The sequence below is a fragment of the Passer montanus genome, unplaced genomic scaffold (assembly GCF_014805655.1).
Source record: "Passer montanus isolate IOZ18808 unplaced genomic scaffold, ASM1480565v1 scaffold35, whole genome shotgun sequence".
Taxonomy (NCBI): Eukaryota; Metazoa; Chordata; class Aves; order Passeriformes; family Passeridae; genus Passer; species Passer montanus.
In genome coordinates this window covers 4742319-4810170 of record NW_024368263.1, presented here as the reverse complement: position 1 = coordinate 4810170, position 67852 = coordinate 4742319, and the positions used below count along the sequence as shown (strand labels likewise).

Sequence of the window (67852 nt, the reverse complement as noted above, 5' to 3'; positions counted from 1 at the left end):
AGGGGGGGAAATGCCCTGCAAAATGGATATTTTATCTCAGCTTGTAAGTGCTGTGTGGGATGGGGCTGGGAGCTGCAGCCTGCAGGGTTCCCCTTGAAAGAGCGGGAATTACAGCTGTGATGAGAGGTGAAGGCTTCTTTTATCCTGCATTGCAAATGCCAGCATGTTGGCACCACAGTTTCCTGTTTGAATCCTGGCAGATCTGGGAAAAGCTGTTCTAATGAGCCCAGTGAAGGCACAGTAGGAGTTTTGGGCCACAACAAGCTTCATGCACAAGGTGCAGCTCTGTTCTCCCAGGGAATTTGCCCTGCTGCTGCCAGCACTGAGGGCTGCCTCTGGATAAGAGCAGGACAGTGGGCAAGGGGAGGCTCTGCACTCATCCTGCTCCATTCTGTGGCTGTAAAAATAAACAAATACATGGGGTTGGGGGAGAACCCTCCAAAAACATCTCTCCCTTGTTTTGCTTTGCCTATCACAAATCTAAACACAATATTTTCTCATTCTTGGGCCTGTATGAATTTCTGACAGCACAATTGGGGGCTGGAGCACATTGTCTGGAGGAGCTTACCAAGGAAATCGAGAGTTTGGTCAGCAATTGTAAATATCCTCCCCTAATTGAGTTTGTTTGTTCTGCAGTGCGCACCGGCGTCACGGGCTGTGGGACACCCTGGCACCAGGTTACTGGTGGGAAAGATTCGCTGCTCAGATAAGGATGGGAATAAACTCCACCCACAGAAATGCCACAGAAAAATCCGTGATTTATCCATTAATTGCTTTAAGGGGTGGTGAGAGTGAGTACAACAATGGGTATTGACAATAAAGCGCCTCGTTGGCAGGAAAAGGGCTTTCCCCTTGCTCTGAGGCTTTAATGTGCTTGTTCTTGGAATTACAAAATGTTTGCAAGTCCTGCACTAGCTCAGGGATGCAGAATGAAAGACAAGTACCCAGCAAAGAAAGCTAATGTTGGAATGGGTGTTTCCTGCTTGGAATGAAGCAAAATGCTCTTCTTGCTCTGAAGTGCATCCAGCACCACAGGCTGGGAGTCTGTTTGTCATGGAGTGACACCAGGGATTATAACAGGGGGTTTTAAGGTTCTTTTTGTGACCTTCTTCTTATTTGTGATACCCTGGGTACTCAGCACATGGGAAGAAATCAGTTTGTGGGAGAAGAATTGTTTTCAAAACCCAGACATTTTCTAAAAGATTGCACATAAAGAGTAGCAGAAGCTGAGTTTCAGACACAGGGGCTGTGGGGAGAGTGGGTCTGGCTGCTCCCCCTTGGGGTGCCAAGGGAATGGAGAAACAGTTGGGAACACCTGAGACACAGTGACCATTGGGGGTCAAACAAGAACAAGTGCTAAAACAATTTCTTGAGCCTCTTTTAAGTCTTTTGAGAGATGTTCCTCAGTCGCAGGGCTTTCATTCCATTCTGTTCTCACACACTTACATGATCCTGTACACTGTCTGCTGCAGAGGCTGGGAAACTGAGGTATGGTTCAAGATGACAAAGATCCCAAAAAATCAAAATCCTCAGCAATGGCCAGGTCTTGGGATTTAAGTGATTGTGGGCCAGTTAGTGCTGCACTGCTGAAATCCAACCCTCCTGCCTGGGCATTCCCAACAGCACCTCCTGCTTGTGCTGGCAGCATGGGATTGCTTTGCCTGTGGGAGAAAAGGAGCTTTTTTCTGTGCTCTTTGTCTTCAGTTGCTTGCAATAGATGTGGGTGCTACAGGCAGGGCATGCCTGGGGACACTGGCAGCCACCAAGGAGCAACCCATGGTAGCAAACCATTTCTGTGAAGGGTTTTCTTCACACAATTCTGTATAAACAGTTTCCTTGCTGATGAATACATTAACAAATCAAACTCAGCTTCAGCAGAGTCACTAGGGAGAATTAGGTGGCATGCACAACAAGAAACATCCCTGGGCTCTTGGAGCTAGTGCTGTGCCATCCCTTTGGGCCCATCAGGGTGCTCGTGCTTCCAGGGGCAGATGTCAGAGCTTTGCATTAAGTCTGAAATGGCTTTTAAAGAGATTTCTCCATTTCACTGTCTAGCAGAAGATAAGCTTTTCAGTGCTACAGAAGTTGCCCTTTGCATGCGGTGGGTGTCAGGCTGCAGTTCAGTGCTAAGTCACACTGTTTCCACAACCAGGGCAAGAAAAAATTGTGCTCAAGAGGTGTTTACCTATTGGGAGCTTAATTTCAATATATGTTCCCTTGCTGATGAGTCAGAGGTCCAAGTCTGTTCCCTATTACACAGCATGAACCTAGAAAGGACACCAGATGCTGCTCTCCATTAAACCAGGTTATGCTGTGAAAGTGAAGTTGTTCCAAATTTGCCAAATTTGTATAATTGAGAGCAGAAGAGGGCCAGGCAGCTGAGCTGGCAGCAGTTGACTCAGGGCATCTTAACCAAGGAGACTGTGAGCAACTGGCTGGGTGTTTTACAACCACTGGAAATGTTCTCCACCTGGTGCCCAAGGTGACTGGAAGATGCCTCAGTCCTGTGGTTTCTTCAAAGCCCTCATGAGAGACTTTGATATGATGTTATGTACATGTGCTTGATCCCAAAACAGGGATGGGAGCCTATGGAAGTGGAGCTGCAGAAAGCCCTGTAGCCATTGCCACGGTGGGTTTGCTGTGCTCAGAGAGCACACATGGAAATACCTGAGCTTTCAAAACCTGTAGCATCCACAGGGTGGGCAGAGGTGCAGGACAGAGCCTGCTCTGCTCCCTGCAGCACTGGTGGGACTCTCACAACAGGAAATAGATGCTGATGTAGATCTGATACCATGGTGCTGTGCTGAGAGCAGATAGCTGAGGGCTGGGGGAGAAGAGGCTGGGCACGTTGTGTATCCACAGTTCCAGAGGCAGGGCTCTATTGTTCTGTGCTCTGCAGAGGCTGCTCCCTGGAGGATATCCTGTCTGGACAACTCTGTGCCAGTCTGCTCCATGGTGGTGGAGGGGCTGGATGGTCAGCCTGGAAAGAATTCAATAATGCCTTGTAAAAGCAGTGATTTATCTGCAGCAGTGGTGAGCGAGCAAAGTCTGAGATGTTGCCCCTCTTGCTGGGTTTCTATCAGTGTGTGCATTATCCCTCTCCTGGGACATCCCTACAGGCTGCCAGGCACTCACAGTGTGCAGGGATGTTTCATTGCCAGTGTCCATCTCATCTGTCTCCTGTGGGGAACACAGCCACACAGGGAAGCACCCAACTGCAGCAGAGTGAGGAGCACCAGCCCAGGGTCTCCCTGCGTTCTGGTGCAATTTGGAAAATGCTGTTTATTCCAATGGAACTGACTTGTGAATACCCTAGCTCTGATTTACCTGCTCTGCCTTGCTGGATATGAAAAAAAACAGAATATTTAATATCATTTTAGCCAATACCCAGTTGTTTTGGACATGGAATTCACAGAAGACAGGATGGTTTTGCTCCTGCTGGCTGCTTCCAACAGTGGTTTCAAGGATGTGCTCTGCTGTGAGTCAGTGTGGTCCTCAGAAAGAGCAGCTGGTGGGACTCTGAGCAGTTTGAGCTCCTTGCTGATCCTCTAATTCATCCCTTTGATTCTGGTGCTGCCATTTGTACCAGCAGAGCAGTGTATGAGAGGCTCTGGGGGTTGCCAGTTAGGAGGTGATGGTTGGGATGGGATGGGATGGGATGGGATGGGACAGGAACAGGCCCTTGTGGGATAGCAGCAAACAGACTCTTCCCATCTGCTCTCTGTGAACACAGGCTGTAGTTTCTCATGCATCTTTTTCCAATGAAAAGTACAGATTTGTAGATATTAGGATGTTTTCTGAGCCTATGTTGTGTTTTGCTGAAGTTTTTGTTTCGATTTTCAGGTTTTCCTCTAAGCATAACTTCAGTGACCTCTTCTAACATTCTCAAAACTAAGGTTCTTGCCTCCTCTTTCCAAGTGGAGCTGCTGAAACTGCCAGGGTGGAGCTGCTGTGGCTGTTGGTGCCAGCAATGCCTCCAGGATGGGAAGGAGAGGGATGAGCCCTTCTATTTGCAGCTTAAGCTTCATTTTGTGAGTCAGGTCACCAGGACAGGGCAGTGCCCACCATGCCAACCCATCTGTCAGCTGTAGACCTGCAGTCTGCAGGGATTTTGGACCAAGGGCAGCAATTTATCTGCCTTTCCACACCTTCCCAAGTCAGTGGTCATTAAACTCGAGTGACCTGAGCCTGCTCTGTGAGCTGGATCCTGGCTCCTGAGCAACAACAGGGCAGTTGGAGAGGATTTGTTGTATTTGCAGTTATAAATCACAGCCCAGAGCTGAGCTGCCCCACCAGAACTTTCCTTGTGGCTCCTTCCCTCTCCCATCCAGAAAAACAGATGGCCACAGTCCTCCCCTGAACCTGCAGAGCAGCACCACAAATTACACAGGGCTGTGAGGAGGGAAGTCAGGCTTGTTCAGCTTCCAGATTTTACAAGAATCATCAAGAATTTAGCTTAAACTTCCCACAGAAGGGGAAAAAAATCCATTATTTGCTGAAGTTTGGCAAAAGCGAGAGGGGAAGGGGCACACGGGCCAGGGCTGTGATCTTCCCCTGGGGCTGCAGCAACAAGGATGTTGCTTCCACAGAAGTTTTAAAAGAAACTGCTTGTTTCAGCACTTCATTTGGCTTCAAGTTCCTTTGGAATTGGCTTCTCTGGTTTTTAATGAGCTGAGAAGACTCGAGGTCTTCTGCACCCAGGCTTGATACTCAGCAGAAATGCAGCTCTTATTTGTTACAAGCATCCATGAACAAACTAAAAATGTGAACAAGATTGTAAGTTCCGTGTTGGGGAGTTTGATGGAGCAGAGCTGCAGGTCCCACAGGGAACAGGGCTGGGATGGGCCACTGCTGTGCTCTGAGGAGCAAGGGGACATCTCCTGCCACCAGGGTAGCACAGGTGTCAGGGCTGTGAGGAGCCTGCTGCAGTGCTGGCTCATTTGGCAGCTGGACACAGCCGTGAGTCACCGGGATCACATCCTGGGGTGCATCACTGCCCGCGCAGCCTTTGATGTGAGCTGTACGTGTGATTCCTTGGAAACAGCTTCCCCTAATCAAATCAAAGGAAAAGCATCACTGCATTCAGAACCTCAATTAGCAGGAGAAGCAGACTCTGAGCATAAGAATGTCAGCTCATTTCTGGAGGGGGACAGGGAGCTCTGCTCCATGCAACCAGAAGTTTCCAGAAGGCACTGAGTGTGGCAAGTGACAGGAGGAAACTGATCCCTAAAATTACATCAGTATAGCTTAGAGATTACCAGAGAGGAGCATCTTCTCACACAGCAGCTCCTCAGGACAGGGCTGCCACAGCCACAGAGGTGTGGTCAGGGAGAGTAACCTGAGACCTGTGCTCTGTCCCAGGGGCCATCCAAGACATTCATCAAAATCCCAGGGCTTCCAATTGGCTTTTGAAGAGGCTGCAGATGAGTAAATATGCTAATTCACTAATTCAGCACTTAAGCACATACTTGAAGCTAGACAGCTTTTTAAGTGCCTTTATGAGTGGGAGCCAAGACAACGACAGAATGCAGCAGATCAGATCATTCTTCCCTGGCCTAAAATCAACAGCAACTTCAGCACTCCAAGGCAACAGCCATCTTCAGATTCCTGCTCTTCCTTCCCCTCCCATGCCAGCCAGGGAGCCAGAGCCACCAAATTCACTGCACTTGGCACTTCCATGCTGGTGCTGGTGGCACCTTGTGCCAGCCTGGCCCTGTCTCTCTGCTTTTATCCATGCTATTGAATGAATGCATTCCTGGGTACAAAAAGGAGGGAGTGACACATCTCAGTGAGAAGATGAGAAGAACATTTTCCTTTGGATATTTAATTATCAATTATTGGTTTCATTGAGAAGAAGAAGAACCTGTACTTCTTCGCTCTCAGGCTCTTGACTCAGTGATTTTTTGTTTTAGGTGATGATTTATTTTGCACAGCAGCTGCTGGGAGGCAGAAAAGCTGTAGACCCTGCCATAAATCCACACTGTCCATCTATGGTGCCCAGTTATAAAAAGAGAAAAAAAAATAAATTCATATGCTGGCTGCTTCATTGGCTCCACTTTCCTTCATTTGAGGCAGATTCCTTTTGCAGCTGAGTGAAGCCTTCCAGGGAGATGGTTGCAGCAAGAGGAGCTGTGCATGAACTGAGATCAGTTCAGACCCTGACACTTGGTGTATTACAGGGTATTCCTTTTAGTACCTTTTTAATCAGAGAGGAAAAGTACATGTGAGTGGGAAAGGTTAATTGCCCTGTCAGTTTTGGTGTGTGATCCCCAGAGTCCAGACAATCTTTTGCCACTCCTGTTGCAACAAATGAGCAAACAAAAAACCCCACAACATAAAGTGTTTGGTGAGCAAGAGAAGTGGAACAATTCCTTGCCAGGAAGTAGAAAAACAACCCTCCGCATGCTTCTTCCAGAGAGACTGACACATTGTAGGACACTGTGGCATGTGAGTCCTGCCAGAGCTGCTGTGGGTTGTGTGGCTGTCTCCTGGCTGGCTGGAAAAGTCACTTGCAATATGTCTGTCTGTGAGGATGTGTAAATTATGGCAGGGAAGACAGCCTGGTCTCATTCTCAGCCCTGATTCAAATGAAAATGATGTTATTTCCTACTCTGCTAGAATCCCTCTCGTTGCCACTGGTAAAATACTCTTAACTGTTGGTGCTCAGGCTGTATTTTCTGTGTGAATCTGGGAACTCAGAGGAGCCCCTCCACCCACCTTGGGCTTGAGAGAGGCCTTACCTGCTTTTTTATCAGATTGTAATTACAAGAACACCTTGATGGCTGGACTTAGGATTTCCTACAATAAAAGTGTGGTGATGTTAATGGATTCGTGATCAGGAGATGGGATCTGATTTACTGTATATTTCCCACTTCTTTTTGCAAATTCTGGGAACACAACCCCAGGCTGGTGGTGCTGTGGGACAGTCACTGCTGACATGGGCAGTGCTGCAGGGACATCACGTTTTGTCCTGTGCTCTTTGACAGGGCAGGGCTTGTCCTTCACGAGCATCTCTTCATCCTCTGGCTACACCAGGCAGGAGGAAGATTTCCTTTGCAATGAGATGGGCTGAGAAGCAGATGTGACTTTCAAAAACATAGTCAACACTTTAGACTCAATCTACACGTGGGTATTGTTTGGGGTTACAATGAGGTGTGTGCTTGAGGCAGGGCAGCTGGACTGGATTTTATCCTGGGTTCAGGAGAACTCCAGACCCACTTTGATTCAATCCACTGAACCTCGTGGCAGGATCAATGCCAAAGCAAAACACGAGCAGGTCTGAGGCTGCCATGCTAACAGCCACTGTCATCTGCTCAGGAACAAATGTTTGGCCACAGAATACATTGTTTTTATGTGTGTGCATGGAATTACCAAAAATAAAACCATCAGTTTTTTTGACATTTCCAAATGTTTTTGCTGCCTAATTTGCTGCAAAGTGCTGGTGCTGCAAGTTCAGTCTCTCCGGGGTTAAAAGGAATGAGTGCCTTGCACAGGCTTTTATACTCTCAGTTTGTGGTTGTTGAGTTCAGCATTTTTGGTGTATGTGTTTTAAAGAGTGATTCACTCGTTTTTGCTCAGGGCAAGCTCAGTTTCAGCCAGGATCAGGCGAATGAGGATATGGGTTTGGTTTTGCAAAACCTCATCTGTGACTTTCAATTTGCTAATCCAAACCCAGAACTAAAGGGTGGCTGGGGTCCAGCTTGCAATTTATCTAAAATGATTGAAAACCAAAGCTGAGGTTTGGGAATGTGGATCTTCTTTTAACCCTCTCTCACTCCATCATTTTGTCTTCTATTTGAAAAAAGAATAAGCAGGAGACATTCTAAATGACCATCAAACACTAGAAAATTTTTGATGGCATCTTTTTTGATGACACGCCCTTTTCCTGATGATTTATTTCCAGCTGGCTTCACCCTTGCAGAGCTCAGGGAAATATAACTTCTGAGGGTCTCAGCCTGGAGCAGATTTGCATCCAGAGCAACACAGGGGTGCTGGGTCTGTGGTGCTGGTTCTGTTTTCTTCTTGCCCAAGGAAGAGCCTGGGCTGTCCCAGGGGACAGGAGGGAGCACTCCTAATCCAAGCCCTGCAGCCTCTCCCCAGCCCTGCCCCTGATAAACACAGGATGTAATTGGGCAAAGGGACATTGTCCTGTTTTATGCCTGGGAAAGCAAGGCTGAGAGGCAGGAACAGAGTGCCCAAGGGGACATGGCAGAGCCAAATCCCCAGTTCAGGCTTTCTGGCTGTTTCTTTTGGTCTCAGGGCCACAGTTTGGAGGGGCTGGAAGGGAAGACTGTGATTTCATCCCTGTCCAGTGGCAGGGGAGCAGCACTGTATGCTTTACCCTCCCACACAGGCAGGCAAAGCACAGTGTGATCCTTCTGGCTGTGTTCCCCTTCTCTCCTGGGCACACTCTTGCTGAGCAGAGCCCTCCGTGCAGCCCATCCCCGTGGCAGGGAGCAGCTCAAACAAAAGGGTTTGTGTCCGAGGATTTTATTTCAGCTTTCCAAGAGCCTCCCAAACACAGAGCTGCAGTGTCTGCGAGGGAGCAGGAATTGAACATCTGGTAAAGGTTAGGGTCAAACATATAAATGGGGGAAGCACAGCACATTTCATTAAAATAACCAATCTGTGACGTCAATTAAACTGATCAAGCCCTTCTGCCTTGCAGTTAGGGAACCATTAACTTTATCCAGTGAAGAGTGTTTATATGGAAAATATGAGGCCAGGAAGTCTCTCCTGATTGTGATATTCAGGCTATCAAAGGAGCTCGCTCTCCCTTTTTTTATTCTTAATCTCTACATGTTGCTTTTCTACCGTGTTACAGGAGCAGCAGCCCATTGCCTGGCCCCTGTGGGGTGACATTCACCATCCCCTCGCCAGCCAAGCTGCTGCTGCTGCCTCTGCCTCCCCCGGGCTCAGATGCCACAGGAGCCTGCCTCCCTTGTCCCGTTTTGCACAGAGCTCTGCGAGGCAGCTTCCTACCACACGTGCACAGCTTGGCCACTGCCCAAAGTACACTTGGAAGTATTAAGACTAGGTTTAGGAGTGTAATAAAAAAATAGCTTCCATGGGAACAAAATTTCTGTTATTGCAGTTGTTTAAAATGCAGGATATTCTGTCTGCATGGGTATAAAATGTCAGCCATTGATGTATGACACCCCAATGTACTCACGGGACACTTGGAGTGTGGGGTTCATATATAAAATGAAAGAGTTAATGTTTTTCTCTAGTAATTCTGGTTCATTCAAAGCCTGTTCCTGCCAGGCAAGTAGAAATCTTGATCTCTGTGCTCCAGGAACAAAAAGAAGCTGCCATTGAATTACTCGATGACAGAGTCTGGTTCTTGGAAATCTGACCAAGGGTAAAACTGGCAGCATTTGTTATGTGCCCAGGGAAACCTGCCCCTCTCAGCTGCTCAGCATTGCCCTGCTGTGCTGTGCTGGGGCTGTCCTGGCTCCCTGCAGTCAGGCTGGGATTTCACAGGGACTGTGCTCAATCCCCATCCAGCCCATGGCTGTGCTAGGAGCTGAGCTTCTCTGTTCTGCATCCTTCCCTCTGAGATTTTGATCTTCTAGCCAGTCCCTCATATCCTCCTAGGTTTTTCTGATGAGGTTTTAACCCTTGTCTTAAATACTGGACATGTATTTCTGTTGCTGAAGTGTTTTCACAGAATCACAGAATTAATTAGGTTGGTAGAGACATTTAAGATCATCTAGTTCAACCTATGACCTAAAATATTTCGATTTCCTGAAATTCTCTTTCTTTACAGAGATAGTCAAACCTCACCCACCTTACACACCTTGGCAATGCTTGTCATGGGTCAAGTTAGCCTTGGATTTCTTGCAGAAAAGCCTCCAAATCAAACTGTCTCATTGGAGAAGGGGTCTCCCTGCAAGTGGGGTTTTTTTTCCTTCTTTCTTCATTTTAAATTTGAAAGAGCTTTTGTTTAAATTCTGACCAAGCCCTTTGCTTTCTGTGACCTGATCTCAGGCAAACCAGCTGGGAAAACAAAATAGCTGCAAAACACATAAAGTGTGGACAAAACCATGAGAAAAAATGGGTTTCTTGCCATGAAGCTGGGTGGTCCACATGGAACCTGGGTCTTGTGAAACTTAACACACCTCTGAGCACAAATATCTTCCCTACAGGATCAGGCACCTCATTCACCTCATGTTACACCCCCAGATTTTTCTAAAGGCATGTGGTGCTGCTTTAAAACTCTGCCCTTTCTGAAGGACAAATACTGGAGGACAGACACCAATGTCCACCTGAGCTGTGAGAACTGGTGTCTTCTTAGGAAATTTCAGCATTGGATCTGGAAAACACACTTTGGTGTGACTCCAGCCCAAAAGGATGGCTTTGTTCTGTCAATCCCTGATGGCAGCACCTGTGAATATTGTCATGGAAGACCTAGGGATGTAACACCCTTTAAATCTTGCAGTGCCAGACACATTCATAGAGGTGAGCCATTCCCTTCCTTGCTGAGGAGATGTCTGTGTCTGCTGGGGGGTTTCTTGCACCTTTGTGGTGCAGGGCCAGGGAGTCAGGACTGGTGGTAGGCCTGGGATAACACATGTGGGTCACTCTAGACCTCTGTGTGTCTCCCTTGAAACATCATCAAGGGCAGATGGGCAGCTCCTCTCCCCTCACTGTAGCTTGAACATCCATTTAACAGGACAAGACACAAACCTAATTTTCAAAAACAAGTATGTGAAGTTCTTGAGGTCGTGATCCAGGATGGGTCAGCCAATGTGCTGTGTTTAAAAAGCATTATGGTATTCAAAATGAAATAATTTTTCTCCTTTGAATCATGGCAGTTAACTGAAGTGCTTCCAGACCAGAGCCAACTGTTTGTAATTGGATATTTAATTTGTTTTGTGTAGTTTAGCACTGAGTCTCCATGTTGTCTGAGCAAGAAAAACCAAAATAAATTTTAAAATCTTTCAAAGTCAAAAGGATTTGCCAAGCCTGAGAATATTATTTTGTACTCTAATTAGCTGATTTGTCAGAATAAGAATGAAAACAACTCTTGGCTGCACTCAGTTTATTGAGGTGTTGCCCAAACCAGGACAGTGCTGATGGGAGGGAGGGGGGTGTTCACACTGGTGACTGTCAGGAGGCTCAGCCTTCCCTGCCCCGGTGTAGCCCTGCTGTGAGCTGAAGTGTGGGCAGTGAAGAGTGGGCAGTGAAGAGGAGGTTGGCATGGCCCAGTCTCATATGACACAAAGCTTTCTTTTTTGTGTTGGCTGCAGCTGCTGGGCTGCTGGAAAATGTCACTGACTCACAGCCAGAGATGGCACACTGCTGACAGTCTGACTAGAACACCTCTGTCCCGAGGGATTATCCATCATTTGAGCACAGCTGTGACAAGAACTGCTGAACATTAGACAAAAGACAGGTTTGTTATATTGAACTGAAAATAGATGTCCCTGTACAGTCAGGCACTCAGCCCAAGAGCATCAATTGTTGTATCACCCTCCTTTTCACAGGGTGACACAAATGGTGGTTTAAAGCTTAAACTTTTTAAATTTCCTCTTTGGCCACTTTTTCTGCATGAAGGCTGCTGAGCAACTTCTAAAAGTGTTGGAACTGTTCTCAGAATATCATTTATTTGTGTCAAATTTGCTTCTGATTTGTATCCAATGAATGACCCAAGGTATACTTAAATGCTTACCAGATAGGTAGTTACTTACCTGGAAGCATGAAGTAATTCTATTCCCATGTGCATCAAGTTGGCTGTCTGTGTGGAGATTGGCAAACCAGGTCCTCAGCAGTCACATGGAGACAGGAAACTCGTGATTCTCCAGCAAACCACGTAAAACTCTGCTTTCAGAACAGAACTGTATTGTGGCAGAGCTCACACAGGTCTGTAGAGCATCTCAGGAGTTTTGGCCAGCTGGGCTCAGCTCCGTTCACTTTGTACTTGTGAACATTTCCACGGGCACCTTCACAGCAGGAAGCTCAGGCCTTTTTTGATACCCTAGACTTGAGTTCAATTTGGATACACTGGACCAAGATTTCACTCCGAGAGGCTGAAGTACATGGAATGCATTGACAAGAGCAGAGAGAAACCAGAATACTGAGACAAGTAATAACAAGATGTCCAATGCATGACATCAAAACTTGACTGAAGCTAAGCCTGCAGATACACACAGAGCCAGCAGACAGATGGGAACCACAGAGGAAGCCAGGAGGGAACAGTGGAGAGATGATAAGACAGTGGCCAGGAAAGAACAATGCAAAAATTATTTGGATTAAGTTTGCAGCAGAAAACCAAGTCTGATATCAGGAAAGAAACCTGAGGAACATGGCAGGACTGACTGCAGTGCAACTGTTGGGTCTGGACAAGAAGGAGAGCCCAAGTGTCAGAAGGAGGAGATCAGAGGCCTAAATGTCTCCACAGCAGGGGGACATAGTTCCTTCCTGCTCAGAGGGGAAATCTCCCAGGAAAGCCCCTTGCTGCAGGCTGCAGTCCTGCTGCTGTCTAAAGGAACTCAAAGTAACCGGCGGATGTGGAAGGAGCAGAGACAAAACAAAAAATCCTGGTGGTAAACAGAGTGGAAGTGGGTGAGGCAGGGGACAGGATTCAGTTTGGAGTGACATCAGTTATTTATGACTGTTTGTAAATATATTTTATCTCCCAAGGAAGGCTTTGTCCTCAGGGGCTGGCTGTCCCCACCCGAGAGCAGCAGGGCTCCCATGACAGGGAGCACGTCCCTGGGATGGAGCTGGACCACGATGACCCTGTGCAGGGATGGGGATGGCAGCTTGAGGGGTTGGAATGGGGACAGTCTGTTGTCACATCCAACCTGGGAGAAAATGAACCAGCTCCCAGAAATGTGTGTTCCAGTGAAGGAGGAGAAACAGAGGTGACAGTGAGAATGAGGTTTGAGCACAGTGGGGATGGAGCAGTTCAAGGAGTCCATTTCTACTCAACAAAACACTTTGGGATGTGCCCACTTTGGCATCAAACAAGTACTGTTGCCTTGACTGAGGTTTAAGTATAAGCTTTTTCTGTTTTTCTGAATCAAGCCAATGCTGTTAAAACTTCGTGAACTTGAAATCAGGGAGAGCAAAGCCAGTCTGGCTCTATTTTTCATATTTGTTCCCAGAGGCTTGTTGACAAAATTGTGATCTGTACTGTTACAAAAGAACTCTGGGACAAAATTATTTGAATAGAGAGCTATAAGTGATAAAAATCTGTTTATACCACAACATCTCCAGCCAAATGATTGACGTATACATTTCTGTCCTTCCATTGATGTAACTTTTCAATTTCCTGTTGGTGTCTAAGCTTGATTTATTTTTCCATTTATTTGGGTTTTACAAAGAGCACTAAAGAGCTTGGCACTTGGGGCTCTTTTTTTTCTTTTCAGTTCAACCCTCTTAGTCCTCGATCACTTCATTGTTTCTGCAAACAATGAAAAAGAGAGATGGAAAGAACAGCTGAGAACAGCTGGGTTGCTCACCAGGTGTCTGACTGGTATTCAAGTATCCTCTTTTGAGGCCTGTATTCCCTGAAAACAAAACAAAACACAACAAACCCAAAATTAATTCAGAGTTCACTTTATTTGCTGCCGTCACACATGATGTGACACAGATTTGCAGATCTGAAAGAAGCCTGAAAAAGCAAAACAAACAAAAAAAGCTGTTCCAGGAAAGCTCAGGGTTTTTTCTCTCTGGTTGCACCCCAGCTGAATTGAGCAAAGAGCTCTGCAGGGCCTCTTGAGGCAGATCCTGCCAAGTTAATTTGAGAGACTCCTTTCTCATCATCTAACTCCCCTCTGCCTCCCTCACCCAACATCTTACTCAAAGCAGCAGTGAGGAGCCAGGCCTGGAGACCTCTGGTTTTGAGGAAATGTGTCCTGTGATTTATTCTGCCAACAAATCTTCTCACTAGGGCAAAGGCCCTCTACCCATCCCCAGCCCACAGAAGTCCCCTGCTTCCTAAAAAAGCAGCTACATGTTGCCAGTCATCTCAAGGGTGCAGGGTCTTGAATGCAAATCAAGAAAAAGCAGACTGAATTCAGGAGCAAAACTGATTTACTGCCCACAGATTGGTAACACAGTCACAGCAGCGCTCCAGTGTGCCCAGGAATAGTGATGTGCTCCTGACATCCTGCTCCATGGAGGTTTATTCAAGGCAAACACACTTCTGTCACCCTGAGCGAGGACACACAGATTTAGTGGCAAACACAACCAGGAACTGTTCAGCAGCTCTGTCTGCAATGGCGAAAATTGGTGAGCAGCACTGCCCAAAGCTGGAGCCTTCAGTTCCTCTCTTGCCCCAGGGTACAGCAGCTTCTCCTGGATGTCTGTAGCCCCTGACTTTTCTGGGAGGGTGCCAGCACCTATTTTCCTCTTCCAGGCCACAGCTGTGCTGGTGGGCAGGTCACCAAACCCAGCACACCCCCAGACCTGGGTACACCCGTGCCTCTTGCTACCACTTCACCTGAAAAATCCTCATTTGCTAGGAAGGAGAGAAAGAATATAACCATTAATCTTCATAAGCAATAAAACAAGAAGCTGTAGCTCTCACTTTGTGATTTCTCAGATTAAATGCTTTACTACCTACAATAATAATTTGATTTCTGGCAGTCACAATTAGTCCATAGCCCCCATTCAGCTAAACACACACACCTGAGCAGAGAACTGTGTGCACCTAAACCCATCCCAGCTCAGCAAGGCATGCCAGCATGGACTTCAGGGCCAGGGAAAGAAGGGAAGTGTATCCTTAAAGTTATTTGTGCAGCTCCAAGTCAGAGCAATGGAAAGGATAGGACAGTTTATATAGAGTAATTTTGAGTTTGATAGAAAACTCGGGCTAAGCAAAAGGAGTTTCACTGAACTTGGTGCAAGCATGTCTACATCACTGATTATAGATCTGCATGGGCTTGATGAGCTCTTGAGTTATGGGACAGAAGACAAATCAAGCAAACAGCTACAGAAAAACTGAAACCCTGTTTGAGTCAGCTTTACCCATTCCAGGACACCTGCATTCAATATTAAGCATTTCATGTTTTTTCCTCCCATTTGTAAGTGATTTCACCATTAATAATGAGAATGAATTCACATTTGCATGGACATGGACAAGCAGCCTGACTAAATATCTCAGAGCACATCAAAATAGATTTGCCACAGGGGTGGAAAATTGGAGTAATTGAGCTTGGGGCTGGTGTAATTGAAATTGGGATAACTGAGCTTTCACTGGAAAGTTACTTAGAGATGAAAAATAAGGATATCTCCTTCCTCCAGGTATTAATCTTCTATTACTTTTCACTTTACAGAGTAGCACTGACTAAAGTGCACCCATGATCTGTTGATATAGTTGTAAGGATTTATCTGACATAAAGATTCAGATCACTGTTCTACAATCAAGTAATGAATTTTCTCTTTCACATCAAATCTGTCTTTCTGTTAAACAAACAAACAAACAAAAAAAAGTCAATTAAATGTTAAGCTATTTTATATGACCACTCAGCATTATTTCAGTTACATCCTACTGGAGATTATGGAAAGGATTCCTGCCTGACTGTCACACCTTGTGACCCACCTGGTCTGGGTCAAACCTTTAACCCATCTATCCCTCCCTCATGTAGCATCCTGGGCTTGTGCACACCCTCTAAATTAATTTTTTTTTTTTAACCTGCAAAATCCCTATCCAAAGCAAAAATGTCATGGCACAAAATCAGCTCCTTTTAGGGTTTTGCTCCTTGTAGCATCAAATGGAGCCAGTCCTGGTGCCAACAAAGCCCTCCAGAAGGAAGCTGGGATAGGAGCAAACACCAGCACCCCATTTCTGCTTGAACAATCTCAGCTGGGCAGGGGTTTGAGGGCCACGTCTCACCTGGAGCCTGAGACAAAGAAAAAGCAATAGGGAAAGAGCTGATCAGCATCTGCCACCCCATAGCAACTGCTTTAATTTTCTTGAGGACCAGATCCTCTCCAGCTGAGACTTTTCTAGTAATCTGATTTGCAATAAAGGAAATTGGGTATAGGTTGGTGTGTTTGCCCGCTGGGTATCAGGGGCTGTCAGTGGGAAGTGTTTTCATGGATGGTGTCTGAGCTTTGGGGGAGAGGAGTAGAGATCTCTAGGCAAGGTTAGTGAGCTTAATGTGATAAGACCTTAGTCTTTATTCTGAGCTTCTTTTATTCAGCATGATTCAGGATATGCTTAACCTCAGGTGCCAGCTGTGTCTCACAGCCTCAGACTGACTGATGGATGTGTGTGGGGTTGGGGTCCCAGGAGGGCACTGAGCACAAGTTATTAATCAGACCCATCCTGCATCCTCAGAACTACTTTCTATTTTACCTTTTCATTTTTCTCCTTGAATTCTAGAACTTTCTCAAAAGCAGCATTGCCACTGCTGTTTTCTGCCGCTGTGGAGACGGAATGGAGAACGAATGCCCTGTGGAGCAGGAATGGGTTTAACCACGGTGCCAACCCTTTCCGGAGCGGGCACGGCGGGGCCTCCGCTCGGCCCTCAGGGGCTGGCAGAGCCTCGGGTCGGCACCATGGAGCAGAAGAGGTTAAAAGCAGAGCTTTCCCTCTGACAGGCGCTGCGGGGCCCACTCGCGGTGCCCCGGTGCCACCTGCCGGGTGCTGCTTTCCCTTCAGCAGAAAAGCAACAGCTCCTACGTGTGGCCGGCCGGCATCGGAGCCGGGGAGCTCCGGGAGGGCTTAAACACCGAGCTGGAAGAGACCTGCGGGGAAAGCCAGCAAACCCAGCCGTAAAGTCGCGCTGTCCCCTTGTACAATTGGGGTTCTTGTTCAGGTCTCTGGTGCTACCGGCTGCTGTCTGTGCCTCCCCATCTGTTTTTGTGGTGCTGGTGAACTCCAGCTTCCTTTCCCCAAAGTTCTCTGATCTATTGCATTATCCTTGCACTAGGGAAAGGTGTACACATTAGGAGACATGGGAGAGTAGAGGAAGGGGTCAGGCATTTCTCCACCCTGGCAGAGTTTGTGTGTGACCCCAGAAGCCCTGGGCACACACACTGGGCCCCTCTCAAACCCCCTGCACTGCTCAAAGGGGCATTTGGGCACCCCAGAGGGGCTCGGTGGCTGTGGCTCTGCCCGCGGTGGCTGCACGTGAGTGGGTGACAGAGCTGCTTTCCCTGGATTTGCTCTGGACACTCGGCTTGGACTCTAGGTACTGGAGTAATTGTGGCTCCTGATCGCATCAGGTTTCTGTGGTCCTGGAATCAGCATGGAAATGATATACTATTTATCACTCTGGTACTGATCTTTTGTAGCACAACATGATTGAAATTTAAGGCCATGAAACCCATTGCCTTTCAAATGTGATGGTGCTTCTGAGAATTTTGGAGGGATTTCCAAAGACTTTCAGTTTCCCAGTGATCACTAACACCAAATCCCAGCTCCTATCACCATTTCTTTGGATGGGAAGTGCATAATTAAGACCCTGTCTTGAAAAAAAATCTCAGCCTCATCTAAACCACATCTGACAGCCAAATGCTGAGCTTCAGACACAGCATGTGGTGTGTGACAGGCACGGAAGAGCAGGGACACACAAATGTGCATCCTGGGTGCTGTGGGGCTCCCTCCTGCTGCCAAAGATGCCGCTGGCAGTGCCAGCCTTGGGATTACTCTGGTACAAACTTCTCCTCAGCTGGAGAGCCGTGAGGGCAGATGGTGGGTGGGGGATGCAGCTGATGTTGGCCTTAAAGCGGGTGGCATGTGTGAGGCCGAGGCGGCAGGATGGCCCCGTGACATATTTCTTACAGCTTAGACGCGCCAGATCGGATTCCTGCTGACACGTAAAGCCCTTTTCCACAGCTCTGGCAGTGCTAAGAGCTGGGACAGCCTAATCTCTTCCTAAAGGCCTCCTGTGCTGTAACCAAAACCTTGGGGTTTTGCATGGAGAGGCAAATGTGCTGGTGTAGGGTCTGTGGTGCTCCTGGGCACCATCCCTTTGTGTCTGCCTCCCTGGTGTCCTGGACATCTCTGGCTTCCAGCAGTCGGGGTGGTTTCTCTCCAAGCACTGTGTGGGTGACAAGTGGCAGCTCTCTGTGTTCCTACTCCCTTACTAGCTTCAGACTCATAAATCTGGAAGGTGCCAAAGGCATTTGAAGGGTTTGTGCTCAGGAGCCTGGCCCTGCTGCCAGGCGCTCACAAACTTCACCCTCTTCTCAGCCGAGGGTCAACACAGGAAAAAGAAATTGGCAGCACCCTGGCTGCAGAAATGCTGCAGTTCTGTTGTACCTTCGCACATGTGGGAGACTCAAATGAGACAGAGCAACCTGTGGGAAGCAGGATCCTGCAGAGGGATTTGTGCAAGGACTGGCTGGGCAGTGTGTGACAGCAGTGTGACATGTCCTTGTAATACTGACAGCGACCTGGGCAATAAACATCTTTAATTCACTTTAAAATACTTCTGTGCACTAGCCCAGGGCAGAAAGAACTAGTCAAAGTCAGGATCAGACTTGTGAGATTTTGAGAAAAGTTACCTTGCAAGTGACTTTCTAATTATTTCTGTATTCATTTACTAATTACACAGCTCAGGTTTTTTCAGCCCGTGAATCCAAACCCACCTGAGGAAGGGAGGTTCTGCAAAATGCCCTTAGAGAAAACCCAGTTTGATACCTGCCCACCAAGGAAAAAGGTGGTCCCTGGGCAAGGGGGATGTTTTCCTATCAATATAGCAATCAAATTTAGCTACTGCCACTGTAGGCAACGTGGCATTAAAAGAAGGAGCTTACGTTATTAAACTGAGCTGCTTTAATCGTCCTGTTCAGGGAAATCCATTGCTACAGGAGACCTGAGGATTAGTGTATTTTTACCACAAAGCCAATACATCTATTCTGATCAGTTAGCACTTGCTCATTCGTGCATATGAAACTTCATTCTTCAGGCTTGCCTTCACTAGTATGGGACCAAATGGATTTTTATTTGGAGATTGACCCTGTTACCTTGAATCTCATCATTCTGGTATCTAGCTATGTCATTTTGCTTCTGGTTTTCCTGATTTCCTGCGTGCTCTATGACTGCAGAGGGAAGGATCCCAGCAAGGAATATGCTCCTGAGGTCCCTGCAGACACCCAGCCCCCGATCCGGCTGGTGGTGATGCAGCAGGGCTCCCCTGGCACTCGCTGGGCAAAGGGGCTCATCTCTGCCTACGAGAACCCTGCTGACCTGCCTGGCAAAAGGACTACAGTTGTGTGAGGGACCCTGCCTGAGCTCCAGTTCCTGCCTCTCTGCTATGTTTACTCCCCGTGTGCAGGAGGATCACGCGATCCCCAGGTACGTTCAGACACTCATTTATTTGATGTGGTGCCATTGCTCAGGGGATCATTTGGTGTTGAGCTGTGCTCTGCATCAATATGAGCTCGCCGTTCTGCCTGCCAGCCATAAAGAGACTAATTTCCATTTCTGCTGCTGCCCTGCAGCCCACTGGCAGCCAGCAGCAGTGACACTGTTATCCTCTCAGGCCCTGAAGCAGGCCTTGGTTTAATCTTGAGTTGTGCCCAGAGCAGTTGTTTTGGCAGGGACACAGTGTTGTTCAGAGCATCCCACCCCAATGGGCTGAGCTGCGCTGCCCCACAGCCTCAGCACATCTTCCTCCGTCGTGCAGATGACCTTGGTAGGCTGTTCCCACCTCCCCAGGGAGAGCAGAAGCACCAAGGATTTTCAAAGGATAGAGATAGAGCCTTTTCTGTAGAAGCCAGCTGCTGCTCCCATCAGAATTCAATACTTTCCATGTTGGCTGTGAGCTTCCCTGAGGGCAGTGCCAAGCCTGTCTTGGCACTTATTTTCTGTAGGTAGAACACAAGCTCTGCTCTTACAGCGCAGAGCACCCCTTGCCCTGCACAGATCCCTTGACAGGATACAATATGCTTCCTGGAAAAGCTGGGTACAATGCCTCCTGCCCAAGGGGAAGTGGGAACTGAGGTGAATTTACCAGTAACGTGAAATGTGTGTCACCACTGTCCACTGGAACAGGAATTTCTGACCCCACGTCCTGGATTTCAGTGTCCATCTCCACATGCCTGACCCTGCCTCTTGCCCTGAGCCTTCCTTCAGCTGCATCATGTTCCTGCTGGGCCACACCAAGGCTGTTATTGTATCTCCAGTAAATCCAGTGCTATCTGCATCAGGTCCTGCTGGTCCCACAATTTCAGAGCTATAAGCTAAAGACCTGCATCTTGCTGGTTTTCTCCCTCTGAGTGCTCCATGGGATGTTTAACATGAGGTTATTGTGTCCCTCTAAATAGTGCTCAAGTTCCTATATGTGATATTATTTAAGTGGTGGATTTTAGCTGGTTATTAAGGGAAAATTAGCAGTGGACCCAGGCTGTTGCAGGTGCCTGTCCCATAAGCTATTTTACATCGTGTTAATTTGAAGTTCCCACAGAGTCCTACAGAAAGCTTTAGTAAACACAGTGAGATTTATTACCTGTGTCAGGTGTCATGGATGACTCACTGGATGCAGTGGTCCCAATGTCTTGAGGACAGGCATTTTAAATACTTCCAGAAATAAACTGCAGTGAATTTGAACCACAATTGAACAAAGCTGTTGGCTGGATTGCATGGTTTGTACTCCAGCTGGGTAGGAACAGTCTGCCTGTGCTACATCCCCAGACACGCTGGTTTCTGAATCAGCCACAGAGCCTGCTGGCATTGGCAAAGAAATCTCAAGAGTGCCTTTTATTTAACTATATTTTAAGAAAAGGAGCCAGAATGGTTAGTGGTTTTTCTTTTGGTTTCTAAATTCTTGTGGATGAACCCAGGTTGTGTTTTCAAGCTGCCCTTTGCACCCTGGGAGTCATGGATATGCCTGGTTTGGGAAGGAAGCCTGATGGGAAGGAAGGTTCCTGATGGGTGGGTTTAAACTGGAGTAAAACCCTTCATGATGAAACTGCTAAATCAGAAGTTGGTGCCATGATCTTCCATCTATCATGCTGAAATAGCTACGTTGAATGTCTTCTTTTGGTTGTTTAGCACTGAAAAAGTGCAGTTTATTGCAGCTGCTTTGGCAAAATATGGCAGTGACTGAGCTGCTCACATGTTATGGCTGCTGTCACCCACACAAGGTGGGTTATTTCTCCTTGGGCTCTCCCACCTGCCTTCCCTTCAGCCTGTAATCTCTTTAAAGCTTTTTGTGTGTATCATTTAACATTCCAGGAGCCTTCTTGGTGATAAGGGATCCCTGGCATTCAAGAACAGAAGTAATAATGTTTGTTAATAAGACCTCGGGGGAGGACTAAAAAGAGCTCAAAAATATCACAAAGAGCATGGCACAACTCGTGTGACACCAAATGCCACAGTGCCAGCAAAGGAGCTGTGGTTCTTTGCTGAAGGTCATGCAAAGAATGTAATGACACCGTGTCACCATTTCATTGCCACTGTGTTTGTTTCTGTAGGTAAAACAGACTAGCAAAGGCTGTGTTAATAAATACTTTTAGATAGCTGAAATTTTCAAGATATGGAGTTTGGTGTGCATTAACCACAGATCCCTGGCTCCTTGAAGCTTGATGACAAAGCTGCTGATTTTGGCAGGGTAATTTTTCTGGCTTGAGCTTTAGGAAGTTGTGCCTGGGGAGGCTGCAGGCGCAGGAACAGTTTCTATTGCTCTTTCATGAGGACATTTATCAGTTGTGATACTTGGTGGACTCTGCTCCAACATGTGGAGGTAAAAGCAGCAAATGATACTTTCCTTCTGATAGCAGAAAGGTAAACACAGGGTAAATCCTTTTCTGGAAAATGAAAAACTAAAGTGCATCAGGACTTTGTCTTCCCAACAGGAATAAAATGGCTTTCTTAGTTTTGTCTATACTAAATCAATATTGGAGTAATTTTCTTTCTAGGCCAGTATTGGAATATTGTTTATACTAAACCAGGATTAGAGTATTGTAAGTGGGAGAGAGTCCTTGAGTATGTAACAAGAATTCCAAGTAATCAAGTCCCTGTGAGTGAAATTACTGCTTTGGGGAGGTCTCTGCTGCCACGCTTTGTTTAATGACTGTGTCAAGATTAATGCATGCAAATGGGCTTTTATCAGGCCAGGCTTGCCAGAAATCAGCCTTGAAGCTGTGTTCCTTCGAGTGCTTGCAGTGCTCTGCCATGCCATTTGCATCACTGTGAGAAAACAGGGATGAACACTCCCACAGCAGGGCTGCTGTTTGCATCAGTTGTGTGTAAAATGTGAGTCCCTTGCTGGAATTCATACAGGACAAACCATCCCAAGCCAGGCTTTGTTGCTTTCTATCCCAAACTGAGCCTTGCAAAGGAGCTCTGCAGAGACTGAGCTGTTGCTTTGGGACACCTGCAGCAGCTTCCAAGCCCTGTCCCACATGGGGAAGCAGCAGGATGTGGCTGTGGGGATCCATGGATTCAGGGAAAGAGCCCCTGAATATGACTCTTCCATCCCTGCTCAGCTGAGGATGGGTTTGTGCCTTGCTTAATCCTGCCCGTGCCTATGGAGACGTGCTTTGCCCAGAGGATTAGGCAGGATTTTAAGGCCAGGATATCTAGCACAAAATTCCTGTCCTGCAGCAGGTGCCCTTTGCAAATGAGTGAGATGTAGCTAAAATTGTATTAACATTTATTCATAAGCAAGATGAGTTGGAGAACGTTAGACTGACAAGGATTTAGGAAATATGCTCCATTCCCAGTTCTGCCCTTGGCTTATGGGGCATCCTTGGGCAGCTCTTGCACCCTCTATGCTTTGCTCCATGTGTCTCTAGTTAATTTTCTCTGCTCTCCTGCCCTCTACACTGAGATTTCTCTCTTCTTAGTCTTTTATGCAGTTTATAAGAGGGTTATCATTACAAAACTGGCACACAGGGGCTGCACTTGAATTTCAGTCCATGCACTAAGAGAATAAAATAAAATATTTTCCCACAACAATGCAGGTGGATCAGGGAAATCACTGAACAAGGCACATAAAATCTGGGCAAACCCTGGGCACAGCCTTACAACACCTGCTTTGGTGAGCTGTGGTCACCATGGCACTGATATCTTTAGCTCTGTGATTTGAAGTGAACTCAGGGGTGCTGGGAGGATTTATTGCTGTTCTGCAGGAAGCAGGAATTCAGTCGGCACTGGCTCACTTACAGTTGGCTTAGTGTGCTTTTAAAGTCACAAATTACTGCTTCTGTAAAGCCCTTATTAAAGGGGTTTACAGAAACAACAGGAAAAAAGATTTCCAGAGTTCTCCAATATTAATTCAAGTCAAACATGTCATTAAATTCACTGAAAATTCATCTTTCATGTGAGACTGTTCCACTGTAAACATACTGTCTAAGCCTTCAGATTTCTTTTTAAAATCCCTAATAAGCCACTACATATGAGTAGAGGATTACTCCAGACAGACTAACCCATATTTGCCAGGGAGAATTCTTTGCCTTGCAGTGATTGTTTTGAATTTGAAAAGGGGTTAATCTTGTCTCATTTTTTTATCAGCACTTTTTTTCATCCTCTGATAGTGCTGAGTGTAGAAGCACAGTGACAAGTCCAAACCAAACCCCTTGGCTGTAATAACTTAAGAATAATTTTTACTGCCTAGAACTGCATCACCTTGAGTTACCAGTCATTCAGCTTGTGTGATGTTGGTGCTTTGGTGGGAATGCCAGGAGGTAAGGATTGGTATTGGGAGTTTAATTGGAAATACCATTCTTCCAACCATGAGCCAGCTTTGGGGAGCCCATTTGTCATCTCTTAGAGGGACCAAACCCTACAACCCCAAGTCTCTTGAGCTACTTGTGTACCTCTGAAATGGCAAAGCACTGCCCTGGTGTCCTGGCCCTGCTCCAGCCCAAATGATTTCGTGGCTCTCCCAGGTGAGACTCCTGTGCAGGATCTGTTCTGCCAGGTGGGCTCTGGGGGTTGAACTGAACCCACGTGTCCTGCTGGGGTCCCTGAGGATCCTGGATGAAATGACAGCTGGAGCCTCAGCAAGGATGTGCCTGTGAGGAGGATGGCAGGCACAGTGTCCATGTGCTGGAGCCTGCTGGTGGCTGCTGCTCCCGAGGAAAGCAGGTCCTGTAGCTTTCCTTTCCCAGGGCTCTGAGCTGAAGGTCTGGCTCTTCATGCCACAGTGGTGGAAAGCTACATTAATTGTTTATAAATAAATTGCTCTGACATCTACAGCAGAAAGCTATCTGACTTAACTAGACAAAATCATAGCAGAATGATAAAACCCAGAAAAATCTGAACAGATGCCTTCTCAAGCTTCTGTTCTGCTCCTGCTTTAGTTTCCTTACTTCTTCCTCCTCACTTATGCTGGTTTCCTTGGAGACACTGCTCCTTGGTTTGCCTGTCTAACGCTGACACTGTTTGACATTCATGTTTCAAGGAGGTATTTCCACCCCAAAGTGACAAATCAGGGGCAGATTTTGGAGGCAGATCCTTGTCACAAGGCATCCAAATGCAGAATGTGATGGTTCAGCCCTGGCTGGGGATGGGTCAGTCTCATCCCAGATCTGCAGCAGATGCTCTGTGTGGGCAATGAAGCTGTGCCCTAGTTTCTCCATCTGTTAATGTCAGTAATAATTGTTACACAAGTGGGGTGTAGGGTTGATTTAATTAATATTTATGAAGGAACATAAGATCCTTTCACGGGTGGTGCTATGGAGAAATTGTTAATTATGAATGATTATATATTTGTGTCTCTTCCTGAATGCCTAGAAGACTTGGACATATTGTTTAAGCACTCTCATTTTGCACTCCTTCAGTATTGAAGCCGATTGGGCCTATGGTATAGCTCTTTATTACTCTAAAAATACACTGAATTTAACTGCTATTGACTTCAGCATGAGCAAGGAATATAGGCTTAGCATCCACCTTTATTTGTAATAATTATATTGCCTAAGTAATCAATATCCTTTTATCACTTCATTATGTAATATTCTTCACATTCTATTTTTATCTCTGCCACGTCTTTCATGTAAAATAATTTACAAATGCAGGTCAATTTTAGGACTAAACCTTTCAAAAAAGAGGAGGGCAGGCAGGGAGTGGGCATATCCACCTTTGCCTTCTTCAAATGACAAACCCCCTGAATTTCTGAGAGATTAATGGGAGTTATCTTAAGTTTATTGGTGAAAAACTGGGCACACATAAAGGGAATATAATGAGCATAAAAGGTGGATTGAAAAAATCTGTGAGTAGCAGCAGATGATTTAATGTCTGTAGGTGCCCTGTCCATTGGGTACAGCCACTGCAGCTCATAACCTCCCCAACCAAAACCAAAAAAAGACAATACTTGATGGAGGCATATTAATAGTGCTTTTTACAGGTGATTTCTTTGCCATTCTCTGCATTCCTCCTGTTTCAGGAGCATTTTAAGCACAGATTTGACATAAGTCACATACTTGTTCCCTCAAAAAGAGGAAATCTACCTTTTTACCTTCCAAAAGAAGAGCAGACAGCAGCAGCCTGGGCTTGCTGAAGGACAAACACTCCACCTGTCCTGAGCCTGAAGGACATGGCCCTTAGTGAGACAGAACCTACCCAAATTTCAGCTGTGCCCCGCGGGGAGCAGTGCAGGGCTGTGGTTTGCTCTCTGCAGGGTTCACAGCAATTCTTCCTTTAAATCATTTCTCATCAGCCACCAGCAGCTCTGCAATTTCCAGCCCTCCAGGCAAAGCAGGCAGGTCACCAGGGCAAGGGAGGTCTTATGAGTCCAGGGACACTGGAGGGAAAAAAAAGCTTTTTTGCTGAGATGGGAATGGTATTTTATCACTTTTCAGGGCTTTAGTTTTAGACCAGGTTTACACTGGAACCAGAGTGGTTTAATAATGGGTGGGTGTTTTCATTACTAGCAAATAATTCTGATGCTGACATGATTACACCAGCAAAAAGTAATTTGACAATAAGCCTTATTTTCCTTGCTGAATGTGTACTAACTTGGCAGATAATCTCATTAATTAATTGAAGCTCTATTTACAGTTGATGGAGACAGACAGCTTGTAAGGGACACACCATCTAGTCCTTTCTAGTGCAGACAAGGCTCTGTAAAGCTGCATTTTTATTTATATACACATGCTGAATTGAAAATCGGGGCATCGCTTGTAAAGCCAAGTGTTCTATCCCTGGAGAAATGAATAGAAGGCAAAGCTTTGGCATCAGGAGGCTCCCTGTTTGTTTTGGGAAGGAAAACTGGCAGGGATCCCAATGCTAACTGAACATCTGAGGAAAAGACTGCTGGAAAGAATTATGTTGTGACGCAGACAGGGGAAAGCCAGGAAATTTGAAGCCAGAACAGAGACTCCTACCTTAACTCATTCTGGCATGGAAAAAATCATTGTGAAGTATTAACACCACAGCTTTGGGATGTGTATTTCCAAAAGGTGCTAGTATTTGAGTTCCCTGGGAGGAGGGAGTTTTCACCAACTCTTGGTGGTAGAGATTAGAGAGCTGCTGGGACAGGTGGGAGTGTTAAGCTTAAACCTGACTGAAGGAGGAGATAGGGCTCATCATTGTCACATCCATGTCTTTTTGTAACTGCCTTGGCAAGGTTATTTGGCCTGGGAGGGAACATGATGCTCCCCCATTATTGCCTCTGGAGAGCTGGAGGGACAAAGGAGCTTTTTTGTTTCCCCTCCAGCCAACTCTGTAGGCCATGAGATGCCGAGGCTTCCCTCCTGTTGTGAATTTGTGCTCTCAGTATTACAAAAGTCCATCTGTTTGTTGGGGTAACAGTTAAACTGCCATTAGGAGAGTGTAAGATATCACGGGCTGGTTAATGGGAAACCGTTTTGCAGATGGACTCACTGCTCTTCCCCTTTTGCAAACAGAAAATGCTTTGCCTTCTTCAGCTGCTGAAGGTGAGCGTGTGCTTTTATTTTGTTGCCTGTTTGCTCTTCAGGTACAGTGAAAGAGACAATGCCCCAAGCTGGGGTAGAACTCCCAGAGGAGAGGGCAGTCATGTTTGAGGCAAGAAGGCAAAGAGAAATCCCACCACCAGCAGGGAGGTGGGTGAATGGTGCTGTTAAAACTTCCCCAAAGGTGGCCAAAGCCTGGCCCACAGGGCAGAGCTTCAAAGCACGGTCATGCTGTAGGGCTGCCTTTTCCTGTTTTGTTTAACAGCTGCTAGGGAGGAGATGACCATGTTTTTTCTGTGCCCTCTCTGCTGGGAAGCATTCAGGGTAATCTGGAGTCACAGATGTTACAGAGGCCGGATCATTTCCTTTTTTTTTTTTTTTTTGAGCAGAAGAAGTCAAGGCATACTTTTTGGAAGAAATGGATGAAGGCAAAAGGCTAAAGTCAAGGCTGTGCTCTCATCACATGAGGGTAAAGCACCTCTCTTTGTTCATACACATAGCAAAATCTTGCCCTTACCTGGACTGGAGCAGGGCCAGCCTTTTGCTCTGAGTTCTTTCCAGGCAGGTGTGCAGCAGCACTCACCTGCCTGCAATGAGCAGAGTGCCCTTGGATCTCCAGGTACTTCCCATCCTGTGCAGATGGCTGGAAGTGGAAGCTGGGTCTCAGCAGCTCCCTGCCCATCTTCAGAGGCCAGTTCCCCCAGGATGAGCACCAGGACCTGGCTGGATGGCAGGAATGCTTGTCCTGAGCAGGGCCAGGTGGGATTTGTGCCACCAGTGTGTAACAGTGCTGTGAGCATGGGCAGCTCCTGTCACTGCACCTTTGTCAGAGCAGAGCTCAAGAGCATCCTCTTGGGTCAGAAGCATTTTGCCTCTCTCGTTTGATTGAAGTGCCAGCCAGTCAGATTAGCTCTGCTCCTACAGGGCACCAGCTTTTCTGTCTTAGCAGATAAACCTCTGCTGGCCAGATCACAGCGTCTCAAACCCCAGCACAACCTGCCAGAAGGCACCAAGGGCTCAGAGCAGCCCTGAGTTCAAAGGGGCACTTTGGGCTAAGAGCTCCCAGTGAGCCTGATCATGACTTCAGCCTGGGAGATGGGGACAGCAAGTGCCCCAGATGACCAGAGCAGGGCAAGGCTGCAGAGAGATAATTGGGTTTGTAGGTGCAGTCCTGGCTGCTGGCACAGCACAGGCAGCTCGTGTGCGTGGGGCAGTCAGAAAACGCTTTAATGTTTGGATTTTAAAAAATGAAACCACCATAATGCATGTCCCTAATAAAAGATAATATAGAGTGCAATAATAAAAGATAGTATAGAGTTGCAATAGCAACCCTATTGGCTTCTCTGGTTGCTAGCCCCATATTAGTGTATAATGCACACAGCTCCACATGCTGAGACCTGTCTGTGCACATAATTACAAGTTCTTGCATAAAGAACCTGTAATTGCTGCAGGTGCTTCTATTTTAACCCTGTCCTACAGTGTCTTAAATTCAATACAGAAGTCACCCCAGCTCAATTCTCATTCTTCACCTCATCTTGGGTCATCCCTTTTCTCCAGAAGCTCAAGAAACAGGGCAGGTTATTTGACATTGACATGCAACTGCTGTCCTAAGCATCAACTTTCCAAAAATCACATTCTTGGATACAGGTAGAGCACATGACATGCACTTTGTCTCCTTACAAACCGGTGGTGTTTTCATGCTCCAGTTTTTGGATTTGCAGGGGCCAGATCCTGTTGCTCAGGAGTGGGATGTGACCCTGGACAGGTCTGAAGCCCATGTGCTGTGCCCTGTTCTCCCTGTCCCTGCTGCAGGCAGGAGCTTGCTCAAGGTAATTCAGCAGGATTCCAGTGGGGGTGACACGAGTGCAGCTGCAATGCAGGAGAGGGGCCCAAATCTGCCCGGGTGCAGCCATGATTTCTGCTTGGCTGTCACACTTCAGAGCCTGTCAGGCCACAGTTTGGGTGCTGGATGTGCTGCCCCAGCTTTCTGCCATTCCACCCTGCTTTCAGATCCAGCTGCTCTCTTACTGTTGGTTTTCACACTCATTTTGTCACACTTTGTGCAATGTGACCACTAATTGGTGCAGCTAATTAACTGTTAAAAAACAGTGTCTTAATCTTCAGATCCAACTCATGGATCTGAGCAAAGCTTTCCTGAGGGAAAAAGGCAGCTACAGCTCTGACCACCCCAAACTCATTCATTAGAGCTGCACCTGGGAGATTCAGCTCCTCCCTTTATTCTCCCTTTGAGGGCCTCAAGCAATGTTTTTTGCTTAGTTGGACCTCAGGATGCCATTTAGTGGAAAGATGGCATTTTTCAAGTGTAGATGGGATGAATAAAATCAAATATTTGTTTCAGTTTGAACAAAAGCAATTTGTCTAATCAGACTGTCTTCCTCTGGCATCTATCCATGCAAATACAAACCACAAAGCAGCAAGGAACAGCTCTGGATTTTACACTGGAGTGCTTCCCTAAGAGGCTGAGTGTCCTGTTCAGTACAGGTTTCATTGAGTTCCCAGGGCTTGCTTTCTTTATTTAAGCATTGGTGCAACAGCAAAAAACTGCTGTTATGTTTCTTTTGAAGCCTGTAGAACATTCTTTGAGGAACTCTGAATCTTCAGAACTAGGGTTCTACGAATGTGTCCCCACAAAACCTGCTGTGCAGAGGGGATATGTAACACCACTGACCCAGCAGCTCTGGCTGCTCTGTGCCCACCCAGGACCAGCTGCTGGTAACCAGACCCTTGTTTTTCTCAGCCCAAGACCCCATTTCAGACAGACTTGTGTACAAGCTATAAATGATCAGGTCTTTTCTTTCACTTCCTTTTGTATAATGGCAGTCCTACTTTCCTTTGACAGTGCAGTAATTTAGAATCTGATTGTGGTTTAATGAAAATCCTGCTGTTCTTCTCCCTGGAATTTGAGAGTTGACATTACAAAGAAGTCCTTCCTTGACCTTTCCCTGTTAGCCACTCCTGGAAATTAAAGTGTCTATTTTAATGAGCTCAGAGGATTGGGGAGTTGCAAGAAAAGAAAAATCAACTTCAAAAATACCTAACCTCCTCTGGTGAATATGTCAGGACATGTTTTTAGATGCAGAGCTCTTACCTGAACAGGCTTGTTCTCTCCTCATTCTGTGGCTTCTCAGCTGAGCCGTTTCCTGGCTCCAGCCTGTGCTTTATGATGCAAGGCCATGTTGACTTTGCATGAGGCTTGTTGCAATGTATAGAGCAGATTTGTAAATCTCCCCAGCCTTTGCTCCCCCCATCACTTCTGCAGTCCAGTCCAGCTGGCAAACCAGGGTGACTTGCCTCTGTGTGTGTGTATAAATACATATAAGACTGAATATAATACATAAGAATATATAATGATATAAAAACATCTCTGCAAGGCTTCCAGGAGCTGTGTCTATCCTGGCAGGGCCATCCTAGAAGTGAAGTGGAAGAAAAGGAGCTACATAGAAATGACTGAGAATGGAAAGAGTTCAGAAAATGCTGGGTTTGGGGCTCTCCTCTGCTTGACCCTGTGGGTCCCCTTCTTTGTCATGTGGGTCTGAACTGAGCCCAGTGCAGGTTTGAAATTTGGGTGATGTGGAGACAGAGCCCAGCAGCTGCAGCACTCACCCTGCATGGGACAGGATTTCTGCCTTAGAGCCAGAGTGATGCTGCTCGGGGAGTGGTTTGGGACTATGTACCCACAGGCTTCAGGAGTTTGTAAATGCAAACAAAATATTTGTCAGCGGTTGATGAAACTCAGATGTTTTTGGGTTTTTTTTGGTTTTTTGTTTTTTTTTGTTTTTTTACCAAAAAGCTTCAAAACTGGCCAGGTATCTTGTTGCCTTCAAGGTTATTGAAAAATTTCTTTATGTTATCCTTTTTGTTGGGCGAGATGATTTCTTCCAGAACCAATGTTATGGGGTCAATCAGATTTCAAGCCCAACCTCATGGGTATGGAATTGCTCCTCTTTTACCTACCTGAGTGTCTGATTAGAAATTCAGTTTGCTTTCACAGCTAAAGGAGAGGGTTGGGTACCTCCAGAGGAAATTCAGCTCTCAGGTGTATTTTTTTTCCCCTGAGGTAAGAAGACATTTCATTTGGGTTCAGTGAAAAAACCACAGGTTTGGTCTCTACTGTGTATTTTGGGTTTCTGGTCCTGGAGGTGGTGTAAGCACAGCTATGGAAGATCCTCTGCAGCTCCATGCCTTAGAACAAGGTTTGCTGTGTGAAAAATTAGAATTTGTATAGGTTTGAAAGCTGTATAAATAATAGTGGTTTTTTAGTACTACACCAGGGCTATCTTGCATACATATTTATTTAGTAGTAAGACCAAAAGCTTGGAAGAGAACTGTGTTTGCAAAGGGCTGTGATGGCAAAGGTTTCCTTCCCATGTCCGTGTGCAGCACAAAATGGAAGTAGATATATAATGGAAACTATGTAGGAAAGGTAATTTATTCTATCAATGTCAAATACCCACACAAACCAGTCTGGCTTGATATTTATATTTGCAGAGTTTATTAGCACAAAATAAAAAAATAAACCATAGTGAACATAAAATAAACCGCACTGGCATATGGGAAGAGTGTCACCAAAGCCGTCCTTGCTGCTGCTTTAGTTCACTTATCCAACACTGGTGCTGAGCACTCCCAGACCAGCCCTGAACAGTTTGGCTTTGAGGTGAGTCAAGGAGGAAATGACAGGGATTGTTGGTTGGGAAATCAGGGTAAAATCTGGATCAGCCATATGTAAACATGGATGTGGTTATGGATGAATGTGCAAATACGAAATACCCTCAGGCTTTAAATCATGAGAGTCTTGCAGTGATGCTGCCCCAGGCCAGGATTGCTCTGCAGGGCAGCACCTACCATCAGCCAAGGGCTTCTTTGATTGAGGATGGCTTTTTCCTACACTGGTTTTATCCCATTTTGAATTTAAAAAAAGAGATGAGCTTCACTGCCTCACCTACAGGACAGCAGAAGATAGGGCTCACTCCTTCAGTGCTGCCTCAAGTCCCAGTGTAAGGAAAGTGATTGCAATTTCCTTGATCCTGTAAGAAAAAGTTTACTATAGCTGATGGTGTCTCACTGTGGTCTCTCCTGGGAACTGGGTGGTATTTTCTCAAGTGGAATGGTTAGTGGATACCAGCTTTGCCACTATAAAATGAGGAAAGCAGCTGTAGTTTTTGCAGTCAGGTAAATCCTAAGCCTGAGCACGGTCATGCCTGAGTAGAGACCAGTGCTGTGCTCACCTGGCTGTGACACAGTACAAACTGGACATGCCCCATCTCCCCAGGGATTTTACAGCTATGGAGCTGAGGCACATTCATCATCCTGCCATCAAAACAAACCTTTCTCCTGCACTGAGGACAAAGCTGCTATGGAGCTGGACTCAGAGCTGGAATAACAGGGGCTGTGTGAGGTCAGGGTGGAGGTGAGCTGGCTCAGCGCCCTGGGCAGGCACGCAGAGTGGCTGCCCACATTCCCACAGGCTTAGCTCAGGCTGTGGCCCCTGCTAGCATGCCCATTTTTGCCAACAAATATGAGCAGCTTTGCCACCTCCTCTGTGCGACTGTTGGCAGCAGGACGGGCATTGTCCCATTCCCCTCCAAGCTGGGAACTGTGCAGAAATTCCCAGCTGGAGTAGACACATCTTCTCCAACCCTCCTCCAGCAAACCCTTGCTGCAGTGGGTAAATTGTGATCAAAGCAGAGACTCCAAGCTGCTTGGCCTGGGTTTTCATATTTGAGGATAAAAAGCAGTATCTGGGATTTAAAGCTGTGCAGCTAATCAGCTGGAATTAATGTCCAGAGAGCAGCCCTGGCTGCACTGGAGTCACAGCTCCCAAGAGAGGCTGAAGATCTGCCCTCCAAGCCAGTCAGAAGAGCTGGGTCACTCCTGCCAGGCTGTGTTCAGTCTTGAGGGCAGGACTGCTTTTGGAGGCAGCCACATTCATCACCCACAGCAAAATTTAATGAACAGCCAATCTTTTTTGGCAGCTTTTTATTGCAGGGAGGGCAGAGGGTTTATGTTAACTGGATTTGTGAAGGCAGTTGTACAAATATTTGTTCTCTGCTCCTTAGCAGCAAAGGGATGAGTACAAACAACATACCCATTTAAGGTCCCACTCATTTGTCACAAAAGAATTGATCCAATTTTGGCTGTGTTATGGGCCTCCAGTTTGCTCTGCAGCTTGTGTAAGGTGTAGCTCAGCCCCACTCCATAGCCTGAACAGAGGCAAAGGCATGACAGAGCAATGCTGCAAGGATGGAAATCCTCCTGCACAGGGAAAAGCTTTGGCCTGGGAAGTGGCTGTAAAAAGAGCACCTTTTGGATCTGCAGTCAGTGGTACGACACCATCTATACCTCAGGTTATCTCAAGCATCCATCTGCTCCCTGGGAAGGCAGGATCAAGCCATGGTTGTTTGCTCAGTGAGGCAGTTCCCTTCTGCAGGCACTGCAGCAGGTGATTTGCTCTTACTGTAGAGAAAGAAAATTCTAAAGACAAAAAAAAAAATCACGGGAAAATTTTAGCATGTGGATTCAGTGCCCAGGTTAGATTAGGGCTGCTCTGTAAATGACTAAGGATCAGATCAGATTATTAAGACTTCAGTGTGTAAGACCTCTCCCCCCAGCTTGGATTAAACCCTATGCCACACACAGAAAAATGAAATATTGAGTAGCTACTCCCAAAGTGAACATAGTCCATTCAGTTGTGTGATTTTTCCCACAGGAAAAATGTTTGATTATGGCATTAAATGGTGTGCAATATTAGACAGAGACAGGCTAAGACAGACTTGAATTTTGGTGCTCCCTATTATTAAGGTCTTTGATTTTGCAACTTCAGTACTACTCTTATAAGTGGAGAGATTTTGTGCTTGAAAGTGTTTAATTTTAAACCCCTCCTCATGCTGTGGAGAATAGGTCTCTGCTGTATAGAAAAGCTGGGAGAAAAGGAGCAGCTTGAACAAACTACCTTGGATTATTCCAAAACCATTTATCCTTGATTCCCTTTAGTGATCTCATATTGGACTTTTATCATCACTGTAATTTGATATTAATATTTTTAAATTAAAGTGCAGGAAGATTTCTGGCAGTTGTTTTTGGTAGGTTCCCATTAATGTCTACTTAACTGAAGACAGAAAGAGTCAAGCACACATTTAATTATGGAGATGTCTGCATGACAGCATAAAATCTCAGATGAAAAAGAAACACTTTTAATATGAATAATCATCAGACTTAAAAGTCTCAGTCATCTTTAAATAGCAATATATTGATGACTAAAAGCAGCTCTAATGTGTCATGCATTATACAGCCTGGAGTTTAACAAGCATTTATTTTAACCTTCCATGTTGCAGGAGTTGCAAGCGGGGGCACAGCCTACGGCTCAGTTTGTGTGGGATTAATGTCACCATCCAAAAATTGAGCCTTTGCCCCCCGTCAAAACTCAAGAACAAAAGGGAAGAGATTAATTCCTCCAGAGTATCTCCTCCCCTCTGCTAAGGGGCATCTTTCCTCAAAGGAAGCATTTTCCTTCTTGTCTCTAAGGGCACAGAGGAGCTTTTAAATGGTTAATGTTAGTGCAAATGTACCCAGTACAGGTCTACTGCCAAAATATGGGAATCTGGACTTCCACTGAAAAACTGAAAATGCCTTTATAGATTTTTGGATAGAGATTTTGTCATTTTGACTGAACCTCCACAGAGGTTTTTCTGAGGGCCAGGTTGCTAATAGCTTTGGGGTTGTTTTCTAGAATTTAAGTAAAATGCTATTACAAGACTCCTGTAAAGTTCCAAAGAATTGGAGGCAGTAGAGAAGCCACCATTCCTATTTCTATGAGATGTGAGGCTGTTTGAATGAGCCTTGGGCAGTTGGTAGGAGCAGGACAGGGCACAGCTGCCAGCAGGGTCAGCCGAGGGCAGATGCCACCACGGTGGTTTGTTGGGGACACAAGCAGCCCTGTGCCCTCCCCAGCCCCACTCTCACACCAGGGCTGTATCTTACCCTGTAATTTATAAAACTGATCCTGCAGAAACCATACAGAAAGGAGGAGAGTGCTGTGACCTCAGCCCGGAGGAACAGCCTGAGCACAGCACAGGAATTCCTGGGCTTTGATCCGCTGCCAGCACCGCGGCCCCAGTGCCGGGGAAGCTGCTGAGGACACAGAGTTTGAAAGCATGGCCTTCCTCCAAGGCTCTGCATTCTGTTCCCAAAAATGTGGCCTTGCAATTTAGCACCCACAAGCAACAGATAAGAGGTTGTAATGCTCAGTGCAGCAGAACAAGGTTAGGTCCTGGTGAGGATCCCCACTCCCCTCTGTGGACAGCCAGGAACAGCTCAGAAGTGACAGCCCCGGGGAAGGAAAAGTTTCTGGAAAGACATGAGCTGTGCCCACAAAAATCTCCATTTCAGCTCTTCATCAGGGGCATTGTCTGTTTATTTATTGATTTTCTTCAACCAGCCTCTCCTTATAAATATTGCTACTGAGCCTCAAGACCCAGGAATCTGGAGGACAGGAATTTGCTGTCTGACAGATTTTAAAAACAAGTTGAGGGACTCCTGTGCCCCCTCTGGATTGTTTTTGCCCAATCGCTTTCCAAATGGCTCCTAAAAATTTCCCAAGTATAAGGGGATTTTTTGCCTTTAGTCCTTCCAGCAATTATGTGAGGGGTCAGAGTTTCATTTGTGTGAGACCAATCCTCAGAGCATTCCCAATATCACTGGAATGCTGTAGACTTTCATCCACCACAGGAGGAAGAGAAGTCAGGTCAGAGTCTGTCTGAAAACTCATCCCTGCCATCGAAGATAACACAATGTATAACTCTGACTCAAGGACAGACAGAACTAAGTGGATGATGGATGTGAGGCCTCACAAAGCTTGCCAGCAGCAGTAACACTTGTTTTGCAATCACTGTTTGGAGCAGAGTAGACAAATTTGCACTGAAATCAAACTTCTTGATGTCTCTGTTTCTTGCAAGTCCTCTGACCTCTCAGCAACTTGGCCTGACCACCAGCAACTAAATGATATATCCCAAGAATTTCCTGCTGTTCAGAAGGGACGTGGTGAAACAGAACTCCCTTTACTCTTTGTAACACACCATAACCAAGAAACAGAACATTTTGACTTTTGTCCTTAAATAACAGATATTATTTCTGCAGAAACACTGCAGAAATAGTCTCTAAACTTATCAGGGGAATTGCAAGTTAGACAATCACTCAGATCCTCTTGTCCCTGCCAGGCACTCTGCTCCCTCTTCCCAAGGTTAACAAGCATTATTCAAACTGGGAGATACAGTAGGGACAGTGTGTCTGATGTTTGTTGGGCTATATTAAAGAACATGTTCATTTTGCTTCTGAAAAATATTTGTAAATATTTGCAAGCAATAGAGAAAAATTGATTCATATTTTATTAAGTCTGTTTACAAAACCTAGAAGACCTGAGACAACTCTGTGTGTTGGAGTACAGATGTTTTCTCCCTCTCCAAGTGTACTTAGGATAAATACATTTAAAATAAGTAACACTGAGAGGCTGTCAGCTGGCTGGCAGGAAGGGCAGGCTGAGTTCACAGCCCTGTGCAGCCCCTGCCAGCGAGGCTGAGCTCCTGTGCAGATGATGCTTCATGACCTGCACAGGGCAATCAGGCCCTTCAGTTTCACTGACTTACACTCACCTTGATCTTTCTCTCCTAAATTTGTTTTGGTTTTTTTTTTTTAATATTAAACTAAGTAGCATTTGAAACTGAGAGACTATCCAACCAGAGTTAAATTTCAACCATTCAACAACTGACAAGAAATCAATCTGTTTTCTTTTGCTAAATATGTTTAAAATCTCTAAGCAGTCCAAATGGGATGTAGGAATCATTTCCTCTCAGATGACAAATGACAGGCTAAATTCCACCCACTGTTCACTCTGGCCTGACCTAGGGCTGATAGGAAACAAGGAGCGTCCTTCCGTTAGCTTAAATGGATTTTGTGTCAGCCCCATTAAGTAACAGCTTATTTCCCTTCATTGATTGTGATGTCAAAGATAAGGAATTAAGACTGATTGGCACATTAACAGTGGATAGCAGACATTCACAGAATAAAATCCCAGTGACAGGGAGAAGAAAGGAGGGGAAAGGATTTTGCAGGTCAATGTTACAAACATCAGTTAAAGATGGTCCACTGTGGACCAGGATTTAAATACAGAGCTGCTTTATTTTGGCTTTGGTAGAAGGGTGAACATTTTTCATTTACTTCTGAAAATGGAAGAATTTGGAGATATATTAAAATATTGGGTCCAAAGAGAAATAATTTAGTTCTGCATGGGTAACACATGCTAAAAAGGTCTTCGAAAGCCTCCATTTCTGGGTGCTAAAATCCTACATCTGAGAGTGGGCAAAAAAGGTCTTTTTTTCCCCAAGGATGGGTACAGCTGGGGCTTTTCTTTGCAGGCCACAATTATGAGACAACTGGAGGATGGGGTGAGAGACTTCATCTGTTAGGATCTAATGACACTGAGAGGATATACTGTTACCATACAGTACAGTAATTATTTATTCTCTCTTGCAGACTTTCTAAAGGCAGACTAGAACACAGATCCTCATGACTCTTGTCCCTTTGGTTTAAGAAACTCAGCTGTGATTTTTCAGGTGTTCTCCAGTCTGAAGCTGAAGGCAATGGCAGCTGCTTAGCTCCTGAGTCAGGTTGTCCTGATTTGGCCTTTCATATAGAATTCTCTTTATGAGTGAATTTTACCTTTAATAACTTGCTCTTTGGCTGTCAGCCAAAATTCCATACTGATTTCTGCTAGAGAAACTGATAGATGTTCCAAGGGCTGTGGGCCACCATCTTTTTTATGGTACAATTACTAAAAGCCAAACCCTTCTCACATTTTTTATTTCTAAAAAAGCCTTGAAATCTGGCACCTTTATGACTAAAGCCTCCCAAAGGAAGCACTACAGAATCAATATCTGAAAGCAGGATGCTTCTGCATTTTTTGAAGTAAAAGTTCTCTGCAGTCATTAACAGACTTGATTCATCTGATGACTCAGAATTTGTGCAGCTGGTCCAAGGCCAATTCAGAGACTGAAAAGTGCTGCTTTTCTCTCCTTCTCTAAAGAAGTGATCTTTTCTCAGCTACGTGAAGAAGCACCTCCTGCCCTCATGTCAGCTTCTTCATTTAAGGAGAAGGTTATATTCAGAACATGCAACAGCATAGAATTTGATTGAGAAGATGAATTTATATAAAATTTGGCCTTCATCAGTTTTCCCAATAAGAATTTTGAAATCTTTGAAATCTCCTTTTGTTTACTGGAGATGCAATACATGGTAGGACTATTGCAATACACAGGCTGAATAGAAGAACAGACTGTGAAGATAGAACAAATAGAACAGACTGTGAAATAATGTTTCTCCATTATTTTACTGTAATTAAACTTCATTAGTCACATAGATAATCGTATTATAATTTCATGTTTGTCTCATGTTTTCAGGAGCTTCATGCTTATTGATTTGAAGTTCTTGAATCAGATACATTCTCTTTACATTTTGGTTCAAGTTTTTTAAACAATCAGAGCTTACATTTTCTATGATGCATTTAGGTTTTATTTTCATTATAAAATTCCAGTCTCACGTGAGATTTTAAATGTTAGTAATTCAGCCATTGGTTTTGAAGGGGTTCAATGGCTCCATTCACTGATGATTTAAATAGTCAATTTTCAATCATCACTCTTTTGAGAGTTTATAGCTGTGCTAGTCCTTTCCCATTAAAAGCTGTCACAGTAAAGATTCTTATCAACTAGAAGTACTTCGATTTTATTCCCCATGGTAACTGTTTATTATCCTCACAAAATCTTGTGGGTTTGTGGGACATGAAAAATACACTTTCCTCAGAAATAGTGACAGAAGAGAAACCTTCATCAGAATTTGACATTTCATTATCCAGACTAATGTAATCTAATACAAGGCCCATCCCTCTAAAATGCCTTGTTTCACTTGCAAGTCTTTCCACGATGTGAGTAGCAATGCTGTAATCCCATTTCAGGTTTAGTGCTGGCAGCAAGAGCTGGGCCATCAGGTAGATGTTTACATTTCAACATTTCCTGCTCTAAGTGGCTGTCTATGCCAAGGAGCAAGCCCTTCTTCGATACCTGTGTCACCCTGGAAAAGTTGTCCAGGCCAGAACTAATTCCATTAGTGCTTGGAAAGCTATTTATAAGCCTGCCTTCAGTGGGATGACCTTATTAATTAGATTGGGGGAAGGCTGAGGGAGGGAGAGATGCTCATTTCACAAGACCATTGACATGCATTTCCAAAAGCAATGCCTCTCCTTCACACTATGCTCAAAAAGACTGTAAATAAAGCAGAAATCTGGGTCAGTTTGCAGCAAGAAAAAAAAAAGCTGTATCCATGCTGTCTGCAGGACACAAAGCATAAACTTTTCTCAGGGTAGTTCTGCTGCCACATGTCCTTGAACACGCTAACAAAGCCCAAACCCTGTGTTCTCTAAATCCAAGAAAAGGAAAGAGCTTTAATGGTAAAGCTTCTAAACCAAACCTTAATGAAACCACCACCTTCCTCCATTACCATGCACACCCCTAAGATCAGGAAGGCTAAATCCTCATATTCTGTTTGCTATAAAATCAAAAGAAAGCAGAAGGGTACTTTTCTCCCCCTTATTTACCCCAAATGCTTGATTTACTCTCCAGTGTATACTGGGAGTGGAGTTTCACCTGCCAAACCCATTTCCTGTGCCTCACCAAGCTGTGCTGCTCTGCTCCCTCCCCACTGCATTTAATTGGCTCCCTGAGCCATGGTGTCCTGCTCTCCTGCCTCTGCAGCCAGCCCATCACCACTGCCAGCTCCAAAAAGTGGGTAGCTGGGAGCATTAGCTGTGTCTTGTCACAAAATAAATAATTTTGGCAACTGAGGAACTGCTTCTCTGTTATCTGTTTAACAGATCAAGGGACTGGTTATTGTGCAGGCTTGTAATAAGAACTCATCTGTGCCAAGTGGCCAAGAGAAACTCAGCTTTTGTGCAGGATGTTTACTTTTATCAATATAACCTCCTGACAGAATCTATTCACCTCTGGCATCCCAGTGGCAATTACATTTTTCATCTTGGGTGGGGAAAAGGAAGCTTTCAGAGCCTGCCTATTCATTTGATGGATTTGTACAACCCAGGACAATTTTGCAATGCAGAGAAAACTACAGACCCTAATTGTGTGTCCCTCTTTGCATAATCCTGTACAGATATTCAATGTCTCAGAATTCAGTATGTCTTTATATGACAGTTCATCAGTAGTCCAGGAGTTTAAACTCCTCCACCTCTAGACAAGTAGAGAGTGCTTGTGAAGGGCAGGCAGGAGATTGTACATGGGTACAAATTGACCTAAAAATAATAAGGGCAAACCACACAGCTCATGTACTCCTGAGTGTCAAGAATTGTAATTAGTAACAGATTTGCTATGCAAACACCTATGAGGTACCAAATGGGTGTCTACTGGGTATCAGACTGGGATTGCCTGGTTCATTTTGGAAACTCATTTTACAAATACCTTACAGAACTGAAGTCTCTTTGTCCCATGAAAAAATAATAGGTTAAATGTCTTATTAATCAGCTGTCCATGCTTAGTATGTTGCTCCTTCCAAGCACACTACATGACTGGGCCCCACCACAGGGATGCATTCAGTAAGAAAAGTTCTCTCATTCTTCTTCTAACCCTGACTCATTTATTAAAATGCATTTCTGGCTGAGTGCACAATGACATATTTCTAGTCCTAAGAATGTTTTTAATCAAAACTACTTAAGGTATTTGAAGGTTCTGTTTTTTCTTACTTTATAAATAAGAGTAACCAAATTAACAAGGTTTTTGCTTCCTTAATCTTGTATGCTGAATGCCAATTTTTAGGATTTAGACTTAATGGTTCCTTGGTCCATAATAAGGGGTTTCTTTTATTACCATGTTTTTAGGGCACTCTGAGTCATTCTATCATCAAAAACAATTACAGAGATGAGTTCAACAAGAGTCACTGGTACTAAAAATATGTTATTGGTGAGGACTGCTCTACCAATACCTGTGCTGAGTAATTTAGCGCTCTCCTTAACAGACACTGACTTCCAGTAAAAAAATCTTCCAGTTTCATCAGCACTGTCATGATGGTTGGGGCATTCTTAACCTGGTTCCACTCAGTCAAGCTTCATGATATGAATGTTCTTATTCTCATTCAAAGTAAACAAGTCTGAACAGTTGTTTGTTTTATTTTTTTACTGTATCTTGAATTTGTATATCTTTGATGCTCCAGCAACAGGAAGTTACTGGTTTGAGATCTGTATCCACAGAACAAAGGTGGAAAAACAGGCTTTGAAAACTGTGAGGAGAAAAACTCTGATATATTTGTGAGTAGAATCTAGATCAAATGTACAAGGCAGCAGGAAAGGAAATGAAAATGACAGTGGCTTGGGAGAAGGCAGAAGAAAGAGTCAAAGAGGAGCAGAGGGAATGAGAGGAGATGGAGACAAGATGCAACACCTCTGTGTGCACCTTTGAAGGGGTCAGTGCACTCATTTTACAGGGGTCAGCCCAGTTTTTTGCCATAACCACAAAGCAGCCAGCCTTCCAGTCATGGTGTACACATCACAGGTTCCAGAACGTTTCTACACCCTGAAAGTGCAAATTACTGGGGAGTTGCAGAGGAATGCAAGGATGGGTGTGTGGTACTGAGCAGGAAGGCAGCTGCATCACCACAAGCCCTACCTCAATATAAAGTCAGGATATTGGGATACTGCTGGCACTTCTGCTGTTGAAATGCAGCTGTGTGCAGGTCTGAGCTCTTCAGCAGCGCCCTCAAACTTTGCTCCTTTTGGGTTAACAGATAACATAGGCAATATGAAACTTAATTACCAGGGACACTGCTAAACCGGATGACAGATTATACCAACATATTAACAGTGATACCTCACTGAGATTAATGGGAGTATTTCTCAGGGAACTAGCTCGGCTCTGCATTTCAGGAGTTCTCCTTCCCAGCATCAAGCTCTGCCCTCCTTTTTCAGAAAAACTGAGCAGCTGTCTCCAGAAGTCTTCTGGCCCAACCTCACCTGTCCTAGCAGCAACCAAGCCCCTGTTGGAGAACAAAATCTGAAATTTGTATCAGTAGAGTTTATTCTTTACTAGAACTACAGAAACTGAGGGGCAAGTCTTGCCATAGCAGTTTACGAAACTGTTACCACCTAATTCTTTGCTCACTGCTGGCACCAGGGAACAGTTGGGAAAGGGGACCAAGAGCCATGCACAGTCAGATTGAGCCTGACATGCAGCCAAGCTGTGACACTCACACTTCCCTGTGCTGGAGGTGGTTACCTGGCAGAGGTGACACATTTAGCTTAGGAGATGACTTAGAAACCATGGCACAGCTGCCAGCAGATCCTGTCTGCATCAGTCCTGCCATGAAAGATGTTGACACTGAGTATGGTTTAAACCCGTGGTTTGCCTTGGTGTGCCTCTACTAATCGCTTTTGTTGAGGGCTGGAACTGTTCAAAATCCCACTGTAAACAAGATATTAGATTAGAAGAATAGTGTAAATAGAATTCTAATAATGATAATATTAATATTCTCCTAATTAATCATCTGATTTGTACTGTACAAGGCAACACCACATCCATCTTACAGAAACATGCTTGGCATGATCCCTTCACTTACTGAAATAACCCTTGCTTGGCAAAGTTAGGTTTGAGTAGGTAAGATTAGAGCATGGAGTTGGGGGAGCCCCGCCAGCCAATTCATCTCTGCCAAGCAGTCTGGCCACTGGAATCTCGATTTGGAGAGCAGTAAATGATCCCATGTGCAGGTTTATGAGACAGCACAGCCACATAAAGGCGTTTTGCTGTGCTCTCCTGTGCCACGCCGGGATGGATCCCACGGGCGGGTGGCTGAAGTCACCCGGGTCAGCCTGTGCGGAATCGCTCGCAGAAAGGCTCCTACAGCTCCCACACTGGAAGAGGAAGCGTGTTGCCGCCGCCAAGCCCTCCTCTCTGACGAACGAGCTGAGACAATGGCGATTAAATCGCTGTCCCCCGGTGCTGCTCCATCCCCTGCGGGACGAGCTGCACCGGGCCCTGCGCACCGCCAGCCCGGCACCGCCACCCACGGCCTGCCGGAACCCTCGGGAGCCGGGCCGCCCTCGGGAGCCGGGCCGCGGCTGCCGCCCTCACCCGGGCACTCCCCCAGCGCCATTCCCCGCTCCCACCCCGGCGCTCCCCGTTCCCACCTGGCAGCGGCGATGCCGCGCCGCGCGCTCGCCAATGCGGGCCCGGAGCCCGGCCCGAGCCCCCCCCGGAGCCGCCCGCAGCCCCCTGGCCCGACCGCCCGCCCCGGACCCATGCGGCGGCTCCGGGAGCGGTTCCGGAGGTGAGCTCGCCGCGACCACCGGCGGAGATGGGATCCGCCTGCCTGCCCGAGCCGCTCCCCGCGGGATGGGACCCCCGGGCGGGTGAGGGGTGGGTGGGGGAGCTGGGATTTTCTCGCCGGTGCCAGGAGGGGAGGGCAGCGAGGTCCCGAGTGGGCGGTGAGGAGGGTCTTTGTTTGTGTGCTTGTTTGTTCATCGCCGCCGTGAAATGGGTGAAGGTTCGCGCATCCGGCCCTGTGTCACAGCGGGGCCCGACCTGTGGCTCCTGGGCCGGGCCGGGTCAGCGCCCGCCGGCCCCGTGCGGCTCCGCGGGGCCGCGGAGCTCCTTGTTCTGCCTCCCAGGGCGCGCTGAGTACCGTGGAATCACAGAATGCTCCGGGTTGGAAGCGCCTTAAAGCTCATCGCGTTCTACCCGGCTGCCATGGACAGCGATACCTCGCACTAGACCAGGTTCCTCCAAGCCCTGTCCAACTTGGCCTTGGATGCTTCCAGGGATGGGACAGCCGTAGCTTCTCTGTGACAGGGCTTCAAGCAACCTCACAGGGAAGATTTACTTCCTAGTATCCAATCTCAATCTGTGCTTTTTCAGGTTAAAAATCAGCCCTCATTCAGCTTTAGATGCTGCTCATGTTCACGGGGAGGTTGACTGGGTAACTGCGGTCGTGCTTCTTGGATAAACATCTGTGGGCTTTGGTTCTTCACTGTCCAGATGCCAGGCCAGTAACAGCTGATGGACAGCCCATCTCCTGGGTGAGGCCAGTTTCACAGTGGCTTCCCTGACCAGGTACCTTCCATAGGGCTGCTTTTGCTCTCCTTTCACCATCTTGCTCAAGAAACTGAAACCTAAGTATTAAAAGGGAAATAAAACTCAAAGAGAAAAACATAAATGCAGTCAGACGTGGTTTCTGTGCTAGCCCACACCTCGGCTGGCTGGTCCCTTGCCCCTTAGCTCAGATGTGCTGCAGCACCTGGGGTGACTTGTGGTTGCTGCCCACTCTTCACTTGAATTGCTGCCTTTCATTCTTGCCAGAAGGCTGGGGAGGCTTTGGGGAGGTTGGTGGGATGCACAGACACTTTTTTCCATGACACAATCTATGTATGATAGCAGAGTTGTTTGTGGATTCTCAGAGTATTGCAGGTTTCCTTTTATCTTTAGTATCGTGCTGTAAGTACATGAACCTTCACACAGCGTGGGATTTCACTGATATTTCCAAATAAGGGAACTGCTTCTGCACTGATCTGAATTATTTCTGTGCCTCAGATGTTGAGCGATAGTAAAGATTAGTAAAGTGAACAGTTACAAACGACGGCTAGATACTGTCACATCCAGGGAGGAAGATGGATCTACTTTAACTGAATGAATTTGATCAAAGCCAAATTTGGTCCAAGCAAGCTTTTAATAAATCCTTTCCTTTCTCTTCAACATCTAATCTGGGTGGTCATCAGATCTGTTTTGACCTGCTTATATATTTTTTGTTTTCCTCTTGAAAACAAAGAGCTTAGGTAACATCCTAGATACTGAAGCATATTTTTAGGTGATGAAGAAATTTTTAACCCCATTTGATACTACTGCCGGTTTTGTGGAGTTACGCCCACGTTGTTGCAGTTTCTCATATGCTGTTATTTGCGGTTTATTAGGTCTAAATGGCTTATCCTGCTGCTGGAAAGCACAAAGAAAGAAAGGCACAAAAACAGGGAATGTGCTTTTAAGCTGGTAAAAGGAAGTATGAGGTATTTTGAGCTGAATAAAGGAAATATACTTCCTGAAAAGACTAAAAAAATCCAGATCTTTGAGGCCATTATAAGTGCTTGCTGTTTTTACTGACATTCTGCTTCATGCTTAAAACATTAATTCATTCAGCAGATGGGAATCATCAATAAGGCAAGATTTGATTTCCCTTCTGCAGTCTGGGGTCTGAGCTTGTTGTGGTGCCAGACAAATGCCATACAGATATGTGCAATGGATTTAGGGTTTTGTAATTTATTTTTCTAAGCTGGCTTTGCTTGCAAAGACAAAGCATTAAGAACCCTCGGACTTTCCTTCTGCTTTGTCTCCCAAATACTGTCTTCTCTTAATTCTGGAATCTCTGGGAAACATACAGCATCTGTTCCTTGGAAATGAATAGGAGCTTGAGATTAGGGTCTGTCACAAAGGATGGATCAGTCTGTGTGTTTTAGAATTTAAAATATTTCAAGTATTTCAAGATCAAAGATCAAGTAGTGTGAATGAAGGGGTATGAGTTTCTCCCCTCTTGCTTTAAATTGCTGTATTTCTCTCTCAGTACCTTTTTTCTGCTTATATTGGGAGTAAGTTCATCAAAAGTTGTTTGTTTGCTGTGAAATTCTGAGTCTTCAGCTTCCTTGGCCTTGAGCAGATTCTGAGCATTGAGAATTTAAATTGTGAAAAGGAACTCACAGCTTAGTTCAGTGCAAAAGCATTCTGCTCTCCTGTCTGGCTGCAAACCGTTCTCAGTCTCTTCATTTCAGAAATTTCTTATTCTGCTATTGAAGGCGTTAATATTTTATCTTAGATGTCTTTTGTTGTCAGTATCTTAAATGGAGAAATATTTGTGCATCCTTGGGAGATGTGCTGCATATCCTCTGATTAAATGATTCTGGTTTCACCAGATCTGCTGTTAAAGAATACATCAGGGATTTGCTAGAGGATCTAAAAGGCTTCAATTAAAGACATTTCCTGTAAACTGCAGTCCAGTTCAGTGGGACTTCATCAGACTGTCCTGCATTTGATAATAACCTTAATGGCTGTGTTATAGAGAGCCTTTGTTTAGGAGTAAACAGCCTATGAATGCTCTACTGAGCTTCCACTTTTAGGAAGGTGAGATTATAATTCCCACAATTATCTTTTCCAGAAGAGGCAAATGTGACCTGTAGATAGCAGGAAGAACAATGTCCCTGTGTTGCTGTACTCACGAGGCAGGAAACAAGCATCCATTGTTGGTGGTGGCATGGGGTTTGTTTGCTTATTTATCTTTAAGAAAGAGCAGAGCTGTTTTGCCTTTAGAATGTGAATAAGCAACCACATTTTTCTACATTTGTGTTGCAATGTCATATGTGTCTATAACTGCAGGAGTATATGACTGACTTTAACAGTGTGTGTCAAAATAATTTTCCTGGTTTTGATGAGCACATCAGTAATATCACAGAGCAGCTATTTTCAAAATTCACGTCTCTTTCTTAAGACATTAAGCCTAAACTGTCACGCTGAAAATGAAACAAACTCGTGAGGAGCACTGGCTGCCATTATTGCCCTTCCAACCACCTCGTTAATGATCCTCCCTCTGAAGTTGATCCTGATAGTGTTTATAAATAGTTAATTATCAAAGGGCAGAGAGGAGTAACTGAAAGTTTGCTTTATTAAGACTGTTGCCTGTGAGCAGTGACCTGAGCAAACGCTTTCCAGCCTTTGGCATCAGGGTCTGCAGCCTGTTGGAGGCAATCCCTCTCAGAAGGGAGAGATGCAGGTCCATCAGATGTGCAGCAGAGTTGGTGCTGGGGCATTGTAAGACCCATTTCTGCAAGGCAGAGGTGAAACTGAGCACTTCCCCTCCTTCCAAAACACGCTGGTGGTGTTGGTGTTATTGTGTAAACACTGAGGTGAAGGGGATGGGTGAGGTGGTGCTAATGCTGGAGTTCTGCTGGAGCTCTGGTGCAGAATATTTGCATCAGTCCTGTGCTGCCACAAACAGAACCGGGAAAAAACTAAAATCTGTGTGTAGGTAACAGAGCAAGGGTAGATTTGTTACTGTCTTTGTGTTCTGTTCTATGGCTAATGAATGTCTTTAAATTAGTGATAATAAGAGGTCCTAATTTCTAAAGTATTTGTTCATAATTCTGAAATCTAACATTACCCCTAGATCCAAAGTGATGGCTTTAGAAAGATGCAGTGTATTTCCTAATGAAAAAAAAAGAAAAAAAAATTAAAAGTAGGCTAATGTTGGATAATAGAAGATCCCATTAGGAGGCATCAATTATTTATAGATTTTTATATGATAATAGTATCTTATATAGAAATTTGGAACAACAAGAATTATAAAGTTACTACAGAATATAAGATTATTCCTTTTGGTTCTTCAGACTTCCAAGGTACCACCACAGAGAAATGTAAGAATATTCTGGATGTGATAAGTAAAAAGTTTCCCATGACTTTGAATTTATGGAGTTGGACAAGGGCAGTCCAAGCCTGGCCACTCACTGAGCCAACAGATGCTTTTATTTTTAAACTTTTCCCTGACTTGGAAGCAGAACTGAGCAAACTGAATGTTCCATCTTTAGAGGATGCAGAGATGGTGTTCAGCAGCTGTTGAAGACATACAAGCACTGGGAATAAAGTAATTTTCCAAATATTCCGCGAGCCTTTGTGATGACAGTGTCATTGTCTTCTTGGAGAGGAGAGCAAGGTGCCATTTGTCACTGACAAAAGAATTGCCATTTTTAACCATATCTTAACTCCTGCAGGGTTATTAATGTGCTAACAACCATTTATGTTCTGTGTCTGTGAATTAAATCCACAATTTTCTTAGCCTTTGTTTTAATACCAATGAGAATGTTTCTTGAAATTGCCATCATTTGGGGAGGGATCATGGCACTGTTATTTTCCCAATGCTGCTATATTTTCATATATCAGTTTAGAAAAAAATGGTTCACAAGTCACTTAATAAATCAGTCAAGAAAACCAAGTGAAAAAATGAGCCACTTCATGCTCCAGACACAAAAAATGCTTGCTATTAGGAGTCAAAAAAATCAGTGTTCAAGTGCTCCAAATTGGAATATTGCTGGAGTTTCAAGAACTTCTTAAAAGAAGAGTAACCCCTGACAGCTATGATGAACTCCATATTTCAAGAATAATTTGAGTTCTTGCCATGTAATTTAAATAGGAAGTGTTTCATTCTTCCTCTGACCAAACTGTCAGAAAAGAGGGAGTCTGACTGCTCTATGTGAACTCCTGATTAAAGATAACCATTAAAGATTACCATCCCTTGCACCAGGCAGTCACAGGAATTTATTTAACATGTGTGTCTGGTAAGAGACTTTACTTGGGAGAACTTGCAATTTAAATCACAGTTACTTTGAACATGTCTGTACTTAAAATTCTTAACACTACCTGGTTGGAAGTATTCCTTCATTTCCTTCATGACCCTCAGAGAGGTGTTTCAGTAACATTCCTGAAAGTACTTCTTAATTATTCAACAGGTTCATGAACCACCCAGCTCCAGCCAACAGCCGCTACAAACCCACTTGCTATGAGCATGCTGCTAACTGTTACACACATGCAGTAAGTACACTTCTGGCTTCTTTTTCTATTTTTTTCTTTAACCAGATGTTTCAATAATTTTTTATTATTTTATATATATATAAAATTTTTTATGTGATTGGATTGCTAAATGCTTATCTTTGCCTCACTGTGTTCATATCTACAGCCTCTCTCTGGTTTTGTGCATATAAGCATTAACTGTAACAGTCCAGAAAATTGGATGTTTGGTAATGTTTTGAATCTCTTGGAGCTCCAGACACTTCGTAAGATTCATTTTCACCAGTGTTACAGATCTTTAACTTGATATTTTCGCTCTGTTCCAGTCAAAGGATGCCTGCAGTAAAGGGGATATAGGCCACTACTAGTTAGCCTGCAAGGTGGATTTCCCAGGTCTGCCCTGACACAATATTTACAAATTGTAAACTGGAAGTATAAGAAATATTTATCCATGTGAGAAATGGGAAGGCCTCATCAGACTGTCTGTGGGTTTGGGCAACAAGAGCTGGAACATTTTAATTGTGATACCTACTGACTCTTCAAGAAATCTGCTGTTTTGCAAGAGCCCTGATAATGCTGATAGCCCTGCTGAAATGTCAAGTCATTCCTTATTTTCATAATGTAAGGACTTATTCTAGATTTACGTATATGGTATTCACATAAAAAAAAGAACAGAAGCAGTCCCCTTTGATTTTTTTTTCTTTTAGTAATTAGGAAGTTTAATTTGCTGTCTGGCACTTTGAAGAGGACTTAAAAATGTGTTTGCTTGCTTTTTAAGATAGCATTTGCCCTTTTATAAAAGCAGCTTGTGCGTCTCCTCAATCCCTCAACTCCAAACATCTGAAGTATGTTTGACTTTGTCCTCAGTCTCTTATCTCCAGTGTGTCTGAGTGAGCAGCAGATACGAAAGCTCAGAGTAGTGCCCAGGACTGCTCAGTTCTTGAAGGAGCTCTGTTCTTAAGGATCCCTTGTGCATATTTCATAAATAACCAGCATACAGCTCCGTGGTGCTGGTAAAAGCAGAATCACCTTGGTTTTGCATGCAAGACATAAAGCTGACTGAAGCTTCTGTGTTCTTAAGCCAAAGGTCTCATGTACAGCATTCTGTAAATATATGCTTATTTGCCTAGGGGATGAAGCAACATTCTGTTAGTTAGCACAAATATGTAGTTTATCTCATAATCCTTGTGCAAATCTTGTTTGCTCTGGCCAAAAAGTTAGATTTCAAAATATCTGGCAGATGTTGCTGTGCTCCTTAGCAATTTCAGCTTTCACCTAGTTGAAAAACAGGCATGTTTTACTCCTGCCTGTTAGCAGGACGTGACAACCAAGGTGGGTCAGTGTTTTCTGGTAGGCTGCAGTTTGTGGTGGAGCTGTCTGATTACTGTCTGAGCAAACTACCTGCTAAAACCTACAATGAACTGTTAAAACAAATATGCAATAACGTTTCATCAATATTTAAAGTCTTGAAATGGGAGTCTAAGCTGGGAAAAAACAGAAAAAGCTAGGGGGGTGTTTTTGTCTCCTTTGTGTTGCAGACTTACTAAATGTTAGATGGTGTAGTGGCTGAGTCTGTGCTGCTAGATTACAGTGTGAGTTTTCAATTAGACATTGATGATTCTATAGAACAGAATTCCACAATGATTCTCCAATATATTTTTATTCCAAGCTTTTATTCATAATTCAGGAAGCCGTCAACTTCTACTTTATGAATGTGGCTGTACTTCTCAGTAGGTATCCCATCTGATTTTGAACTTAAAAATACACAGGAATCAGTTTATGGCAGCTGCTTAATAAAAAAAAACAAACAAGCAACAAAAAAATAAGGGTAAAGGAGGGTATAGAATCCCAGGTACAATCTTTTGGTGCAATACTTAAAAGGTAGTTTTGTGTTGCATAGTAAGGTATCTTCAGATTTCTTACTTGTAAGGCTATTTTCAATGTCTTGGGGTTTTTTTTAGCTTTATATGAAGCATTGACTTGCCTTCAGACACTGGGAGAGGAATGGCAGCAAAGTAGTTGAAAACAGAAAAAACTGTTCTCTGTGTTCAAAGGAACAGGAAGGAAACAGGGCATGAGAAAAGCAGGGGTTGTGACAATTGGAGGGGAGAGATGACTCTTTCATAATGACGCTTTCTGGTGTATGTAAGGTTTTTCAGACAAAAGGTAGACCTAGTTGTGTTAAAACCTCAGGATTTAGACATGGCTTGCTTTATGCTACTTTAAATGTTTCTTCTAACTGCCTTAATAGGAGTAACTGTTCTTAAAATTAATTATAATCTGTATTCTAGGTTGGGTTAGTGAAGTGCATGGAAAAACAGAAGTAGTATAAATATTTTAAAAGTGAGACTTGGAGCATTTAGAAGGCCATTTGAGCATGGAAGAAGGGATGATGAAAATTTCAGAAGGACTTTTCTGATGAAAATGTCTCCATTCCCACTGACTGATGTAAGCAGTTTCTCTGCTCTCTGTGTGTTGCACAGGCCAAGTTGCTTCTGGGTCTCCCACTCTGTGTTACTGGTCTCCTAAAATTAGGGGAAAGTTGAAAAGTTGGGAGAGATGGTACCAGGAGTGCACTCGTGGAGCAGGCAGCTGGAGATGGGCACAGCCCTGCACGGTTCCCTCTAAGTGTCACATTTTTTGGGGCAGGGCTGGCAGTTTTATTGCTGTTTCTGTTGCCTTCCTTTCCAGAAAGGAAGTGCATGGACCATTTTTATGCCCTCAGTGTTTCCCTCCCAGTGAGAGGCTCGTGAGGCTGCAGCAGTAACACCATGCTCTGCTGCAGTGGCTCGTGCATCAAAGGGCATTGCTGCTGCCTGCATGATGTGCAAGGGAAATAACTTCACTTTCCAGGAATGTTATATACAAAAGCAAAACTTCCAACAGGTTTTTAAAGCTCTCTGTGGCAGAGATTGTCTGGAGAAATGTGGAAAGAATACAGGTAAAATGCTGGCCAGTGGAGCAGTATCCTCAGCAGCCCCAGACAGGTGGAAGGTACTGAATATTTTGCTGCAAGTTGGTAACCAGAGTGTGATTTCACTGAAGTGACCGTGATCAGCTTCACAGCTATTGTGTCAGCCTCTTTCCTTGTGCCTTAAGGGTTTTTACTTGTTGTGGCAGCAGGGTTTGTGATAGTTGGTTTCCCAAAATACACCACACAGAGGTTGTGGTGAAAACTACTCTGAAAGATTACCATCTGTAGATGTAAATTAACATATTTTAATCCTTTATCGTCTTCCTTATTGCAAAGAGCTTTTAACTTCATTCTCTCATTTTGTTCTGGAATTTCTCTAGAAAGCTTAGGAAACTGTTGCTTTCTCTCTTGTTCTGCACATCTTCCTTCCAGCCCCACTTCTTATGCAGCCAGGATTAATCACGGTGCTAAAATTAGTAAATTTGCACATCACAATTCTGGATTTGCTCACAGTACATTAAGTTACTGAGTTTGATGATATTCACTTGGAAGACTTGCACTCCATGATGAAATAAGCAAAGATTTTGTGACTTCTAGCTGGAGGTTTTTTCCAAGGAATATTGGCAACTAAGAAATGCTTTGTCATGCTGTAAAATGACACAGCACAATCCCACTCATTCTGTTAGTTCTGATTCTCTGACTGCTTTTTTGGTAAACTCCCCTCCTTTTAAAGGACTGGTTAATGGCTTTTCCATTCTGAAAGCTGGAGATTAAAATGCAATTCTTGTACGTGTAATTTTTTTCAAATGAACATGGGAAAATTTGCCTTTTTTGTGAGCTGAAGTTTTGTATTTCTTTTGTAAGATGGGTAAAGCCCATTGTGCCATATGTTACCTGTTATGGCATTGCCATCTGAAGAACTTTAATTGAGTTGGCTGGAACAGCAGGGTATCATTTCTGGATTTTGTATTTAATCTAGCTATTTTTTGGCCAAAAAAAAATTAATAAAACATCTCTTGTTTTGTCTGACAGTTCCCATGGTGCCTACCAAGCACAGAAAGGAAAATTGTTCCAAAAAGAACACTTAGAAAAAACAATCATTCCTTTTCATGGAATACAGTGCTCTTCCCTGTGAGAGGTAGAATTGTTCTTTAAAGCAGAACAAGGCAAAAAAGGGATTAAAGTCTTCATTCATGCGCTGTACTCTTGATTCTGAAGGTGCAAAGAAAGAGGCTATAAGAGAATTGCTTCTTGGTTTTAATTGTATCGCTTTATACACAATAATTGCTGGAAAGGGTGATTGACACTGAACTTTGTTTTGGCCCATTTGAGCATCCCATGTCACAGCTTAGCTTGTGAAGTATTTATTTGAGAAGATTGGTAAAAAGCTGGGGTCTCTGTGTAAGAAAGGCAGGTTATCCTCTGTAGTACCTAAATCCAAAGCCCAAAGAGGGCTCTTTTCCTGTGAAGTGGTCTCTGCCAGAGTCCCATAGCAGCTCGTGCCTAGGCTGTTACAGGGAATTAGTAGGAATTTGCTGTTTTACCTGATATTTATAGGTACTTGATATCTCTGAAACCTTTTAGTTCTCTGTCAAGTTTAGTCAAAACTGGAATTTGCACTAAAAATTGGGAAGGAAACTGAGGATACAGTGGGACTGTACAGCTTAGAGCCATGGCCACACCACCATTTCTGGGGCTAAGTATCCTGTCCCTGCAAAAACTGAATGAAACAGCTGTCACATCTCATCAGCTCCTGGCTGTGCCAGGGGCTTCAGCCACACTCCGTTCACACTGTGTGTCATGTGTGGAAAGCAGGAGTGACTGATCTCCTGAGGAGTGACGCATTTCAACTTTCCCTGAATTTATCCAGGATGTGTGCAGGAAACTCAGGGTTGGTGGTAAATGAGAAGCCAGGCTGGCAGACTATTTCTGGCCTTAAAGTGCACCAAGTCAACTTCCATAGTTCCATGACAAAGCTCAGGAAGTGTTTTCACCTCTAGTCCTAATGCTGTGAATGTATCAATGCCATGCTTTTCATTTCTAGGGCTCTACAGCTTTTGGTGGAAATATCCTAAATTTTGTAAAACATAAGGAAGTTCAATAGTAATGAAGCTACAGCTGATATACCTCAAAGTCAAAAGGAAAAGCCACTTGTTTTTTGTTCTTCTCAGATCCATTCAGTTTGCTCTGCATCCTCTACACTGAGCAGAACCTCAGTTTCCTCTGGTCTGTAATTAGGTGAAGGACAGATAGGTCAGGCTAGACTAGAACTCTGCAGTCTGAGCTATCAAACCTGTAATGCAAAGTGGCCAGATTTGTTTAAACATTGCTTGTTCCTGGCTTTATTGTTTAACATATGAGGCTTGGGTTAAATTACCAAGAATTTAACCCTAAGAAGCTTATTTGCAATTCAAGGGAACAAATTAGCATCTTAGACGTGCTATAGGGCCTGGAAGGGAATTTGTGCAGTGTTTGTAACTTAGAAGGCTGACTTGATACTGGATGGAGATGGATAGAAACATCTGAGTCAGTGAGCTCTCTTCTATAAGTACTTGTTGGACATAGGGTGTTTCTTAGGGTTTTTGGGGTTATTTTCTCCATCCCCCCGCCCCTTTTATTTTGCCTTTTCTGAAGGAGATAGAGGTACATCATGTATTTTATTCTGGAAGGGAGTGTAGTTTTAAATGTATGCATTTAAAGCCTGCAGTCACTTCTTGGGTGCTTCATGCAGGTGTGGTTATTTTATCATGATGCTTGAACAGGGCTTGTTTTGGAAGAAGTGAATTAGAAATGCTTGAGAGGAAGGTGGGAAGGAAAACAAAGTTGGATATGCTGCATTAGAGGAACATCTTTGTGCATTAAAAATCTATTCACGAGAGAAGTTTGCCACTAATTTATTTATGGTAGCTTAAACCCAAGTTCTGCAAAACTGTTGCTTAATTCTTGCAACTGCACTTTGCTAAATGCTTTGTTTTTTTCATTTGGGATTCGAGTTTATTTTGGTCTGGCTTGTGCTCTGTGTCTGTGCACAAGAGGTGGCTTAAATTCAAGCTTAGAGTAAGATCAACATGGTTTTAAAACATGAGGCAGAATGTCAAAATAAAGCCACTGCCGATACTTACCAAATTAGAGAAAAGAATTTGCTGTCATGGCTAGAGGAGTTGGTAACCTTCCCTGGTACCATGGGGGGAGAAATTCAGCAAAGCCAGATCTAACCTATGCCTGAGACATCGATTAATTTCTGGTATTGATGTGCCAGCTTAAAACCAAATGACAAAACTCCTCTGGCTGGGGCTGGGCTCTCTGCCTGCTGGTGCTGCTCTGTGGGTGGCACCAGGGCAGAGACGTGACAATGGCCTTTTGTTCTGGCAGTGCCTGATCGTTCCTGCCATCGTGGGCAGCGCCCTCCTGCACCGGCTGTCGGACGACCGCTGGGAGAAGATCACAGCATGGATGTACGGCGTGGGGCTCTGCGCCCTCTTCATCGTCTCCACCGTGTTCCACATCGTCTCCTGGAAAAAGAGTCACCTGAGGTAGCAGGGGAAAATGCTTCCCTTCCTCTTCATGTTCCCCATTGCATTTCTCAGTCAAAACCAGTTTTACAGGAGATTGGAGTGGTACTTTCTGAATCATGATAAAAACACCCTTGATTTTTTGGAAGAAAGAGTGAGCCAAGCTCATGTACCAGTGAACTTGAATGTTTGCTGCCTTGTCACAAAGAAAGTGTTTTTGGTATGCCCTAGTGGCTCTTAATCCAGAAGCAGAATGGGAAAAACATAATGTATGTTATAATACGATAATATCCCATTTCAGACATGAAGACACTCTCTGGGACTGTGGCATGCTCAAGTGCTTTGAGGAACACAGCTTTTGCCAATGCCCATCTAACCAGCAGCAAACCTCCTTGGGACCAAGGCAGCAATAGCAAAACTGACATGGGATTTGTTATTTTAATTTTATTTATCCCCTGTAAGACTTCCTAATTAATTCTGGGCCATAAATTGGATATAGCCAGTAGTCACTAAATAGTAACAGTGGGTGGAGTTGATGTGACAGGGATGCAAGGTGGGGTGGAGAAGGGGAGAGGCCTGGAGAAGTGCTCAGCTCTTAGGTGTCTCCATTCCCCCACGTGGTTCTGAGAGGGATGGACGTGATGGTATTTTCCCCAAAGTAATTCCAAAGCATGTCAGGAAAGTGAGATGATGCAAAAATATTCCCAAAATGTGTCATGGTGACCTGTTCTGTCTCTCTCCCCCTAGGACAATGGAGCATTGCTTTCACATGTGTGACAGAATGATGATCTATGTCTTCATTGCAGCATCCTACGCACCATGGTAAGAAATGGGGACCACAGCTGCAGAATCAAAGTTTTCCCAAAGTAAACAGTTTGTCATTGCAGCTTTCCAAAATCTATACATGGCTTCTTGGGTAGAACTGACCACATTATGTGTTGTGACAGACTGTGCAATGTCATCTCCTGGGCCTTGCTGAACGGAAAGTGGTGCAAGAAAACATCAGAAAGTAGTTTATTTATGTTCCACCTCAGTTTATGCTTTCCACCCATCACCACAAACACCTTCTGCCTCTCTGTGGGTACAATGTCCCAGTTTTTGTTCCCCCATCTTTCTGTAGTTAAAGCTCTGAGTATTTATTTGTTTTTATTAATCCCTACTGCTCTTGTGTCAGTGTGGTCTGTTTACTCATCACTTTTGTCTCATGGAACCTTTATGCCTCCAGGTTAAATCTCCGTGAGTTGGGACCTCTGGCATCTCACATGAGATGGTTTATCTGGCTGATGGCTGCTGGAGGAACCCTTTATGTATTTCTCTACCATGAAAAGTAAGAAATATTCTTTGCATTTAACTTCAAACTGAAAATTATCGTCAGAGAACAAGACCAAACTTTTTGTCTTGGAGATGAACTAGCAAGGTTCTCATCAAACAAGAAAAATTAAGTTGTCTCAATGTTTTATTCTCACTGGTACTTGCTGCAAGTGAAGGTGTCTGGGCAGTATTTAGAGAGAAGGTATTACCTGCAACTCCACAATGCAGAGATAAACACTAGTTTTAATTTTGTCATAAAACACTGGTTATCCATCTGCATAAAAGCTTTTTGTGTAATGACCCCACACCAACACATAGTTTAAAATATTCATTTTTGCTGTTGAAGGAAATGTTCATCCTTTTGTACACCTCCTTAAATGACTCAAATCATTCCTTTTTAGGTATAAGATCGTTGAACTCTTTTTCTATTTAGCGATGGGATTTTCTCCTGCTCTGGTAGTGACATCCATGGTAAGGAATGTGACTGTTAACAGTGCAAACAAACAAAACTTGCCTTTTATAACTAGCTTAAATTCCAGTGCAGCTCTTTCCTCTGCAGAGATGTTCATTTTAGTACACTATACTTGTAAGTGCTCTTTGCAGAGCAACCCAATACAGCCAGTTGTAATTTGGATTTACAGTTCACATCTCAGTGAAATGCTGCTTTGTTTTGTTCAGTCTGGGCTGCATTGTGTAGATAAAGAAAGCCTGGGTTTCTTGGTGCATCTGAAAAGCATCCTGCTCCAAACTTGTCTATAGTTACACACTTTAAATAATATTGATTAACCATCTCTGCTGCTAATATAAACGTGACACATTTTCAAGTTAATGCCTTAGCTGGCTGTATCAAAGTCTTGCTGGGAGGAGCTGCATTAAACTCACTTCCACAGAGTAATGTGGTTTTCTTTGTCTCCCTGATTGTCTGCTCTGCTGATGAAGCAAACCATCAGTCTTGTTTTAGTTCTTGAGTTGTGCCAGTATAACTTCTCTGGTGGTATGGGGACATAGTATATAAACACATTATTGTGCATTTCACAAAGTGCAGTATAAATACACTGCATTTCTCACTTGTCCATCTGTCCCACCCAACATTTTCTGAGCTGCCAGCTCCCTTTGCCTGGGGGGGAAAAGCACTGTGTATTTTATCCATAAATACTCTTTGCCCCTTGACTCCCTGCCCCTGACCTGTCCTTGTTCCCTGGCAGAGCAACACAGAGGGACTGCAGGAGGTGGCCTGGGGAGGTTTGATCTATTGCCTGGGCGTGGTGTTCTTCAAGAGTGATGGAGTGATCCCCTTTGCCCACGCCATCTGGCACATCTTCGTGGCCACAGCAGCTGCTGTCCATTACTATGCCATTTGGAAGTACCTTTACAGGAGTCCTGCAGACATCATTCGTCACTTATGAGATTATACAAAAAAATAATCTGCACTTGGCCTCTGTAACAGTATTATTTGAGTTAAAAGAATCTGGGGGAATTGGAAAAATTGCACAGCAAAACTGCACTGACTTTGGTAGTTCTGTGAACACGATTACTGTGAACTGATGTTTGTGTCCTGCCATTTCCCATCACATGGCAAGTGCTGTAAATAACCAAGATACTGTACTGCAGTAACCAAGAGTCCATTCCACATTAGCAGAACTGGCTACCTGATGTTTACAAACAAATTTTGTATGCTAGTTTAGTTTTACAATTTTTAACTATGTGAATTTTTCTAAATTAGTGATTCAAATGGTGAAGTCAGTGCAATAGTGAAAACGTAATGCTCTTGACATGAAATTGGTTTCTATCACCTTTCCACGAGTCATTTCTTAAACATGAATCAGAGACAACTAATCTACTTTTACCACCCATTATCTTGGTATAATGTGACTTTTATAGAAACTTTTCTGTGTTTTTTGTAAACTTTAAAAGTACATTTGTTGAACTGAAGACACACAACTGTCATCTATGCAGTTATTCATGTTGCAGTCTCTTGCAAGAAATGGTTACATTCCACACCCTGTTCTGAGGAGCAAACATTGTACCTCTTCCGAAGTTTGTGTTGCAGCTGTAATTGTAATAACCACTTTTACAAACTAAACCCTAAATGTGATTCTGCTGAGTTCTAACAAGGCAGCATTCTGCTCATTTACAGTACCACTGAACCAACTCTTAAGTTGGCTTTATTTGTGATGAAGAGCTGTAAAAGGAATAGCTGAGGTGATTTTCTCCTCCAGGTTCCCAGCTGTACCCATGGTGGGTACAGGGTGGGGGCTCCTGTGGGAATATCCCCCATCCAAGCCTTTTCCACTCATTTCCCCAGCCCGTGTAACACCTGTGGCATTGAGACTTGGCTTTCCAAAGGGACTTTGACTGCTCCCACCAGCTTTTGGTGGGGTGGTGCTGCTGGGAGTCCCAGGTGGGAGCAGCAGGCAGAGCATTGCTGAGCACCTGGAGCTCAGGGTTCTTCACAAGCCCAGGGAGCAGAGGGTGTCACTTGTCATCCTGGGACTTCACACAGAGTCCAACTGGTCTTTGTTACTGTCTGTCTGTGCAGGAAATCCAGCTGTGGTAGCAAGTCATGATTGTAGGACATGTGCTGAAATGACCAGTGTAGAAGAGTCACTGTAATCCTGTTTGTCCAATAACTGTAGCCTGTCCCACTATGTAATGAATGTCTTATATTAAGATTGACTTTATCCTTTTTCTAATTTACTCAGTTTTACATGTCAGTATTTAAAAACAAAACCAAAATGTGTTGCCTTTTTCAGATTTTGTTCTGGATCTTGCCTGTCTGCAAACAATAAATAGCAAGATAGGGATGTTTCAAAGGTCCTGTTTCACTCAGATTTGCCAGAGGGCCACGAGTTTTAGAGTATTTACATTTGTATAGGGAATTTACCAGAGGGACAAACTTTAAATTCAAGAGATTGAAGAATTGCTGTGTGGTGGTAGCAGGTGATCAGTGAAGTGGCAGCACCACAGCAAACTCAAACTGCCCCAAAAGAGAGCAAAGGGAACAGCTGGGCAGGTGATTCTGCTACAACAGTCTTGCAGATCTGGATGCCTCAGTTTTTTAACATTCTGTCTGTTTTAATATTTTCCACTTTTTGTGAGTCCATATATTTTGTTGAAATGCAGTACTAAAAACCACTAAAATACATGTAAAAGTTTTCTGTAGTCAGAAGTTAAAACTATTGCTTGAATATGTTTGTTTTAATTTTAAGTTAATTTTTCATGACATTTGCTTTTTGGAGTGTTTGAAATGGTTTTTAAGAAGTTTCAATTCGCCAAAAATATTTTGAATTACTGTATTCTAGTCAATATGATATTGAATGTACTAGACTAACAATAAACATTTGGTGCAATTTGGAAACTCTTGTTTTCTTGGTGGTTGTTTTTTTCCCCCTCCATGACTTGGGCAGGGCAGTCAGGAACTGACACTGTGGCCACTCCTGACAAAAGGATCCTGAGTTGAAGCTCATGACCCTCATGTCTGCTCAGCCAATGCTTTAAAAACAGTAAGAAAGACTGTAATCCAAATTATTCAATTTTTAGTATGGAAAAAATATATTTCTGTCTAAATTTTGGTAAATAGTTAGAACTTGCTTTTCCCTTTTGTTGTTCTGGGATATAAGAATATATTGGGATTTTTTTTTTCAGCTTAGAACATTGAAATACATAATTTTGCTCCTATCCCTGGAGGAGTATCATTGCATAAAATATAGACAGGCTGAACTAAAAATGTGTTTCTGTCTGGAAAGCAGGCATATCAATTAGTCTTTTCTTTTTTCCCTCCATCTAATTGCAGCTCTCGGGGCTGATTCCTCTCAGGAGTAAGGGTAGTGCATTTCCCAGTAATGCTTGCTGCAGTGCAGAGACTGGATTCCTTTGTCTTCCCAAGGCAAATGTTTTTAAAAGCACTTGCTTCTGTATTTTCTGTGCCTGTAGGTTTTAGAAGTGCAACAAGTAGGCTGAATCTAAATAAAGCAGAGATAGCAAACATTTCAGATGGACCTTTCCAGAAAATGGCTGGGATGCAGCAGGTACTTTGAATACTGGATATATTCTTAAATCATGTTTTTGTAACACAATATTCTGTGCATCAAAAATAATGAAATTAAAATAGGGCTTCATTTAAGGATTTATATTAGAGTGCTCATTTGAATTGTATTGGTTTAAAATAAACAGCAAGAAATGCCCAAAGACAATATTAATTTTTCTTCCTGTTAACAAAAAGAGGTCTAAAAGTAGGCTGCTGTTCAGTCCTGTCTGCTCCACATTCCTCTTAATTATTTGTGATTACAATCAGAATCTCCCAGTTCCAGGTAAGTAAGGAGGTCCTTTCCAAGGAGGCTTGAGTGGCCTTGTGGGTCCCTTCCAACTCAGTAAAATGCACATTGTTGGGGCTGGAATGAGCAAATTAAAGAGAAGATACTACAATTTTTCAGGTTTTTTTTCTTGCTTAAATGCCCCTCCTGCTCAGACTCTCTACACAATTCTTTACTTGGGTCTGGTGTGTTTAGCCACGAGATGTCCCTGAAGGCCAAGGCTGTCACAGTCACATCATGTGCTTGACTAAATCTTTTCTCCATGCTTTGCTATTTTTAAAGAGCACAGGGTGTTGGGCTCTGCTGCTGATTGCTTTCACCCACCAATAGGTGCCATAAGGTTAAAGCTAAAAATAGTTGACAAAAGAGTGCTCAGGATGGCACAGCAAGGCTGGCTCTGGGGTGTGGGTGCTTTCTGCCTTCCCTTTCTCAGCCACATGGACCACTGTGCTCCACAGCCAGAGCTGCTGCTCGGGAGCCTTTCAGTCATCATTTGTCTGAATAAATTCACCAGCCACTGTCAGAAGGAAGGGAATGGTCCTGAGATGTTCTCTCATGGCTGTTGGAAGTGTTGGGATGCCTTTCCCTGGGCATTCCCAGCACTGCCCAAGTGGCACAAGCAGCAGTGGTGTGGTGGCACTGCCCTGGGGCTGAACACCCCCATGCTCAGCCTTGGCTTGGCAGGAGCTCTGCAGGCTGCCTGGGGAATTCAGCACAGAGCACCTGCCCCAGCTGAACACACAGAGAATCCACTCCCAGGTCAAAGCCCAGGGAAAGCAGGGCTCTCTTGATGAAAGTGTTCAGATTCCTGTTTGGGTGGTGTTTGGTGGATGGTGTTTTGGTACTGAGCTGGGTGTCTGTCACTGGGTTTTTCCAGCCCAGGCATCCTCCTCCTGTCTGGTGAGCTCTAAGGGTGGCAGTGCTTGTGTCCTTTGCAGAGCCAGGGTGCTTGCTCCTAAGGATAAGCTGGGGAACCAAAATCCTGTTGCAAAAGGCTGGCAGAGAGGCCAGTTTCATAACCTAAGTCACATCATTAGCTAATGAAGCTCATGTGCTCTCAGAGGGATCTGTTCAGCTGTCTCTGTTGCTTAGCAGCCCCAGCCCTGCTGGCATGGATTTGAGTGCCCAGATCCTCTTGGTGCCTTTGCAAATCTCCCTTAAATTTTCAGAGGTGAAAAGCTGTTGGTAGAGACTGGCTGAAGGAGTGGCTTTAGCTCCAGCAGGCACCTCCTCACTGTCTGGTGGGTGGTGGTGGCTTCCAGGAGAGCCCCAGAGGTGAGACCAGAGGTGGCATGTGGCTCCTGTGACACAGCCAGCAGCTGAGCCACTCTCCAGCAGGACATTCAGAGCAGCCCACAGGATGTTTGGAGGGAGAGCAGTAGTTATTCTGGATGTTGAAACACTGAAACCCAACCCACAACACCTACTGAACATGGGGAACCTGTGGCACTTTTGGATTCAACCAGCAAGGATTTTGTAGCATCTTAAATGTTGGAGGATTGAACATTGTTGCTGTGGGAACTCAGCTGTCTTCTCTAATCAAAAGCCATGAATGTGGGGAGCTCAGGATTGGTCCAGGAATATAGAATTTATTTTTTTTTAAATACATGTCTTAATATATGAATATGTTTGAATGGAAATGGCTTTTGTCTTGAAGCTGATGGTGGTGCTGAGCAGCTTAATCTGCCTTCTGCTAAAACACTGAAAACAAAGATTGAAGGGACTGTGAGATATTTTTATTTTTAGCCCCTCCTCTGCCTGCAGGCAGGATGGACTCTGCCTGTCAGTCCTGACAGGCTTGTTCTAAAAAGCCTCTAATAATGGGGATTTCACAATCCTCCCAGGCAGTTTATTTCAATGTTTCACCCGCTGTCCTCTTGATTTTTGTTTTTGGGGTTTTGGTTTTTTTTTTTCTGGCTGCCCAAGCACTGTTTCCTTTGCTGTACTTTAAGCTTGTTACTCCTTGTCCTGTCTGCAGCAGCTCAGAGAAGAGCCCTTCCAGGCAGGTTTTCTGTAGCTGGAGACTCACTTCTTCCCTCGCTTTCTTCTCTCCTAGACTCAAACAAACTCAGTCCCTTCAATCTTGCTTCCCTGCCACCCTGTCTGACAGAGCCAGCAGGATGTTCCATGCTCCAGCACTTTTCCCTGCTGATGCAGGGACACGAGAAATTAGTGACAGTGCAGAAGGAGAGAGAGACGGAAGCAGGAGCTGTAATCCCATGTTTTGGGAGAGGGGCATCAAGTGAGAAAATTACCCCAAAACCAGCACACACAGCATCCCAAGAAGGCAGCTTTTCCTTCTTTGTAGCAATGAGGAACAAAGACACATGGACCTCCTTCTTGCTTGCTCAGAAGGAAACACTTCATTGCAAAAAAACAATTTTTATGCTCTAAACTTAAGCAAAACAAGCAGGCATTGGCTGCCTGCCTCTGCAGTGTTGCTGTTCATGTGTTCTTTTACCCAACCATCTTTTTTGATCTTGCAGCCTTCACGTCTCTCCCCAGCCAATCCCTGCCCCACACATGAGATGACCACACACCAGTCATAGAATTTGTTCTCTGCTTACATGACCTATTTTTTACCTTTTTACCTGTAAAGGTAGCTGAATTTTCCCAGAGTGCTTTCTGGTGAGCCAGAGTGAACAGAAGTGAACAGGACTTATCTCCCACATCTCCCCCTTCTTTGTTTAATCAATAAAATCACACCAAAGACAATTATGCCATATACTATTAAACATTTAAACCATACCCTGAAGGAGATGTTGTCTACAAGATTAGAAAAACCTGAGCAGATCCTGAAACATTTTCAGATGTAATATGAGTGAGCAAGGAAGAGGGGGAGTAACCCAGTAACAACCCTTCAAAAACACCAACACACGTCTTGACATGAACCATGTGGACATGGTGTCATCATTCATTTGCTCTGTCCATCTTAGGGGTGAGACAAGGGCAGGGCCTTTGCCAACCAGGATGGCACAACAAGTGGCTGCACACAGCAAAAGGAACCCATTTCACGTTGTGACCTGTGGAGACACGAGCACGACCCCTGCCCCATGCCAGCAGATCTAAGGGTCCTTTCCATTGCCCTGCTGACAGGTGTTTTACTGTCACCACAGGCCTGGGATGAGCCTTTCTATTGGAAGAATATTTTCTTTCACACGCTGTTTGGCCAACCTCCTCTGGATTCAGAAAACCGAGAACATACAAGGCCTTTGCAGATCTGTCATGTGGGCACTCTGACTCCACCTTCTTTTGTTTTTCAAGCATGGTTTTCAGTGTCCTGTGGGCACGTTCAACAATAGCCTGCCCAGTGGGAGAGTGGGGAATTCCTGTGTTGTGGGAGGCACCCCAGGGTTGTAAGAAGTGGGGAGTCTCTTCAGAAGTGTGGGCAGGCCCATTGTGTGTTTCAGAAGGCCTCAAGTGGTAAAAAAAGGTGAGCCAGTGCCCAGTGACACCCCAGGCCTTCTCTCCAGTGGGGGCAGTTGCCATCAAGAAATGAGACTAAGAGTCAACACACATGTAATCATATTTCAAATGACCAAATTCTGGAATATGAGTGACATGAGTTTGCAAATAGTTTGGAATGGCTGATCAATGGCCCCTATGAAAAAGATCCTTCAGTGAAGCTGAATCTATCTGCACAGTACTTCCAAATTGTTCTAAAGCATCCCTTCCCCATAATGTACAGGGTATAGCAGCAAGATATGGGCAAGAAATGATGCAATCCAGGCACTTTGCCCATCAGGGCCAAGAACAAGCTGAAGATGAGTGCTCTGTCTGGGGCACTGCTTTCCTTCCACACCAGTGAGGGTCGAGGTGGGGTTAATCACGGGACAATCACTGAGCCATTCCCTGCTTTTGGTGATGGAGACATCAGCTCTGGTATTGACAAGCCCTTTACGTTTTCTGCCATCTGTGCTGCATACCAAGCAGCTGAGCTGTTGTGATAGAACTTGTCCAGAAAAGGTGTGGCTGATGTGAGCTGCCAAAGCCACCCATGCCACGTTCACCCTTCCCACCAGGGGTTTTGTTGGAAAATGGAACAAGCTGTGCTGAACACTGACCTGCAGGTATAAAGCAAGGTGGCACTGCGACCCAGAGGATAATTTGTATTTCACCCTCATAATCTGAGTCGCTAGCACCAGGTAACACAAAAAGCCCCTGACTCAGTGGTGGAAGAACATCCAATTAACAAGCCACGTCTCCTCCAGGGCCACTGAAACCTCAGAACAGGGCAACAAATTCATCTGTAAGGTGGGCCCAGGGCTGAGCAGGGTGCTGTGTCCTTCCCCAGGGGTCATGTTTCTGTCTGGAGGCTGCAGAGGTGGAGAGGAAAGCAGGGAACAAAATACAGCTTCGAGGAATCAGGTTGCTGGGCCACAGTCCTGGTTACAATAAATTACCTCTGGCTGGTTCCATCCATCCCAGGTGAAACCTGGCTCTTGGGTGCTGTCTGAAGGCGGGGCTAATTTTCACATTTCGATTAATATTGAGCCTGTGAGTGTGCAGAATGATTGAGCACCATCCTTTCGAGCCCGAGCGTGTTTGACTCTTCCAGCCGCGATGTCTCTCAGTGGCACTGCTGAGGTGACACCTGCTTGTCCCTGAGCACCGTGACCTGGATCTTCACAGGTCTCACCTGCAGCAGCTGCACCGAGGGAAAAACACCCAAGGGAGAATAAGGGGATGTTGAAGAGGAAAAGCTGGCGGTGTTTGGAGCAGATCCCAGCGCTTGGAGCCGCTCACAGCTCTTGTGTGACCTCTTGTGTCGGCTCAGAGGGGCTCTCAGCATTCCCACCACGGATCTTTCCCATTTGCCCACCCACATTTGCATTTAGGGAGTGAATACATATTTAAAAAGACAAACTATACACTGTGGAAATGCGCCGGACACAGTCACAGTGACAAATCCTATTTATTGCTCTTAAATGCAATATCGAGGATTTGTTTTTTGCCGTCCAGACTTACCATGGGCATGACTGTGTCTTTATTTGGCTCCAGATTAATTTCTTTTAAGCAGCTGGGCAAGGGTGATAGAGGATTTAAAGCACCTCAAAGATTCTTAAGTTCTCACAGGTTTCATGAAAACTGGGACTTGGATGAGAGGAGTCAAAAAGAAAGAGCAAACTCAGCCCCAAGGCAGCGCCGGATGCTCCAAAGCTGCTGGAGCTGTGCCCAGCCAAGGGAACTCCTCAGGACTGGACTTTTCCAGTCATTTTTTTAAAATTTTAAACAATGGATTTTATTTTTCTGTGATAATTTCATCCATGAATGACCCCAGAAATGTTAAATCCACCAAATTTATCCTGAAGTCAAAGCAGGTGGGTTAAAACAAAAGCACTAGGACCCCAAACTGGCAAAAGCTCTGGAAAACTACTCCAAAATATTCCCTTAGCTCCTCATAAAGATGATAAAGATGTGTTTGGGATGTGCCTCCTGGGCTTGGGGTGGAGAGGAGATGGTTTATTTTAAATACTAACAGATTAAAGTATATTTATGCTACTAACTATGCTGCATTAATAATACCTCTTAAATTTTCTCTGAATATGTAAATGTGTACTAATAAATACCTCATCATATGTGAAAATTCTGTCATAAAAAGTAAATAAGAAATAAAACATCTCCAAAAAACATTTTATGTATTAGCTGCTCTATACTTTATATTAAAATATCATAATAAAAAGGCTGCCAAAAGCACACACAGAGGCAGTCAAGGAGGCCTTGTGTGTTTCTGCATTATAAGAACTATATTTTGTACATAATAAATAATATATATAGCAAATATCTTTCTAGCAATAAAATACACACAAAGCTCTAAATCCAAATTAATGAAGAAAATGCTGTTGAGTTGGCAGTGTGAAATGTAATTATTAAATGTCTCTGGTTGTGTGCATGTAAAGATAAATGTGCATAAACACCTGGACAGGATGAATGTGTGTATTAGAAGAAACACATGTTGTGTCCCATATAACATTCATTAATCTTCATCACAATATAAAATCTACTTCATATATTTTTGAAAAATATTCAAAAATATAAATCTAGCCTTTAAAAACAATACAAAAATTTAAATTTTAACCTTTAAATCACATAATTTTATACACGCTTCTGGGTAAAGATAAATCCCTTTTGTTTAAACCTGTGCTGGGTGTGTACAGGGAAACCTCAGTGACAGAGACCTGTGTGTGCAGAGGGGCTGAGCACGAGAGCCACAGGAAGGGTTTCTGGGCTATTAAACACATTTTGGTGCACCATATATGCTATATATTTATACTCAGATCTTTACCTGTCAGTGATGACAGTTTTTAGATGAATCTTCATGCAAAAATACTAGAAACCTTATTAATTCTTTTCCATATGCTATATGGAAATGAAATTTTTAAATTTCTCTCTGACTAGACAGTGAGAGGAAGGGGAGTGCACAGGTGTGTGTACACATAGGTGTCTGTGCATGATACAGAATGTGTAGTAAAAACAGACTTTTAAAGTAAGAAAATACATAATTTTAAATTTAAAAATATTAACCTAGATTATTAAATTCTACTAAGTATGCTGTATGAAAATATAACTGAGTTTATATCAGTGTATACAACAGTATATGGACACACTACATACATATATTTACACATATATATGTAGAGTGTATATATACATATAGATCTATAAATATGTATATAAACACACTCTCTCTCTCTCTATGTGTATCTATATCTATATCTATATCTATATCTATATCTATATCTATATCTATATCTATATACAGTCTATAGACACCCAGAGCTCACACAGGTGAGTGTGGAAATATATGTATATTATGAAAACTCTTGTGCATAATTCAGACCTTTCTAACAATAAAATATTTTTCATGTGTATTAAAAAAGTTTTATTCAAGTACTAAATTGTGGTAGCCTAAATGAGACACAGTTCTTAAACTTGTAAATATATAAAACACAGAAAGAGCTACAAGGATGTGTTTGTGTATTGTAGCAATTATAGTTTGTGCATAACATATATGGCAAAACCATCCTTTATAGCAATAAAATAAATATGTATTTTTTTTTTAAAGTTATAAAAGTTTATTAATAAAATAAGTGCTGTTAAATATTCTCTATGAAAGTGTAATTAGCCAATGTATAGCTCTATGGATGGCCAGGGATATATGTGCTTGTGCAGGTGCACATATGCATGTGGCTATTAGATCAAAAACACTTTCTGTCTCATTAAAATTTCTGTATTAATAAAGCTATTGATATATTTATAAAGGTGTATACAAGTAGGAAGCTAAAAGCAATTATGATAAACATGGCATATGAAAATGCAATTTTAATTTATATATTTTAAAATTTATATACACATGCATCTTTA

At 44.2% G+C, this 67852-nt stretch overlaps 1 protein-coding gene and 1 long non-coding RNA gene across 3 annotated transcripts; one reads left to right on the top strand and one right to left on the bottom strand.

Moving 5' to 3' along the window:
- Positions 1 to 31309: 31309 nt before the first annotated feature.
- LOC120505440 lies at positions 31310 to 43022 on the bottom strand. Its single transcript, XR_005628230.1, has 3 exons — positions 41718 to 43022; positions 41517 to 41619; positions 31310 to 41423 (listed from the first exon to the last, which is right to left on the bottom strand). It is a non-coding gene; the product is annotated as an uncharacterized LOC120505440 (long non-coding RNA).
- Positions 43023 to 43050: 28 nt separating this feature from the next.
- MMD (monocyte to macrophage differentiation associated) lies at positions 43051 to 59532 on the top strand. 2 transcript variants are annotated; one of them, XM_039715933.1, is made up of 7 exons: positions 43051 to 43170; positions 48380 to 48461; positions 54724 to 54884; positions 55611 to 55685; positions 56089 to 56190; positions 56576 to 56645; positions 57380 to 59532. In XM_039715933.1, exons 1-7 carry the CDS (start codon positions 43142 to 43144, stop codon positions 57578 to 57580), a joined length of 720 nt encoding a protein of 239 aa, XP_039571867.1. In that variant the 5' UTR covers positions 43051 to 43141; the 3' UTR covers positions 57581 to 59532. The 2 variants fall into 2 exon arrangements, with proteins under 2 accessions (XP_039571867.1, XP_039571868.1); XM_039715934.1 differs by lacking the exon at positions 43051 to 43170 and adding an exon at positions 43800 to 43952.
- Positions 59533 to 67852: the final 8320 nt, after the last annotated feature.

Coding starts and splice junctions, on each gene's coding strand:
- MMD (XM_039715933.1), top strand. CDS start 43,142: ATGCGGCGGCTCCGGGAGCGGTTCCGGAG. Junction 43,171..48,379: donor CTCCGGGAGCGGTTCCGGAG/GTGAGCTCGCCG, acceptor ATTATTCAACAG/GTTCATGAACCACCCAGCTC. Junction 56,646..57,379: donor CTCTGGTAGTGACATCCATG/GTAAGGAATGTG, acceptor GTTCCCTGGCAG/AGCAACACAGAGGGACTGCA.